Source organism: Vipera ursinii (genome assembly GCF_947247035.1).
Source record: "Vipera ursinii genome assembly, chromosome: 10".
NCBI classification, from domain to species: Eukaryota; Metazoa; Chordata; class Lepidosauria; order Squamata; family Viperidae; genus Vipera; species Vipera ursinii.
In genome coordinates this window covers 20,647,114-20,718,006 of record NC_139520.1, presented here as the reverse complement: position 1 = coordinate 20,718,006, position 70,893 = coordinate 20,647,114, and the positions used below count along the sequence as shown (strand labels likewise).

General features: G+C 44.5%; 2 protein-coding genes across 10 annotated transcripts; one reads left to right on the top strand and one right to left on the bottom strand.

Moving 5' to 3' along the window:
• Window positions 1–38,890: 38,890 nt before the first annotated feature.
• On the top strand, window positions 38,891–66,723 carry ZDHHC7 (zDHHC palmitoyltransferase 7). 8 transcript variants are annotated; one of them, XM_083370547.1, is made up of 8 exons: window positions 38,891–39,340; window positions 43,261–43,419; window positions 46,789–47,111; window positions 47,587–47,711; window positions 49,236–49,332; window positions 50,126–50,207; window positions 51,943–52,073; window positions 52,230–52,915. In XM_083370547.1, the coding sequence occupies exons 3-8, from the start codon at window positions 46,806–46,808 to the stop codon at window positions 52,404–52,406; spliced, it is 918 nt and encodes a 305-aa protein (XP_083226673.1). In that variant the 5' UTR covers window positions 38,891–39,340; window positions 43,261–43,419; window positions 46,789–46,805; the 3' UTR covers window positions 52,407–52,915. The 8 variants fall into 8 exon arrangements, 7 of the variants coding, with proteins under 7 accessions (XP_083226673.1, XP_083226670.1, XP_083226676.1 ...); XM_083370544.1 differs by having other exon boundaries at window positions 41,738–43,419; XM_083370549.1 differs by lacking the exon at window positions 38,891–39,340 and having other exon boundaries at window positions 39,468–43,419; window positions 52,230–52,439; window positions 52,807–52,915.
• LOC310645102 (hepatocyte nuclear factor 4-beta-like) lies at window positions 56,559–68,027 on the bottom strand (the record flags this gene model as incomplete). 2 transcript variants are annotated; one of them, XM_083370542.1, is made up of 10 exons in its annotated part: window positions 56,559–56,695; window positions 56,972–57,091; window positions 57,796–58,032; window positions 59,088–59,240; window positions 60,553–60,640; window positions 60,817–60,972; window positions 61,982–62,088; window positions 63,596–63,690; window positions 64,203–64,392; window positions 67,910–68,027. In XM_083370542.1, 10 exons carry the CDS (start codon window positions 68,025–68,027, stop codon window positions 56,559–56,561), a joined length of 1,401 nt encoding a protein of 466 aa, XP_083226668.1. The 2 variants fall into 2 exon arrangements, with proteins under 2 accessions (XP_083226668.1, XP_083226669.1); XM_083370543.1 differs by having other exon boundaries at window positions 64,203–64,374.
• Between the last annotated feature and the right edge of the window lie 2,866 nt (window positions 68,028–70,893).

Sequence of the window (70,893 nt, the reverse complement as noted above, 5' to 3'; positions counted from 1 at the left end):
AGGGGGTTGGACTAGATGACCTCCAAGGTCCCTTCCAACTTCTTCTTCTTCTTCTTCTTCTTCTTCTTCTTCTTCTTCTTCTTCTTCTTCTTCTTCTTCTTCTTATTATTATTATTATTATTATTATTATTATTGTTGTTGTTGTTGTTGTTGTTGTTGTTGTTGTTGTTTGTTGTTATTATTATTATTATTATTATTATTATTATTATTATTATTATTATTATTATTATTATTATTATTATTATTATTATAGTGGAACCTTACAACATAGAACAATAGAGTTGGAAGGGACCGTGGAGGTCTTCTAGTCCAGCCCCCCGCTCAAGCAGGAGTCCCTATATCATTGCAGACAAGTGGCTGTCCACTCTCTTCTTAAAAACCTCGCGTGATGAAGAGAGCAACTTCATTTTCCTCGCAGAAGCAATGGAAGGACAATAAACTTTGTCCAGGCTTAGACTTAGAGGAATCAAAGCCCTGCTTGCAGATTACGTCATCCTGAAGTTTAAGGAAGAGAGAGGAATCTCTGCAACAAAAGGAAAGTGAGGAAAGGGGAGTGACTCATGTTCTGGGAAAAACCCAACTCAGCTCCAAAGTTTCTGAGGACGGGACAAGAAGTTAACAGGTGGGATTAAAGAAAGAAGCAACCTGGAACTAAGGAGAAACCTCCTGACATTGAGAAGAATTAATCAGTGGAAGAGCTTGCCTTCAGAAGTTGTGGGTGCTCCATCACTGGAGGCTTTTAAGAAGAAACAGGACAAAACCAGGAAAATATAGGAAAATTATAATATTTAGAAAGCCTATAAAACAGTGCATTTGTTTGAAATGATGGTAGGAAGCATCACTAAATCTGAAGTCATTCAAGCAAAATCTACATGGAGAATGCCTGGGTGAATATGTAAAGTCTTTAAACAAAAATAAATAAATGGAGGTCTCCTATAGGATTATTAAGTCTTGATTGGCAACAAGACACAACTTTGCCATTGTGTCCTTCCAAGAAATATTGGAGCCTAATTAGCAGCCTTGGAACTTCCTGGTGGTCTGTCATCCTGAGAATAGCCAGGTTTTGATTAACTTTTGAGATGAGCTAAGGTGTTTCTCCTTGCTATGACACATCTTCAGATTCAGGCTTGGCAAATGTCACATTATGGTGTGATGCAAATGTGTTAACCCAGCCACAACGCAATGGCTCCCACCTAGCATGCTTCCTTTTCTACCGAGTAGGAATAAGGAATGAAATTGCAACCATGGAGAGAAGAATCATAAATCCACGTTTCTGGAAAGATGGAAGTTTTCAGTTGAACGGGAATACTGGAGTCCTTCACTACGTTGACCACTTAAAGTATCACCTTCCTCCCAATTGGAAGCATTTGCCAAGGTAAGGTCTGTGGCCACACCAAAGCAGATGGTGTTGCCTGGTGTTACCAGCCATTCATCACACAGAGACAACCCCCCTTGTGCAAAAACAGCTGAGAAAATATTTTCCCTGGCTATAAAGCACAGTGGCTAAAAGCAAAATGGAACTTCAAATCCAACCCCTTCTGTCTCCCCACTGGACCTGATCCCAACTTTTCAATCATTGTGTGTGATTCTCCAGAAGAAACAGGTGTGATGGAGCCTCGCTCATTTGGGTTCCTTCTGAGTTCCTTTGGTGAAATGCCAGAACCGCACCCAATACACAAATACACACAGAGAAGGGAGGAGGGATTTTATGGAGCCCTGCTTTCTTTCATCTCTACTTCCGTGAAAGTAGGATGTTGTGATGTTGATTACATCATCTATAAGGTCACTTTTCAGTTTAGGAGACATGTCTATGGAGATTCTCAGTCACGGAGGTCCCAAAGTTGTTTTTTTCAAAATAAGACTACTCCATGTCAGAAGTGAAGAAGCTTCTTGGATGAGAAGCGAAATGTCTTTGAGGAAAAAACAAGAAAGTCCAGTTGCCTTCTGAAAAAAAAAACATCTTTGGATTTAGAAGAGGCGGTTCCATTTTTAGGCGGCCGATGGCTCAACCGTCTTTGGCACCAACGTTGATGAAGGTGATAAAAATCAGAGAAGCTTGACAAAAGTATCCAGTGTCAACAGAGAAAATGTTTGCCAAGCTCCATGTAGCAGTCTTATAGCTTAGGTGTTAAAATATAAATTACTTCTGACTTAGGAATGAGACTAATCCATAGCCAAGAGGGGCTGGAATGCCTAGTAGGCCTGAGATCTGGATATTTCTAAATCATACGTTGCATGCCTAAAGCACCAACTTTTAGCTTCTAGATCACACATGGCTGGATACCTTGTGTCTAGACAGGCCCTTAGTCTGATCTAGCTGATTTTATCTTCTGGTCCTCATTTGCCCCAGAGGCAATTGGACTTTGCTTTTCATTGAAGATGCTTCACGTCTCATCCAAGAAGCTTCTTAAGTTCTTAAGACTGAATGGTGGAGGACGGAAGGAGTTGTAGTCCTTGCAGAATATAAATCCTCTCATCCTCCACCATTCAGTCAGAACTGAAGAAGCTTCTTGGATGAGAAGCAAAATGTCTTCAAGGAAAAATAAAGGAAGTCCAGTTGCCTTTGGGAAAAGTACCTTTGGGACAACCATGACTGAGAATCTTCACAGACATTTAGCTGTTCCTCACTTGGTACACAACCTATGGAATTTGATATTGTTATTTAGATAGATTTCATGAGATATGTTATTTAAGTAGCTTAAATGAGATAAATTAACGGATGAGAAGGCCAACAGTGGCTGTTAGTTTGATTGGTTGATCCCAAATTGCAAGATGCATGCTCAAAATCCCAGCTGCTAGGGAACAACAGTTGAACTATCAACTTTCTTTCCATGCTTGTGAGCTTTTCAAACACACTTGGTTGCCCCCTTGTGTTACACACAAAACAGTGCTAGATTGTTTAGATGTCCTTCTTTCCAAAGACCACTATCTGATGGGCTTCCCAGAAAGTACTCTCTAGAACGGAGTTAACTAACCTAGTTCTCTCCAGATGTTTAAAAGAGGACTTCTGCAACTCTTGGCTGTGGTGAAGCTGGTGGGAACATCTGGGGGAAATCAAGTTGCCAATTTGTGCCCTGTAGTTTAGAAGCATTTCAATGGTTCATCAGAATTCTTGATATTTCTTGCAAGAGGTTTACTGTAGTTGAAAGAAGTGTGTAGAATATCTAGCACGGGGTGTCCAATTTTAGCAAATTTAAGACTTGTGGACTTCAACTACCTGGCTGGGAAATTCTGAAAATTGAAGTCCACAAGTCTTAAAGTTGCCCAGGTTGGACACTCCTGTGTTAAAGGTTGGACATCCCTGGTCTAACATTATAGCTTAGATGGATACTGTTTCTTTAGTCAAGTTTAAGATATAAGGGATTGTCCAAAGCCTATTTTCTTAAGCTGGTGCCCTTCTGATTTGTTAAATTACCGCTTCCAAAATTAGTGTTAGCCAACTAGCATAGAGAAAGATTTGTTTAAAACTTTGAATCTTATTTGGGTTCTTGGTTTGAGTGGGGGTGGGGGTAAATTTAGTGCATACCAACAGTTATTTCCCAAAATAGCATCATTTCAAGCCCATTTTGCATAGCTTTAAAAAAAGAAAAGGAGATTTTTTGGAATAATATCCTGAGCATTTTTCCAGCCTGGCCTGGCTCTGTTCAAAATGTGTGATTTTGTCATTCATAGCCAAAATCAGTCAATCCTTCATTCTCTCTCTCTCTCCCTCCCTCTCTCTCTCTCTCTCTCTCTCTCTCTCTTTTTTTTTTTTTTTTCTGGGATACAACCGATATAAAATTATATTTCAGCATCAGGGTGATGACAAAACCACCTTGGCAGAATTTAATCACACACAAATCTTTCCCATTTCAGCAGCTTCTAGAAAAAAAAATGCTCATCTTTGTTTAAGGGATCCTGAGATGAAACCCATGAAATTCATTCTGTCACATTTTCCCCCAAAGAAATATTCTTTACTGTATTGTTGGCTATTCCTATCTCTCTGTTCCATTGTTGGACAAAGGACCAGCAGAGGTTTCCTATGGAATGCCCATGAAAGAGGCTGATCTCTTCAAATCCATCAAGTTTTTTCCAACCTGCCTGGCCAGATGGGGTGTTGATTGATGGAGAGGGCAAGAAAAAAAATACAATTTTCCAACTTGGGGCCCAGCTGCTTATATCCACTGCACCCAAGTGTGTCACCCCCACCTCCGTTTAACCCAGCAAGAGTCCCATTGCAGAAACCAAAGAGGTGACTTATGTCGGCCAAGGTTACTTTTCGTCATCCAACTGCAAAATGTGAATTCCAAACTGCTTTTTTCAAACTTCCAGATGAATTTTGTCAGCCTATTCACCCTTCATGACACACCCGTCTCCAATTAACAGAAAATACCCAAGCCAGCTTTAGAGCTTGCATTCAGATAGGAAAAGGACGCCTGACATTGTACCAAAATGCAAGGATTTTGTGATGACAAAATAGGACTTTCAGAAAGAGAGTTGTTTGTAGAATGCGAGGCAAATAAATTTTCAGAAGGGAAGTAATTTTTCCCCCCACACCCAAGTTGAAGACTTCTCTATCAGTCCTCCGGTGAGCAGAAAAATGAGACCAACATGTAATTTAAAAAGGTAAAGGTTCCCCCGCACATGCGTGCTAGTCGTTTCCGACTCTAGGGGCCGGTGCTCATCTCCGTTTCAAAGCCGAAGAGCCAGCGCTTGTCCGAGGACGTCTCCGTGGTCATGTGGCCGGCATGACTAGACGCCAAAGGCGCACGGAACGCTGTTACCTTCCCACCGGAGTGGTCCCTATTTTTCTACTTGCATTTTTACGTGCTTTCGAACTGCTAGGTTGGCAGAAGCTGGGACGAGTAACAGGCGCTCACTCTGTTACGCGGCACTCGGGATTTGACCCGCCAAACTGCCGACCTTCTGATCGACAAGCTCAGCGTCCTAACCCACTGAACCACCGCGTCCCTTTAACATGTAATTTACCGCTCTATTATTTGTATCAGCTAAGTATATATGGAATTATAACCATTTACTCTTTGAGTGACATATATATCGGCTTTTTCTTTGTTGTATTTCTTTTACTTTTTTTGGCAAAGCACTTTTTAGAGGTTCTTTTCCTTCTCTCTTCTCTTCTCTTTGACGAGGTATATAGTTCTGTTATTATCATTATTCTATTTTTTGTTACTATTTAAAAAGCAATACACATAAACTAAAAAAAATGTAATTTGCAGCTCTATTGCCAATCCTTAATGGCTATTTTAAGTCAATGCCAGTTTTCCTTCCAAGATAATGGATGACAAGGCTCAACAGCTTTTATCCAAATGAAGCTGCTCCCAGCAATGCGGAAATAAGTGGGGGGAATGTTATATTAATGGTTATACATCGAAGGCCAGCTTGAGCCTATCTCAGTCATGGGTTCGGGACATGATGGGAACCCAGCAGAAAAAAAGAAAGTGCCAGGAGATGTTTGGATCATGGATTTAGGAGAACAGCAGGCAGAGCTGGGGGAGGGGGGAGTTAAGTGCATCATTAGTTTAGAATCATTGCATTCCCACAAGCAATCCAGCTCCAATCCTTCCTGAATTCCACTGACCTTATCTGGTGCCAGCTTAGCGTTGAACTTTAGTTCACCGGATTCTCTTCTAAAGGTTGAAAAAAAATCTTCTATGTTGCAATCTAATGGATGGTCCCGATTCTTTGTCCACCTGACAACTACATGGTGGACACATGGTCTCGATCCATCTGGCCTAGTACTTGTGAGGTGTGTGTGTGTGTGTGTGTGTGTGGGCATGCATCTGGAGATGTTTCCTGGATTTCAAACAATGTGGGTATAAAGTTGCAGAACTGGCGCATATGCTAAAATCTCTCCTGCTGTCGCATTCGCTTAGCAATAGGCAGGAGGGTCTGCAGCCCCAGGAAACCATCTCAAAACCTGGGGTTGATGGGAGGTGAAGAACAACCGCTTGTGTTTAGGTCTGTGCTTGTCTCTCCGCAAGCTCCCCTCTCCCTAGGTTTTTAAGGATTCCTGCTTATCTCTCCTGTTGAAATCCGAGCCTTTTTTTTTTTGAGTCATGCCCCTTTCTGTAAAACCTCCAGGAATCGGGGCAGAATAAGTCTAATAAATAAAAGATTGGCCAGCCAGTCATTTTGCATTAAGGAAAAAGGAATCCAACAATTTCCTGTCTTCTGTCCTGTGAATCAAGCCACACAAAGAACGAGGGGCATTTTATGTTAACGAGTCTTCTCCAGGGAACGGCCTCTATCTTTATGAGCTACAGGCAGGAAGTATGGGACATCCTCATCTTGAAGGTTTTCCTCTTTGGAGGCAGACTCACGTCTGCTACTGCCCTACGTTAGATTAACTCCAGGGTGTAATCTTGGACCAGCCCTGATAACACGGAGGCCAGGAAATGAAAAATCCAACTTCTCTTCTGGGGTGGAAAAAAAAAAGAAGGACGCAGCTTGAAGACGCAATTATCACATCATTTCCCTTGAGGAACAGCTCAAGGAGTGATGGGCTTTGTTTGAAACTGAATTTATCTGAAAAGTTTTAGGCCAAAAAGAGAGTTTTTCCTTAAAAGAACCTCTCGGGGTGCTCAAGTGTCTTGCTTTTATCTTTAAAGACGCATGGACTCCTTCACAGCCTCATAGCTTTATCCTGCTGGGGCCATCGTGGCTTTTAATTCCCCCTCCCCCCTCCCTTCAAAAGTTCAAAACATGAGAAAGAAGTACAAGCTTTCCTGGCTCCGTTGCAGCAATTGGGTGGCCTTCAAAAGTATTTGTTACTGATCTGATGAAAAGATCTCTGTATGCAGAGATCCTACTGAGTTGTCTCCATTATTTAGGAGAATGATTGAGCTGGCCAGAAATCTCAAGAGACTGAGAGAAATCTCAAGAGATTTCCCATATCGCCAGGTCTCTCCAGACACATGGCACCCAAAACAGACAGGGAGAACGTCAGCTGTACTTCATCCTCTGGAGCAAAGGTTTCCAACTGTAGAAACTTTAAGACTTGTGGACTTCAACTCCCAGAATAGCTGGCTGAGGAATTCTGGGAGTTGAAGTCCACAAGTCTTAAAGTGGCCAAGGTTGGAGACCCTTGCTCTAGACCAGGGGTAGGCAACCTCGGCTCTTTTATGACTCATGGTCTTCAACTCCCAGAATTCCTGAGTCAGGCTGACTCAGGAATTCTGGGAGTTGAAGTCCATGAGTCATAAAAGAGCCGAGGTTGCCTACCCCTGCTCTAGACAATATTATCTCATGTTCTTGGTTTCATTTAGGACCCATCAAGTCCATGTTTCATAAGGGTCTTTTGGCCATCTTCAGAAGACCTCAGTACCACTAAAATGTTGACGAAGAATGTAGCTATCAAAGAAAACAACATTGCGTAGGAAAGAGTAGCCATAGGGATATAGTCAACCCACTTGATAGTTGCAAAGTCCTTTAAACAGATACAACAAATTATGCAAAGATCTTTGGGCTTGCATTGGTAAGAAGAAGAAGAAGCATGGATGGGATCAGAGAACGCCCGTTTTGCTTTCTGCTCGGCTCATTTTTTTTTTAAAAAAAGACTTTTTTTTCTTTCTAAACCTCTTTCTTATGAAGAAATTGGAAAATATTGCTAAGGATTTATCTAAGGTCAAACCAAATCAATTTCCCCCAGACTAACATCACTATAATTCCTTTCCATCTGTCTGTCCCCATCTCTTCAAGATAACGAGAGAATGGAGGGAAATGCTTTTAATTTTATTGCAACATCAAGAAGACGTACGTCACGCATTTCTTATTGTTGATTCAATGTGACTGCTTATTGATGATTGTTTCCCTGCATTTCTTGTGGTTTTGAACTGCGTTGCATGCTGGCTGTGTTGCATGCTGCCCCCCCCTCCCCACTTCAAAGCAGCTTACAAATCTTTCAAGTATTAGCTTTAAAAATGTGTTTTAAAGGAGTGCATGCAAAACGTCCATGGAAATTCTGTATTTGCTTTGGACACGTTTTATTCTGAACCTAAAATTGCACAGCATAACGGAGTTCCTCCCCACCCATCTACCCACGCAGTGAATGGAAACTGCAAATTTTGGACTGTGGTGCACAGTGGTTGAAGCTGTTTAATGAACAACAAACCAAGGACTTTTACGGCAGAACTAATAAAAGACTGACTTTGTATCATGCATTTTCCCACTGTTGGGGAGTGGTTGGGGGAACCAGCCCCATTTTATTATGCCTTTTGGGATGTCCAATGAAACTGAGAAGAAGTCCAGAAGAGTGGGGGGAGGAGAAATAGGGGAAGACTTCAGGGCAAGAAGCCGTCAAGCAAATGGGCAGGAGAGCCGGGCACTTCCACATAAGGAAAACTGCAGGGACAAAGAGGATGCCAAAAGCAGTGGCGGTCCCTTGCGTGATGTCGTCACATTGGAATGTGATTGCTTCATCTGAAAATCCTGGCTTTTGACATGGGAACCAGCCTCTGTTTTTGCTCTCTTCCGACTGGGACAGCTCCTCCGGTGGTTTCCAGAAGGAATTTATGTCTTGACAGAGCTGGACCAGTTTTTGATGGACTCATCTTAGCAGCTCTTCTTCTCCAAAAAGGTCTCTCTCTCTCTCAGTCCTGGCCTACCAATGTTCAGATTCACGAGGACTCAGTGCCAGATGCACTTGGCTCTGCCCAGATACATATTGGGCACCGTTTGGGTCTCTCTCTCTTGAGTTGGTTCAAAGGCAAACACCAGTGGATTTTTCCCTGGTGAAGCTGTCAGAAGAAACGTACACATGGATGTTCTTGGAGATGTCACGTTTCCAATTGTTTTCCTTCTGTATTTCCCCTTCCTGGAGCTTTTCATCCATCTGTCTTTGTCTGTTTCCTCCTCTTCTTTCCTCCTCACTCCAACAGAGGCAGCCATGCTTTTCCTTCCCACACCTTGCTTTTCACACCGACAACGGTTTGAGTGTTTTGTGGAGCAAAGCTGCAGATCTAGCGGGCTGGCATTGTTCTCTTTCCAGAGTTTATAGAAAGGAAGTGGTTAAGAGGGTGAGATGGAACTTTTATGGAGGAGGAGGAGGAGGAGGAGGAGGAGGAGGAGGAGGAGGAGGAGAGGGAGGAGTGGAGAAGGAGAAGGAGAAAAGAGAGGAGGAGGAGGAGGAAAAAGAGAGGAAGGGGAATGGAGGAGGAGGAGGAAGAGGAGAACAGAGAGGAGGAAAAGGTGGGAAGGAGAACAGAGATTAGGGGGAGGAGGAGGAGGAGGAGGAGGAGGAGGAGGAGGAGGAGGAGGAGGAGGAGGAGGATTTTGGATTTGATTTGTGATCCCTTTGGGGCTTCAGACTTCAGGGCCTGCGGCCAGTGGTCTGCTCCAAAACAGGCAGCTATTTGTCCCTCACTTCTAGGTTCTGTAGAACCTGGGTCTCATTACCCATCTCCCTCAGCTGCTTAAGCAACAACCTGTGATCTGGAGCAACTCCCTTCACCCAACCACAGGTTATAGCACACGGAACCGCCCACAAGCATCTGAACTGGCCACCAGTGATTTATGTTCAATATCTCCAAAGTTCGGAGTGCCAACTTCACGTCAAGTGCTGGATTCTGGTGGTCCGTCTGTGTTTGCTTGAAACTGGGCCCGGCGAAATGGACTTGGAGCAAAGACTGCCTGGAATGCAAGCCAGCATCTATCCAGACAGCTCTGTCAGCAAACTCAGGAAACTGGCTGCGTTAAAAGGGAAGGCTGGGAAAGAGGCCCACATTTTGCAACAACCTGTAGGGCTCTCTCATGAGAACCCGTTGCCGGTGGGGGGGAGCAAAAGTGGCTTTGACTGATAGGCTTTGACTGGGTGGGGTTTTTTTAATCCCTTTCCTTTTTGCACCCCCAACCCTTTAAATTAATGAAGTACTTGCCCTGTCCATAATTCACCACCCAGTCCTCCAAACTGCCTCTGTCAAAGATCTCATGTTGGATTAAAACGAAAAGAGAACATACAGTGAGTCAAATGTTTTCCTTCCCAGGCGGAGATAAGACTCGAAAAAACATGTTCCAGAGCCTTAGGTTGGGAATTCATTTGTCACTCCTTTGAACAACAGCACAACAGAAGGAGGGATTGTTGAAAAACTGGCAAGGCATTGACACTTTCCATATGTTCCCCTCTCTCCTGGATTCCCAGCCTACCTCTGAGTTCAAGATTAACCATCCGAGATAAGAAACCTGAAGAGACAATTGAACTCTTGGACCACAGATATCCTGAACAATTCCCTCTGAGAGTGGGAATCTGGGGGGGGGGGAGGCCCCCTAATTTTGTTTCCCCAAATTAGCTAAGGCTGGACAATTTTGCAAGACTCAAGCAGATGCTATCAAGTTATTTGTTGAATTTTCTTTCATAGTTTGTCTAGAACTGTTGAAGGGAAGAGAAGAGAAGAGAAGAGAAGAGAAGAGAAGAGAAGAGAAGAGAAGAGAAGAGAAGAGAAGAGAAGAGAAGAGAAGAGAAGAGAAGAGAAGAGAAGAGAAGAGAAGAGAAAGACAGAGAGAGGAGAGGAGAGGAGAGGAGAGGAGAGGAGAGGAGAGGAGAGGAGAGGAGAGGAGAGGAGAGGAGAGGAGAGGAGAGGAGAGGAGAGAAAGGGAGGAGGAGGAGACTCAGAACTAAGAAATACCCTATCATAGGTTATTTGTGCTAGACTACTGCAATGTGTTTTACTCATGGCAATCCTTGAAGGCTGTTCAGGTGTGTTTGGAACCAAGCACCAGGGCCACATATGATGGGTGCTTAAATAGTGTGTTGATTTCCAGTCATCTCAAAGCACAATGTTGTGTTGCTTGTCTTCCATAACTTGGGGAACCACCCAACTCCCAGACCTTTAAACTTTCAGTGCTTTATCCACATGTTTCTTCTGAACTGGGACACGCAGGACAGGAGGAGGAGAGCATTTTTTTTTAAAAAAGAACTAGTTGCTACTTCCAGACCACCAGCTCAACAACCTGCTGTCTGGAGAATTCCAGGAGTTGAAGTCCACCCATTTTCAAGTGACCAAGGCTGAGAAACGTTGGTCCAAATGGAATTGATGGATGAGTAGTTTAAGAGGCAGGTGTGTTAATCTTTAATGGGTGACTCCAGATCAGAGCGCTTCTGCAAGCAGGGCATTGGGTTGTGTTTCCGTCGTGTGTATCTGCATTGACTGAGTTGAAGATTGAGGATATTCCCTGTCCATTTTTGCCTTCAGATTTGTTCCCTCAAGAAAATACACATGGGCTGTTGTAACACAATGCAAATCTGGTTTAATAAAATGTTTCCCCTGGAATATAGATAAGAATCTCCAGGGTATCTGAAAAGGTGTCAGCTTTGTTGTTTGAACAACTGCCACCAAACAGGACCATCAGGTGCAAAAAAAAAAGGTGTGTGTGGGGGCTTTTGGTGATTTACTTAATTATTCCCATTTAAATTGCAACAGCTCTGGATCGAAAGCTAGAGCTGCAAATTGCAATTGGCATTCTTTGTGCCCTTGTCCCCCAGCCACGCCCCTCCCCCCCAAAAAAAAAGTGGTCTACCCAGACAGAAGTAAAATTAGGAGGACAAGGGAACTTCAGACAAGGGATGGAAGTATAGCCAATCAGCCAAAAAACGAAAAGAGAAGTCCCAGTTAGTAAGTTTATAACCCTGTTTATTTAACTAAACAAGATATAGTCCATCTGTTTGTGCAGCAGTTAGGATAATGGCACCTTTTTCAAATTGATGCTGTTGATTGATGTGTTTGAGGATTTGCATCTACCCTTTCGCTGCCGTGCCTGGTTCAAACCAGCCATGAATTTTTTTTTATTGCTCTGAAAACATTGAAGAAATGGGTTGCAGGAAGGCTACCCTGTCAAGAGCATAGCTTGAAACAGGAGGAAAGTCCAATTAGAAATCAGCCAACAGCCTTCTGTTCCATCAAGACGTTGAGAAGAAAAGTTATACTTCTATTATTCAATATTTTGTTTGTATCTGGCCTCAGGGCTGTGATAAATGAATTTGAAGTTCAATTATCCAGTTTCTTTGGATAATTTGGCTAATTATTGCAAGGGGAAGAATAGTCACGTTGTCTTCGATCATAGGCACTTTTTATCTGTTTCATGTGTTGTCCTTCCTGCATTGCAAGTTGCAAACAAATTGTGCTGGCAATTTAGCCATCGTTTTTGCTTAATCGGTAATGACTCAGAAATAAAGTTACGTGGAAGAAAATGCAAATGCTAGGATCAGAAACAAGGAAGATAGGAAGGAAGGAAGGAAGGAAGGAAGGAAGGAAGGAAGGAAGGAAGGAAGGAAGGAAGGAAGGAAGGAAGGAAGAAAAAAAGAAAGAAAGAAAGAAAGAAAGAAAGAAAGAAAGAAAGAAAGAAAGAAAGAAAGAAAGAAAGAAAGAAAGAAAGTAGGAAGGAAAGAAAGAAAGAGGAGAGGGAAGGAAGGGAGGAAGGAAGGAAAAAAGAAAGAAAGAAAGAAAGAAAGAAAGAAAGAAAGAAGAAGAAAGAAAGAAAGAAAGAAAGAAGAGGAGAGGGAAGGAAGAAAGAAAGAAAGAAAGAAAGAAAGAAAGAAAGAAAGAAAGAAAGAAAGAAAGAAAGACTTAAAATATATTTTGAGGAATCTTGGGTCTATTCTGATGCTTTACATCTGTGTCTGTCACCCTTCTTGGTGGTATAGTGAAATGAAACTGACATACTGTAAAATGTTTTCCTCTCCCCCTTGGGTGGATTTGCACAGCTCTGTTCTTTGGAGAGGCAAGAATCAGTTCTGCCAAAATTACAGCTAGCAGGACAAAAAATAATCTCACCACAGAAATATGAAGATCCTAAATGAAGTGACCGCTAGGTATACAAGGTTATTTTCTTTCTCACCGACTTTGATTTGGAAGAGAATAAATAGGGTAGAAGAACTGGCTGGTTGTAGAACGCAAGATTAGAAACAAAGCTGCTTTCCAAAACAAATTTTATAGAGAACTCTAATTCAGCCAGGGAGATTGTCCCGAAAGAGCATTCGACATTTTCCGAAGGAGCGGTACTATGACTCTGAATTAAAATATTTCCAGGGGATGCCATCTATAAAAGAATCTGAGCGCAGAGTCTGCTCAATTAAAAAAAAATGCTTACCTCTTTTCAGTAAAAATCAACAGATTCTCGAGAGGAGCTCAGTCCAGGCTAACAGAGACCCTGAATGGCATTGGGATCAGCAGAAGGCAGATCTATCCTTCTGCCTGGTGAACTGGAAGGTCAAATGACTTCGCCCTCACTTTCTAAAGTGAGGGGAAAGCTGATGCATTTGCTAGTATCTTGAACCCAGTTCCTGGAGGGTTTGGCCCCTCTCGGACCTTGGAAGGTCACCTCTCCTCACTTGAGTCACACGCAAAGTCTGGTAGAGTTGAAAAATCTTGATTTCTTTTTTCTTTTCTAAATATCTTCTCAGCACCTTCTCAATAAATGACAATAGCCATGTCGGTTAGGTTGGACTCACAGTTAGGAACGGGCCAAACTCACACCCTGAGAATTTTATAACCGGTGGGGATTTAATCACAACTCCTTCCTGTTCCTTGTTCTTCATACTGCAAAGGGGGGAAACCCTCTTACCAAGGCAGCGACCTGGAGATCTGAGCTTCCTTACCGTGAGTCCCACTGTACGAGCTCCAGGTCAGGCCGTTCAACTATTTCTAACCATATTTGTGCAGCAATTCCACCACCTAAAGCTAGAACAAAGCATTCCGTCTCTAATGGGTCCCTCAGAACGACGTTGGAAACAGCTTCTGATGATATCTGAATCTCCCAGATGTGTGGTCTCCAGATCCAACATGGAGACACATCACTTTTATGACCCTGTCTCCCAAAGTTTGTTTTACTTAAACCATTCTCCAGTTTTGGACAAGGTTCTTTTCTTAGACCTCACTGAGCTTCATTTTATGTGACAGGATGGAAGGGAGATACGTGCTTCTCCCTCCCTTCGCTTTTTCCTTCAAGAGCTTTTGTCTTCGTTTTACTGCTCAAGAATCAAGGTCAGTTGCAGAGTTGAGAAGAACGGATGGTTAACAAGCAACTGATGCATTTTTATGGCTGAACGATAAGCCATCCTGGACAGAAAAACTTAAAATATGCATGGCTCCCCTGCCCTTTAAAGCAGGGGTGAGGAGGCTCTGGCCCTCCAGATGTTGCCAAACTACAACTCCCAGCATCCCTTGTCCTTGTGTCCTTGTGATCTCAGGCAAAAAGAAAATCATCCATGGAAGACTTGTAATCTGGGGAGAAGAATAGCTTTGGTCTTCACCCTGCCCTCTCCATTTCTGGACAGTAGTTCCAAGGTGGCCTTTGAGATAAAATAGTATAAGACTGAATTGTTCCCAAAAAAGGAACAATCCTTCAAATTGTCCTGCAATTCCTCTCTGAACAGGAAGAATGCCAACTGCATATTTGAACTGGGATCCTGAGGAATCTCAAGTGGGCCCATGACTACGGAGATTCTCAATCATCCAGGTCATGGTTGTCCCGAAGGTGCTTTTCACTTCTCATCCAAGAAGCTTCTTCACTTCTTCAGTGAACTGGAGAAGTTTCTTAGATGAGAAGCAAAAATTGTTCAGGGGAAAAAAACCAAGAAAGTCCAGTTGCCTTTTGAAAAGCACCTTTGGGTCAACCTGGTTCATGCACCCCAATGGGACTTTGGTCCAATTTCTGGAATTGCAACATCTTCTCCATGTGGGATAACAATTAATTGTCTCTGAAGAGAGTTCGAGCATTTTGAGGATGGCTAAGACAAAAATATGCAATTTGTATTGGCTTGGAGCCCACATTGGGCTCTGCTTAGACATCAAAGACCACCTGGCCCAAATGGGCCAAACAGGGACCTCAGTGGAGACACAGAGGCTTTTAGGGGTGAAGAGATCCATCTGCTTTGTCCTGTGGTCACCTGGGACTTCCAAAACCATGAGTGGAGATAGCTGAAAGGTCTGACTTCCCCATGGAGCCTCCAGAAGGAACATTGCAGAGATGCCTGCATCCTTTTCCTCAATCTTAGGCCCACAAGGAGAATTAGGATCCTGACCTTTCTGTACAATGATGTAAGGTTTGCGTGCCCTCCTAATGACCCCAGCTCGGCTATATGGATTCTTGCGGATTCCTTCCTGTTGCTAAAGTTCTTGGCCGGCAGAATTTTTCCACTGCATCTGAGGGCTGAGTCAACGGGACAGAGGTAGACCCTCTGCAGCCCTCACCCCACTCCACCCTTGGTGTCCTCGGGACCTGAAAGTGAACTCTTGAGCCTCTCGCCGGCTTCTTCTGTCTGCGCCCGTTCCACAACGACAACCCGGAAGATGTTGGCAGCTGACCTGATTCAACAGACAGCCCTCCTCTGGGGCTTTGTCATCCCAGGGAGACAAAAAGGCGAGAAGCGTCAGCAGGGAAGCAGAGGCTAGCTGACTTCAAAGAGGCTGCTTGGATCCCGTCCTTCAAGAACAAGGCCAGTTGCCAGGATCACCCGAGGAGGAGCAGGCCGGTTCAAGGGAAGCGCCTCCTCCGAGGCAGCCTGGAATCGGGGCAAAGGGAAGAAGCGGCCTTTTCTTGGGGGAGGCGCTCTGTGGAGACCGGAGGGACCACCTCTGAAAGAGATGCCTGGGGGAGAAGAAGCAGTTTCCAGCCAAGGATGAGCAAAGATGTGTGTGGTTCAGGCGGCAGCAGCACAGCGATCCCATCCCTTCCAAAAGGGGTCAGGCTGTTGCTGAGGGTCGCCCTGCCAAATGCACGCTGAATTGTGTTAATGTCCACTTCCCAGCGCCAGGCAGATGTTCTATGCTGGGTGGCAACCTTCCGCACAGCCACCTAAACCCCACTCACCCTACCAAAATTTAAATGGGATTTTTTGCCCGTTTTCTCTGTATTCTTCTTTGGATATACATCATTTTTAAATTTTATTTCCTTCTTTCCTTCCTCCCTTCCCTTCCCTTCCCTCTTCCTTTCCTTTCCTCTCTTTCCTTCTCTCCCACCCCTCTCATATTCTTTCTTTCTTGCTTGCTTGCTTTCCTCTCTCTCTCTTCTTTCTTTCTTTCTTTCTTTCTTTCTTTCTTTCTTTCTTTCTTTCTTTCTTTCTTTCTTTCCTTTCTTTCTTTCTTTCTTTCTTTCTTTCCTCTCTCTCTCTTCTTTCTTTCTTTCTTTCTTTCTTTCTTTTTTTCTTTATTTCTTTCTTTCTTTCTCTTTCCTCCAACCATTGTCACCAAACTCAGCAATCATAAAATCCGCAATTGATGCCAGAATTTTTCTTTGCAAATGGCTCTTATTTTTAAAAGATTGCAACACTTCACATAAATATAATTTGGTTCTCCCCCTTCCCCCAGAGATGCTGTCTCTCATATCAAATCAGACACTCTGTAAAAGTGCTTTGAATCTGCAGTAATAATTGCAGCAAGAGATTGAACCAAATCTAAGGTTGCCTGTAAAATGATTCTGTATAGGAAAAAAGGTTTTATGAGGGCCATGATTAAAACACTTGTTGGAGAACTTGTTTACATCCAGGATCATAAGGCTTAAAGGCTGGAAATATGTGCCTAAGAGAATCAGCTTCTCTGCGTTTAAACAGAACCATTAATTATTCCTGTCTTTGGGCTTCTCTATGAGCATTATGGGGTCCCTGAAGCACCAGCAGTTTTTCTGTGCCTTCAGTCAAATATTATATTTCCTTATTGGGTTCAACAGGGAGTTGGAAGACTGTACATGCTGCTATTTATATATTCATTCATCTTCTGCCAAATATTATCAGAGTTTCTAGCTCTCACTTTCCTGTCATAGCCAAGGAAAGGAAAGGAAAGGAAAGGAAAGGAAAGGAAAGGAAAGGAAAGGAAAGGAAAGGAAAGGAAAGGAAAGGAAAGGAAAGGAAAGGAAAGGAAAGGAAAGGAAAGGAAAGGAAAGGAAAGGAAAGGAAAGGAAAGGAAAGGAAAGGAAAGGGGGAGGGAGGAAGGAGGAGGAGAAGGAGAAGAAGAAGAAGAAGAAGAAGAAGAAGAAGAAGAAGAAGAAGAAGAAGAAGAAGAAGAAGAAGAAGAAGAAGAAGAAGAAGTTGTTTAAGTTCTCATTATTATCAAGGACTTTCTTTTTTAACATTCAGGGATTAAGAAAAACAAAACCCAACCCATATCTCTCTCATTGCCAAAGTAATACAAAGGCTATTGTTCTTTCTATCAAATATATTTCTATCCAAATAATGGAATTAATTTCTCTTGGTGGAGAGGTGAAATTGCTCGCGGTGGGAGAACATTTTGTGACTGACATTTATTTACAGTATAATATGAAGCCCCCTGAGAGATTTCTGGCCCATGCTTCTATTCACTAAAGCAAAAATAAGCAAAGATTAATAAGTAAAACCATTTGGCTTCCTGTTTAGATTTTGGGGCTATGCATTTTCCCCCATGTTTATTCCACAGGCGGATTAACACACATTTATTTCCACAGATTTCCAAGAGTCTGTAAGTGAGATCCTTCACTTTTTAAAATCATTATTTTCCCATATTGGAGGTCCTGGTCAAGCATGCAACTTTTGCTACTGGGTATATTTAAAACAGGACTATCCAAATTTGGCAACTTTAAGACTAGTGGACTTCAACTCCCAGAATTCCCCAGCCAGCAAACTACACAACTTTCAGACTTGTGAGCTTCAACTCCCAGAATTCCTCATGCTGGCTGAGGAATTCTGGTAGTTGAAGTTCACAAGTCTTAAAGTTGCCAAGTTTGGAGAGCTTGGATTTAAAAGAAGAAAAGGATGCTGGGGAATTGCTTGATTGGTGTGTTACACATCCATTCGCAGAGCGTGGCATCCATCACTTTTGGAAATTGTCCACCCCGGTTGTGAGCAAAGAAAATGGCGGAACAATTTCTTCAGGCCAAGGGGGCAATTAATTCTCCAACCCTTTCTGAAGACCAGAACTTGAGAACATAGCAACAGTTTAAAAAGTCCACCTCTGAAGCTGGAATTTCTGTTTGCCAAGACAAGTAGATTCTGCCATCATTTCGAAGCCACCACAAATAGTCCTTGACATACAGTCACAATTGGGATGAGAATTGCAATTGCTAAACAAGGCGGTTGCTAACTGAGTTATGCTATGGCTCTTTTTTTGCCACCATTGTTAACTGCATTACTGTATTTGAGGGGCTGCCACAAAGAGGAGGGGGGTCAACTTATTCTCCAGAGCACCAGAGGGCAGGACAAGAAGCAACGGATGGAAACTAATCAAGGAGAGAAGCAACTTGGAATAAGGAGAAACATCTTAACAATGAGGACAATTAAGCAGTGGAACAGCTTGCCACCAGAAATCACGGGCGCTCCATCACTGGAGGTTTTTAAGAAGAGATTAGACAGCCATTTGTTCTGAAATGCTATTGGGCTTCCTGCTTGAGCAGGGGGTTGGACTAGAAGATCTCCAAGGTCCCTTCCAGCTCGACTCCATTCTGATTCTGAATCATGCAGTTGTTAAGCTTCCACCATTGTCTCTGCCTGCTGAGGAAGTCACAAATGGTGATCACGTGACCCCAAGTCACATAAACGCAAGTCAGTTTGACACGTTTTGTAAAGTTTGAGATAAAAGTGATTGTGGGGATGCTGTGATGGATGTCAGTGTGAAAGCTGGTTGCAAGTCCCTTCTTTTTTCTTCAGCGCTGTTACAACTTCAAACGTTTTTTTTTAAAATCCCATTTATATCCCGCCCTTCTCCGAAGACTCAGGGCAGCTTACAATCTAAGAAGCACAAACCAATGTGCTTAGCAATAGCCTTCATTCTATGTATATGCCTGCTTATTAGGGCTTTCACACACACCCCAAGCGGCATTATTACAAAGTCAGCTTAATTGCCCCCAACAATCTGGGTCCTCATTTTACCTACCTGGGAAGGATGGAAGGCTGAGTCAACCTTGAGCCTGGTGGGACTCGAACCTGCACTAATTGCAGGCAGCTGGTGTTACTTTAAGGAGGCATTAGCCCACTGCTCCACCAAGGTTGCTAAGTGCATGGCTGTAAATTGAGAACTACCTACCTAGGTAGTCCTCGGCTTACGACCGCAATTGAGACCAAAATTTCTGTTGTTATATGAGATGTTTGTTAAGTGAGTTCCCCCCCCCAATTTTATGACCTTCCTTGCCATGGTGGTTAAGAGAATCGCTCCAGTTGATAAGTTAGCCACTCGGTTGTTAAGTTAGTCTGGCTTCCCCCAGTGACTTCGCTCATCAGATGGTCGCAGAAGGGGGTCACCTGACCTCGGGATGCAGCAACCGTCGTAAGTGTGAACTGTCTGAGTTTCGATCACCTGATCCCGGAGATGCTACAAAAGTTTGTAACTGTGCAAAATGGCCATCAGTCACCGTAAGTCGAGGTACTCCAAAGTTAGAATGGAGAATGTAGCATGTGCCCTTCACTGGTCCTAAACAAGTGGAATTTCTCCTGGGTTCCAAACAATTTGCAATATTCAAAAGCAAGGAAAAAGGCAGAACAACTACACAGACCATTTTTTCCAGGTCAGCGCGAGGGCCGGGCTGTTTGCCGTCTTCCGATGTACCTTCCAAGACTTCAAAGGAAACTTGAACCTGCCTGAGCAACAGATTAATCTCCTTCCAGAAGAAACAGCATTACTGATAGAGGCATGGCTTTTAATCCTCAATTATTAAATTGCAAGAGGAGGTATTAATTTGTCAGGGAGCGGTTTGATACATTTTGGACACCTTGCCAACGTCGTCTGCTTGGAGTTTGCTGCACGTCGCTGCGTGCGTTGAACTGTGGGTGAACTCCAGATTGTCGTGAGCTTTTGAAGAGACCCAACAGGGCAACTGAAGCTCCGAAGCCGAGCTGAAATTTCAAACACAGATGCCGGTAAAAAGAGATTTTGGCTGTCAGTTGAGCAGATGGATTTGTCGGGATCTGGATTTGCTTCTTTTATAGAAAGGTGGAATGATCTAAAAAAAAATCAAAGGAAGTTGTTCGTTTGTGTATGGAATCCAATGGAGCAGGTAGAGATCTAAGCAGATAGCTAAAATAGATCTAGCTGACAAAATAAAAGAAGTTAAGAAGTCCTGTTTTAAGAATCAAACTTATAGATAATGTATACTTGGGTTTAAAACTTTCTCTGAAAGTTTTGTGCTGAGAAGAGCAATGAAGATGATTAAGGGACTGGAGGCTAAAATGTATGAAAAGCGGTTGCAAGAATTTTGGGTTCAGGATAAAACGTGTTCAAAGCAAATACAGAATTTCCATGCACATTTTGCACGCACTCCTTTAAAGCATGTTTTTAAGGCTAATATATTTGAAAGATTTTTAAGCTGCTTTATTTATTTATTTTTATTTTTATTCCATTTATTTCCCGCCCTTCTCCGAAGACTCAGGGCGGCTTACAAGCTTTAGAGAAGAGAAGGGGCTAATTTTCCCAAGTCAGCAAGCCACACAATTCAAAATCACAAGAAATGGAATGAAACAATGAGGGTTGGACTAGAAGACCTCCAGGGTCTCCTCCAACTCTGTAATTCTGTTAGATTCCAAGAAACCTCACCACTGCTCTTACATCTACTGGCAACTGTCACCCAGTGATCTGGTGTTCGAATCTCGGTAAGTCAGACCTAATAGGAGTCCAAGCGACAGATTTGAAAATCAAACAGAGACCTTTGTTGGTCAAGGCAAAGTGACCTTCTGGTTGAGAGAAGATTCAGTTTTTTAGAGGGCAAAACACCCCCACAACTGACTTCTGGGCTTGTTGAAATCTCGGTTGGTCTTTCTCTCATTGGTGACCCCTTATTTGTTTTTAGTAAAGCTGGGTGTTCAAGAATTGTAATAAATACAGAAGGAAAGAAACACAGCCGTTCTCACAGGGGACTTGATGCCAAGGAGAAAAGGGTAATAAATAGAGTCAAAACAAAGGAGAGGGGCCGGGTGGGGAGTGACACAGATAAAAAATGACACAGCTGGAATGTAAACCACAAGGCAGGGATTTGGTCTCTCCCTTTTGGGAAACCCAAGACAAAATATAAGGGAAGCTGAGTGACCGTTTCTGGCCTGGGGCCTCTTTGACCTTTCCGAGGAATCCAGGAGAAACCCACCAGCAACTCGCAAGAAAGATAGAATGATCAACTGGGTTCTGTTCCAATCCAGAGAAACTGGATCAAAACGTGAGACCCAAGCAGAATAACAGAGTTGGGAGGGACCTTGGAGGTCTTCTAGTCCAACCCTCTGCTCAGGCAGCAGACTCTATTTTCAACACATGGTTGTCCAACCTCTTCTTAAAAGCCTTCGCGCCCACAACTTCTGAAGGCAAGTTCTGGCATCAGAGGTTTTGGTTATCTGCGGTTTGTGAGCTAGGTGACAATGTCCCACTTCGTCCACCTGTCAAGCCGTAGACAATGGTCTGTATAGAATTTCTTGAGGCAAAAGCAAACGAAGCAAGTTCAGGGTCATTTTTCCGAGCGCTCTTCTAAGGCTTAGCGGAATGGAAACGAGAGGAAAGAAAGCCTTGGGTGACTGAACGATATTTGAAAAATGGCAAAACTCTTGGCATCAGAAATGGCATCAGAAATGAGGCCATTTAGGATCTCGTCTCTGGCGGTGCGCCTTCCAGCTGAACTGGCCAAAACCAAGCCAAAAGTCACCTTTTTATTACCAAGGGATCTGTCCAGCTGCTGTCTTTAATGCTGGAAAATGTTGCGTTTTTTGGGAGCCCAAGGGGAGGGGGAGCTGCCATTTGGCAGGTCTAACACCTGTTCCATCAAGGAAGACAGTACCAAAGTTCGGCAGGATGGATCTGAGAGGCTGGGAGGGAAAAATTGTGGGAGAAACAAAAAAAAGAATTCTTTCCAGGAAGGCATCTGCACCCTTGCTAGGTTTTTTTTCCCCCTAGCTATATCATGATCTTAATTGTGTCAGCTATGAGGAAGAAGAGGGAGGGAGGGTGGGAGGAAGGAAGATCAGAGGAAAGAAGGAGAACAGAAAAAGAAATTGGGAATGGGGGGAGGGAAGGAAGGAGGGAAGGAAGGAGGGAGGGAGGGAGGAAGAAAGGAAAGGAGGGAGGGAGGGAGGAGAAAAGAAGGAGGGAGGGAGAGAAGGAAGGAATTCCATCTCATTTAATCAGATAACATTTTAGGCCTACATGTTTAGATTTAGCACTTTTTTTACCATCCTCTCTACTTTTCTCTGAATATTTGTTTAGAAGTTGATCCAGGTTTATAAGAAGTTGGCTGACCAAAGACCTCCAGAGGAGGACCAAATAGCCACACTATTCTCCCGCTTGGACAACTGAGCTCTTTGCAACAAACTGGCCCACTTTCTGGAGCAGGAGACCTCCGGATCTCTGGAAATGTGCTGGCCAATCGGTTGCCTCTTTAAATGCCCAGCTTCCCCCTTTAATGCGAAGGTAATCTATTTTATGAAACATGGAACAGCGTCACCTACTGTTCTTACTTGGTATAAGCGCCTATGTCTTGCCCAGCCAAGAAGCTTTTGACTTCTCAGGATGGGTTAAGACAGGGGTAGGCAACCTCGGCTCTTTTATGACTCGTGGACTTCAACTCCCAGAATTCCTGAGCCAGCTTGGCTGGCTCAGGAATTCTGGGAGTTGAAGTCCACGAGTCATAAAAGAGCCGAGGTTGCCTACCCCTGGGTTAAGAGGAGGAGAAAAGAAAAGAAAGCAATGTATGATAGGAATGATTCATTCGTTCATTCGTTCATTCGTGCATGCATGCATACATTCATTCCAACCCATCTCAGACAAATGATGTTCCTCCCCCCATTCCCCCCCGTTTTACTTCAGGGCTAAATCCCCCCAAGATTCCCCCTAAGCATTCTAGGCAAGAAGTGTGGTGGCTACAAGCTTGGAAGATAGATGAAAGAGTTGTGGGTCACTTTCATGTCTGTTTCTCAAGGCTAAAATCTTCCTCCATCCCTCCCAGCTAGCCCCCAAATAGTCCGAGTACAGCTTGGGGTTACACAGCTGCAATGGTTGGGGGTGGGTGGGGGGGCGCATACAGAGGGTCTACCAAATGTTTCCACTTTCGAGCACATTGGAGAGCGAATGTAGAGATGAAAATTCAAGAATGTTTGGGAAGTTATGACTATATTTTTCTAAAACCAAGGCGTGTAGGGAGATGCCAGGAAGAATTCATTTCCCATCTCACTTGTGTAAGTCCAAACCTCTCCTTCCCTCGAAGAGACTCGAAATTGGCAAAGCTTGCCCTCTCGTGGTCTGTGGGTGGTCCCACACAAGACCCTCCCCAAAGGTATAGGCATTCAGCGAGCTGAGTCTTCTGTGGTTCTTGAGTCTCTTTTCTAAGGATGCTGGTGGGAGGGGAAGGGGCAGAAAAAGGGAAGAAAGGGGGAAAGGCAGAGAGAGAGAGAAAGAGAAGGGAAATAGAGAAAGAGAAAGGGAAGGTAAATGGAAGAGAAAGGGAGGGAAAAAGAAATAACGGACAAAGAGAAGGGAGAGAGAAAGGAAAGGAAAATAACAGAAAAAAGGAGGAGAAGGGAAGGAGGAAAGGAAAGGGAAGGGAAGGGAAGGGAGGAAGGAAGAAAGAAAGAAAGAAAGAAAGAAAGAAAGAAAGAAAGAAAGAAAGAAAGAAAGAAAGAAAGAAAGAAAGGAAGGAAGGAAGGAAGGAAGGAAAGGGAAAGGGAAGGAAAGGGAAGGAAAGGAAAGGAAAGGAAAAGAAAGAAAGAAAGAAAGAAAGAAAGAAAGAAAGAAAGAAAGAAAGAAAGAAAGAAAGAAAGAAAGAAAGGTCTAAAATGTGCATGGCAGATGTCAGAATTTCAAGACGGGGAGGGATGTGGGGGGGGAGCGCCCTTCTCACAAATCTAAACTCCTTGTCCGTCGATCTTGCTGGCTGGTTTATTTTATCTCCTCCTCGTCTTCTCACTCATCGCCTCTCCTGACGCGGCTCCTCCGTGGGCCGAGGGGCCCGTTGATGGCAGATCATTAGCAAAGGCTCAGAAGCTGGGAAAAGCTGCCGAGGGCCGCTCCTGGCTTTGCCCACCCGGGGAGAGAACGCCGCCCATCAGCCCCTGATAGGAAAATTGTCAAAGCCACCCCGAATCCCCCTCCCCAGCAATTAATCCCAACACCTAGCCACCTGGAATAATACGGAGTCGGCAGGAGGGGGCCAATCTAGGATCTGCGGAGATATGAGGCCGTCTGGAAGAAGGCTGGCTTGCGGGGGGGGGGGGCTTCCTTTCTCACCAGCCTGAAGGCCTGGAGCCTTCTTGATTTAGGGTCCAACCTGCAAAGTGGGGAGGGGGCCCAGCTGCTGAATGGAATGCTTGCCGCTCCTGGCCTCCCCCCCATGTGCCTCTTCTTCTTACTTCTTTGCTAACGCTTGCTGGCGAGAGTCTTCTGTCGACAAGCTTGAAATGACAATCTGTCAATCTGCCAACTAGGAGATGGGATAGTTGAGGAAAGAGGGAGGGGGAGGGAAGAGGAAAACAACGTCTTTCAAGGGCCGAGTCTTATGTATATCTTCACATATGTGCTTGTTATCTGGAGTGGGGAGTACTGCTGGAAGGCCTTGAGGAGGTCTGGGCGGGAAGGACTGACATGGGCCAGATCCAGGTGTCTTTGGGTTTCGTTTTCCCATCGTGCGCACACGATCCGCGGAGAGTGCCAAGGTGAGACGCTGGAGGAAGAACCATCTTCCATAGTTGTTTTTACCCAGCTCCGCTTTCTGTTCCCTCAATTCTCCCCATCAGAGCATTTGTGGAAAGGGGTCAAAAATGCCAAGACCACACAACGGACAGCCAGTTGGAGCTAATGGTGAAAGCTTCGGGCTAAAGTATCACCTGGCGATAGTGAGTTCTAGTCCCACCTTAGGCGCTAAAGCCATCTGGGTGACTTTGGGCCAGTCACGTTCTCCACACTACTTTGACCACTGCCAAGGGAGAACAAAAAAAAAAAAGCCTAGAAAAATGGAAGAAGAAAAACAGAGAGAATGCCAAGAAGATTTAACTCAAAATTTGCCAGAGATCCATTCTTATGCTTTGAACAGGAGGTGGTATTAAAAGTTTAATTCTCTGGTTGGTTCCTCTCTTCTTGAAACTCAGAAATATCCTCAGCTTTGCAGGGAGAGAGGGGATTGCAATGCTGGAATATTTTGCAAACAATTTTCTGCTGAGATTTTAAAAAAAATAAAAAATAAAGAAGAAATATCCAAACGGTTCCAGGCTTTTGAAACCGAACCACATAGGGCAATTTTTCCAACCCCCTCAAAGTGTTGCCGTGTTTCTTCAGCTGGGCAAGTGTGTTTTCTTCGTACAGGATGGGCTGCAAAGATGGTTTTACAGAGCTGAGTCTCCCAGCCGCAGGCGCAATTTGGGCGTCTGGCTCCGTGGCTTGTGCCAGTGTTGTGTTAATGGCTTGGAATTGATGCATCGCACACCCAGGAAGCTGTCAGGGAACAGCTCAACCCTGCCCTAGATCTGGCACAATCTGCAGTTGTGCACATGCCAAGCAATAGGGGCCATTGTGAGGCCCGGGGTGGGGCAGGAAGGGGGGAATTAAGAGGATATTTTGGAGAGGGGGAGAGACGTTGTGACAAACGTCCCAAAGAGGAACACCTAAGGCCCTGAATGCCACCATTTCAACCTGTCAGCAATGGCGGAAGAGAAGATACGTTCAAATATACACACAAATACACCCAGGCAAGGAAGCTGAGGGCGAGGGGACCGCTGGGCAAAGTATTTTAGGAGCTGGCACATTTTAAGCCAAAGGAAGCAATTGGGAGGGTTGGGGGAAAAGAATTCATTTATTTAATAAACTTGCCTGATGCCACCTAAGCATTTCTGGGGGCTTCTCTGTCAGGACTGAAGAAACAAGCTTAATGGTTAGAAAGGGCAGACAGTGGAAAGAAGGAAATGATGCTGAGACTTTAGATATGAATGTAGTTGTAACTGATGTTATGAAGACTGGAAGTCCTTCCCTTCCTTCCCTTCCCTTCCCTTCTTCCTTCCCTTCTCCTTCCCTTTCCCATTTTCTCTTTTTGTTTGCTTTCTTCTTTCTTTTCTCTATTTTCCATAGATAGATAGATAGATAGATAGATAGATAGATAGATAGATAGATAGATAGATAGATAGATAGATAGACAGACAGACACACAGACAGACAGACAGACAGACAGACAGGAGAGAGAGATGATAGGATGGACTGATGGATGGATAGACAGACAGATAATAGAGATAATAGGAAAGACTGACAGATAATAGCTACAAAGAGATGATAGATAATAGGTAAGAGAGAGAGAGAGATGATAGGATAAACAGATTAAAAATGAAATACTGTTGCCTGCTCTCAAACGTGTACACATACATAACACACATATAAAGGTAAAGGTAAAGGATCCCCCGCACATGCGTGCTGGTCGTTTCCGACTCTAGGGGCCGGTGCTCATCTCCGTTTCAAAGCCGAAGAGCCAGCGCTTGTCCGAGGACGTCTCCGTGGTCATGTGGCCGGCATGACTACACGCCAGAGGCGCACGGAACGCTGTTACCTTCCCACCGGAGTGTTCCCCATTCTACTTGCATTTTTATGTGCTTTAGAACTGCTAGGTTGGCAGAAGCTGGGACGAGTAACAGGTGCTCACTCTGTTACGCGGCACTCGGGATTCGACCCGCCAAACTGCTGACCTTCTGATCGACAAGCTCAGCGTCCTAACCCACTGAGCCACCGCATCCCTATAGCTATATACATACACACACACACACACACACACACACATATATATATATATATATATATATATATATATATATATATATATATATATATATATATATATATATACACCCTTACATATAAATACATATAAATATTAACCACTGCCCATCTTGAATACGTTATTTTTCTCTTTCAAATTGCTTTTTGTCACACACACACATATGCCCACATACACGCCTATACCTATATACATGTAAGCACGACCGAAGAAACAGGCAACAGATATCAAATTCAGCACCCTCCTCGCTCTACAGCTCCGTGGGGTTTACTCCCTTAGTAAACTGCCCTCTCTCTGTACTTCGAATGGTGCATGGAGACCAACTAAAACGGAGGGGCGGGGGGGGGAAATGTTTGGATTGGAAGACTTGCAAAAATGTGACGGCAGTCCAGATGGACATACTTCCCTGCCTTATTGAGATATGGAATTGTCACCCGGAGGGTGGAGGAATTGTTCGGAAATATTTTTAGCAAGGCCGGCTGAGCCAAACGTTCAGTGTGGCCGCTTAAAGGGCCCAAAACGAGGTTTGGGATCTCCGAGGGGTTTAACAAGAGAACCGTCTCCCAAAGTCCACCTTTCTTCATGCTTCCTTCACACTCCTGATGTTCTCCTAATGTTCTGCTTTGCCATCCTTTTATTTTTTTTTAAGGTGGGGGGGGGGAAGGAGAACTGACTGTGGTTTAACTAGTCGGCCCACAGAACTAACAGGGTGAGATCTTGGTGCCACCTCCGCCCGGCTGAAACATTTGCTCCATTGTGCTGAGATGACGGAGAAGGGGAGGAAAGTTTGGGAGCGGGGTGTGGTGGCAGTTAAGAAAAACCAGACCTCCATTTTCAGCTCAGCTGAGCTTTGGAAGCTGCAGAAGAAGGCTTGGCCCCTCTTTGGACCTGCCAAGGCAGGACCTGGAACCGCCCCTCACCTGCCCCAAACCAGATGAGATCTGCGGCCAGCTGGCTTCGATATGAAAAAAGCACGTCTGAACCCAGAAATTAAGCAAAGCCCTGGAGAAGAAAATGGTCTACTGATATGAGCTTCCACTTTAGAAAAGCTGTCTTAGGTGAGGATGAGGAGGATAAAGATGAAGTTGAGGATAACGTAGCTTTCCCTTGCTTTCAGAAGTTGTGGGTGCTCCAACACGGGAGGTTTTTAAGAAGAGACGGGACAGCCATTGGTCAGAAACGGTACAGGTCGTCCTCCATTTACAACAGTCTGTTTAGTGACTGTTCAAAGTTACAACGGCACCGGAAAAAATGGACTCGTGGCCGTTTTTCGCCCTTATGATCATTGCAGCACCCCAACGACCAAAATTCAGGCACTCGGCAACTAACTCGTATTTATGACGGTCGTAGTGTCCCGGGGGGGTCACGTGATCCTCTTTTGCAACCTTCTGAGCAGCAGAGTCAATGGGGAAGCCAGACTCACTGAGCAATTGTGTCACTAACTTAGGGATTCATTTAACAGCTGTGGCAAGGAAGGTGGCAAAATGGGGTGAAACTCGCTTAACGAGGGTCTTGTTTAGCAACGTAATTTTTGAGCTCAATTGTGGTCGTTAAGTATGTATTTTTTTACGCAGGACTAGAAGACCTGCCAGGTCCCTTCAAACTCTCTTCTTTTGCTATTCTGTTCTGTTGCTTTGAAACACAGAAATCGTGTGTGTGTGTGTGTGTGTGTGTGTGTGTGTGTGTGTGTGTGTGTGTGACATCACCCCCCCAACTCTTCTTTACCGTGGGCCAGATTTTTATTTTTTAAAGCTCCCCCTGGATCGCCATCTCATTCCCCACCATCCATCCTGCCGTACTCATGGACAAGTCCTATATCAAGCTGAACTGACCGGTCCTGACTCAGATTCCCAGCTTGGTCATTGAAATGCAGTGATTAATCACCTTGCCTATCTTATCTTTTTTGGGGGGGAAAGAAAGAAAATAAAAAGAGGATGCCTTGTTTCCCTTTGATTACAGGCTCAGCTTTAACAACAGGAAAGTTGCCTGTTGACTTCATTTTTACTGCAGTAGCCTTCCAAAAGAGGGAGGGAGGGAGGGAGGGAGGGAGGGAGGGAGGGAGAGAGAGAGAGAGAGAGAGAGAGAGAGAACTGGGAGCAGGGACCACTGGGTTTTTCCTTTTTTTTAAGGGCTACGTTTGGGCCATAAGGCCAGTGAAGGTCAGAAGTTCATTGCAGCGGAAGGTGGGTTTGTGACTGAAGAGAACTGCCCCGTAGTGGAGAAAGATGAGAAGCTTTTATGTCTATGGAGATTCTCCATCATCCAGGTCAGGGTTGTCCCAAAGGTGCTTTTTCAGGAGGCAACTGGACTTTGTTTTTTTTCTTTGAAGACCTTTTGCTTCTCATCCAAGAAGCTTCTTCAGCTCTGACTGGATGGTGGGGAATGGAAGGATTTATGCTCCTTGCAGACAGCTGGTCATTTGCCTTCTCTCAGAGAGTCCTTGAGGCCACTTGGAGGTTTACCTGTGTCCTCAGGGTCACCTGAGTGGTGCAAATGGGTGAGGAGCCTTCTTGGCTGCAGGAGGTTAGGCTGCAGAAGTTTCCTTGACAAGAGTTTTCAGAAATGGATCGCCATTGTCTCCTTCCTGGGGCTGATAGAAAGTGACTGGCCCAAAGTCACTCAACTAAGGCAGAACTAGAACTCAAGTTTGTCCAGTTTTAACCTGATGCCTTCACTACTACACCAGATTGGTTCTCTTCTCTACTTTTAGTCCGAATCGGGGGGGAGGGGGGGAGTCATGAGCTCAGTTTGGAAAACTGACCCAATTTGAATTGAGTCTATAAATTGTTCTGGTTTGATAGCAATTTGAATGGAATTGTCCAGTTGGAGCAAAGTCTTTTCTGCATATGCTCAGAAGCATCCAAATAGCCCAAATTGCTTAGAAGAATTGTTTTTTGGCTGCCGTTCAGTTGATCTTTCCAATTTGTCAAGTCACCTGGACTTCTGAAGTTCAAACTGAACAACTTTCGTATCAAATCCTATCATCATTTTATCCTGGTTTTATTAGTTCCTCTCCTGCGATAGATGGAGGGAGGTTTGAAAAGAATTATATGTTTCTTGGTGGAGACAAGGGCCGCCAAAGCTGAAAGTGGTAGGTAAACTAGGATTTCTAAAATGGGAAGGTGGTTGACTCCACGATCATGAATAAAACTCATAAAAGCTCTCCATGAACTTCTATGGGTAGCCCAGTGATGGGTGAGTTGAGTTTTTGATTTGGCCCAACAAGATATTCGCCATTCTTAAAATGCCCACAAAATTAGTAGGACTTTGCAAGGCTAAAGCAGTCAACCTTTCCCTATCTGCAGAATCGGTCCAATGAAAATAACCTCCAGATCACCTCGGAACCTGCTAAGTGTATCCTTTTAGAATGTTTATGTGAAAAAGAACAACATAGGATCCCTACGCCGGCCATAACTTGGCTCCGTCAACTCTACCTGTGGGTACACATGCAAGAATTCCTTGCTTCCTCCTTGATCTGAAACAGCACAGAGGAGCTTATCAAAACACCATGTGGTTGAGGGTTCTTTTTCAAATTATTTTTTATTTTCACAGGCTCGGAGCATGGAAGGGGATCTCGATTAAGAGCGCCTACCCTTGAGTTTCAGATTGATCATAATTGTCCAAACAAAGGCCGTTTCTTGGAGTCCAATACCACGAATTCCACTTCGAAATGTCACTCCACCCCAAAGCCAAATAAATACACCGTTTATGCTCTCATCTCTTCACAGCAAGGGACGGCCTTTGAGCGAAGCCCGAGACTCGGCCATCTTCAACATTATCTGTTGAAGAAGAAAAAGAGCATTTCAAAGGCAAAAGTCCATGGAAAACATCTTAGCGCCGGCCCCTGGATGTTCTCGGAGGCCACTCCTGTGAGATCTAAGACGCTCAGCAAAATGCAGGAGGAGACGCTGGACGATGACAGAGATTAAAACCAAATTCTTGAATAGGTCCCAAAGCTAACAAAGGAACAGAGCAGTATAGAAGATTGAGTTAATTGGCCCCAAATTCAGATTTTGGGTTCATTCTTCCTTTTATGACTTATACAAGAATTGGCTTGGATCATTTGACAGTTCCAACAGATAGAAATAGGGGAGGGAGTTCCATTCACCCCATGTTTGATAACCTGTTCATTTGATAAACCAACCCCCCCCCCACTCCATTGTCAGATTACAGAAATTGGGTATGTCTAGTTTAATGGAAAGAAGGATCAAGGTGACACGATAGCAGTATTCCGATATTTGAGGGGTGGCCACAAAGAAAAAGGGGGGTCAACCTATTCTCCAAAGCACCTGAATGCAGGACAAGAAGCAACAGATGGAAACTCATCGAGAAGAGAAACAACCTGGAACTAAGGAGAAATTTCCTAACAGTCAGAACGATTATCAGTGGAAGGAATTGCCTCGAGAAGCTGTGAAGGCTCCAACACTGGAGGTTTTTAAGAAGAGTTTGGACAGCCATTTGCCTGGAATGGTATAGGGTCTCCTGCTCAAGCAAGCTAGAAGACCTCCAAGGTCCCTTCCAACTCTATCATTCTATGTTCATCCTTCTCCTAAAATTGCCATGTGATAAAAAGGAATGAACAAAGAAAGCACATGTGGGAAAACCCCATGAATAAATATATTCTGTTTCTGGAAGAAAAAAAGAAGAAGATCAGCAGAAAGGATGCACATTCAGCAATTTTTCAAGCAAAGGGGTGAACATTCAGAGAAACGGGCCAAAATTGTAACAGAAGAAAGAAAGAAAGAAAGAAAGAAAGAAAGAAAGAAAGAAAGAAAGAAAGAAAGAAAGAAAGAAAGAAAGAGAGAGAAAGAAAGAAAGAAGAAAGAAAGAAAGAAAGAAAGAAAGAAAGAAAGAAAGAAAGAAAGAAAGAAAGAAAGAAAGAAAGAAAGAAAAAATAATTAAGTCTCACAGTAGTAAGGGACTGGGATGGATTCAGCTTACCAAAGGACAAATTAGAAGCGAAGAGAAACCCAAAGTGAGAAATTTGCAAGAATGAGAGTCACAGAGGGACAACAACACTGACCTACTCTTACAAGTGAAAAACTGAAATTGACAGTCTTGCTTGTCTGTGGCTCCAATCCTCAAAGGCTAATCCAGATCTGATGGCTTGCTGTTGATTGACAGGCCATTAGGTAATCACAGAGCTGAGCCTGATGCCAGGAAGAAAGAAAAATATTTTCTTGTTCCTTCCGTGGAGGATTGACTAGAAGGCCTTGTCATTTAATGACATGGCTCTAAGTTTCAGCTGAGCATTGACCAACCTGGAGAGTCACAAAGAAGGAACACTGAGGTCTTCCAAGTATCTTGAATTATAACTCTCCGTAACCAACCATCATGGCCAACAGCCGTGGTCTCTGGGAGCTGTAGTTGAAGAAATCTAGAAGACACCAACTTGTCTATCCCTTATTTCATAACGTCCGAATGTTAAGATGATGGCACCGTGATTCTACCCCACTTTGGACATCATGCAAAATTCTTCTCCATCCTATGAGGTAGCGTGACAGTTTGGCAAAAAAATCAAGAGAACTCTACAGTAAAGGACCACAGAAGAAATATGGAACATCCTTATTGGGACCTCAGCAATGATTCAAGATGGGCAAAAGTCAACAGAAATGTAGGACTCTTTTTGTGCTCCTCCCTTACGCCAAAGATGGGATTCTCATTCCGTTGCTTTGACCTCTGGAAATTGCTGAGGGATCAGTGTGAAAGTCCTAGGATCATAGAGTCACTTGGCAGTCCTAGTCGATCTAAATCTGTCTGTGGAAAACTGAAACTTTATCAGAGGAACCCCAACTTAATACACCCCAAAATGAGAAGTCCATCCCTTTTCTGATAACTGATTGTTAATTTCATTTATCTTCTCCGGTTAGAGAAAAGCTTATCAGGGTCTTAAGAGGCATTGATCTAGAAACTCTACTCACAACTATCTAGGAATCAAGAATAAAGTATCTGGATGGGGTATCATCCTGACCAGATCTCAACCACTTAATGTATTCTAGACGTCTTCTCATCTGTTTTGGTAATGTGGTCAAAAGAAGTCCAAGTAAAGTTAAGAGATAGAATAGAATAACAAAGTTGGAAGGGACCTTGGAGGTCATCTAGTCCAACCCCCTGCTCAGGCAGGAAATCCTATACAATTTCAGACAAATAGCTGTCCAGTCTCTTCTTAAAAACTTCCAGTGTTGGAGCACCCACGAGTTTTGGAGGCAAGTCGTTCCACGGATTAATTGTTCTCACTGTCAGGAAATTCCTCCTTAGTTCCAGGTTGCTTCTCTCCTGGATTAGTTTATTGGATTAGATGTTGGACAGGACTGGAAAGGATGAGGGGGGGAAAAAGCAGGTCCAATGTTTGGAGAGCAGAAAACAGTTCCCATATGTGAATAGAATGCAGCAACCAGGACTTTTGAGGTTCAAGGAAAGCAGATAAAGGGAAATATATCAAATCACACACAGCACGGCAGATGTTCTCTCAAAATGTTAGAATTTGGATCTTCACTACCATCGGAGGTGACCGCAGCAGCCATTTAAATAGTTTTGAAAGGACAGATCCATAGAAGATCAAGCTATCCAAGGCCACCAATACTGATAGCTGATGTTACTTCCAGAATCCACATAACAAACTTAGAATACCGGTTGCTGAAAAGCAGCCTGGAAACCTCACCTCCTCTCCTTGTGAACATCTCAAATAGCTGCTGTTTGGCTACTGGGTGACCCCCAAATTCTGGGCTAGATGGAACTTTGGTGTGATCCAACCTCACAACCTCACGGGTGTCCTCCAAACGCAATCTCTCGCTGTCTTTTTCAGCGGTGTGCCCTTTTCAAGTCCGCCTATAAATGGAACAAAGAATCTTCCCCTCCCCTTTGCTGTTTTTTGACAGTTGGATTTTAAACATTTGTTACACAAATGTGTCCCAAGAGGCAGCACAACTTTGGTAAAGGGGAAAAAAAAAAGCTTAACAGTTGGGCCGTTTGGCAGAGATTTAGCAGCCCCTGCTCGGGGTTGATTTAATGGATGTCGTCAAACTTTAGTGCTGCGTCAGTATGAACTTCGCTTGCACTGGATTTTTGGAGGACTGCTTTCTCCCTTGCAAATATGTTTAAAACAATGCTTTAAAAACAGTACAAAATGGAAGATAATTTATTTCCCAAAGGCGAAACCTCAGGGTTTTTTTGGGGGGGGGGGTTGGTATTAAGGTTGGAACACTCAAACATTCCTCTCCTTTGTCACCGTTACGCCTTCCATTGTAGAAGGACTTTTGCCACCCAGGCACATAAATAGTAGAAAAATAAAGACCGTGGCCGTAGACGGACCAGATTTTTTGATTTTGCACTAAACCGGAGCAGGTTTAGCCTTCCTTAACTTTCCAAAGGAACTCGCCCTAGTGCCTAAAATCCCCAAACAACACAGTGGCTGCCAATTATGGGCACTGAGTCCAGCATTCATCTGGAGAGCACCAGGCTGGGCAAAGCTGAATCAGCCAAATGTAAAGAGTGCAGTTAGCAAATACGATTCATCATATAACACCAAGACATTTATTTATGGCCCAGAGATGAGCAGGAAAACAGGAAACTTCCATGTTCTGTTAACCGCAGTCTATCCTTATGTCAAAACCAAAAATTATAGTCAGCTTAAATGAGCGAAAAAAGAAAGAAGGCAAAGTTGGAAACGACAACTTGGAAATGCCTTGTTTCAGGAAACCCAGACTGAATGAGGGTCTTTGATTCTTTCAACAGCTTTCTTCTAAACCATACAATGAATAGTTAAGGGAACTGGGTATGTCTAGTCCAGGGGTCGGCAACCTTGGCTCTTTTATGACTCGTGGACTTCAACTCGCAGAATTCCTGAGCCAGCATAGCTGGCTCAGGAATTCTGGGAGTTGAAGTCCACGAGTCATAAAAGAGCCAAGGTTGCCGACCCCTGGTCTAGTCTAATGAAAAGAAGGACTAAGGGTGACATGATAGTTCTCTTCCAATATCCGAGGGGTAGCCACAAAGCAGAGGGGGTCAACTTATTCTCCAAAGCACCAGAAGGCAGGACAAGAAATGGAAACAGATGGAAATTTATCAAGGAGAGAAGCAACCTGGAACTAAAGAGAAATGTCCCGTCAGCGAGAAGAATTAACCAGTGGAACGACTTGCCTCCAGAAGTTGTGGATGCTCCGTCACTGGAGGTTTTCAAGAAGAGATTGGACAACTATTGATCCAGGATGACATAAGGGTTCCTGATTTTATGCAGGGGGGGTGGGCAAGAAGACCTCCAAGGTCTCTTCCCTTACAAGGAAGAGGGCAGGAAGAAATAAGGAACCAAGCAACCCTCCGCCAGGTACATCTCGCTCGGACCTTTCTGAGGTTCTATTTGGGAGATCCCACTGCCCAAGCCACTGCTTGTGACCACTAGGGGTCACTCTGAAACTCCCCAAAGTATTAGCACAGGGGTGCCAAACTCAATTTCATTGAAGGCCGCATCAGCATTGCGGTTGCCCTCAAGGAGCCAGGTGGGTGTGGCCAGGGTGGGCGTGGCCTACTGGGTGGGCATGGCTAGACTGTGTATGGCCTACTGGGTGGGCATGGCCAGCTCTACATCGTTGGCATCAAGGGTGCCTATGGGGGCCTGGGCAGGAGTGGGACAGATCTGAGGGCCTCTGGCAGAAGGAGATGGGACCGGGGCAAGTGCCAAGGCAGCTGGGGTGCATTCCCTCACTGTTTCCAGGATGGCTTTGCGGGTCACATGAAACCACTTCGCGGGCCAGATCTGGCCCCCGGGCCTTGTGTTTGACCTGTCTGTATCAGCAAAACAAGCTATTCCTCAAGTTTCTCCATACTTAAGTGGAAATTACCTGATCATTTGTATTAGGGAGAATTAAGAAAAACACAAACAAAAGTAGAAACGGAGGTCAGAGTTGGGAACTGAAAAGACACAAAAGGAGGGTGGGATTTTGTAGGTACGAAGTGCGAGCTTTAGATGCAAAGATCGCAGCTGTCACGGGCCACATGGTCCTGGGAATACAAGATCCATCCTGAAATTAAGGTGCAAAATGCCAGCCCTCATCTGAGACATTTGGGACAGACTGCAGCAAAATCTAAGGATGAAAGAATTATTTCAGGCAAGCACAGAAATTAAAGAGACAGTTACCCCCCCCCCCCCCCACACACACACACCCCTTGACTTTTAGTGACCTTAGCAATTTTGGAGGAGGAGGAGGAGGAGGAAGACTGTAGCCTTGGTACTTTCTGAGCTATTTTTCTGCCTCTGCAAAGCGTTTGTGCAATCCAACTGGTTCATCCCTACAACTGTCATCACCACAGGGAACACTTTTAAAAAATGGCCAACTTCTTTGCTTTTAAGCAACTCAGTATTCCACCAGCGGTCCAGGAAACCTGAAGAAGAGGCAGATGCCCATGGAAGGAAACCACCCACCCAAATTTAAGCCCCTGGGCCAACGACTCCAAGCCTGTGGAGGGAATAGAGGAGCTGAAGAAGCCCAAAGGCCATTGATGAAGTGTGAAAAATAACTTTATAATTTCTAACTTTTCTCGGTGAAGAAAAGATGGGGGAGTATTTGGAAGAACACAATGAACCTTCGGCTGCTGTTTTCTTAGTAGCTTAAATTTGAAGAATTCCATTATTTTTCCCCCTGCCAAGGTGTGATTTGGACAGGGTTTCTCTTGCCATTTCGTGCAAGAAGGAAGTGTGCTGCCAAATGAAACAGAGGGAAAAGGAGGGCTGTGCCCACCTGGCTCGGGAGAAATTAAATTTTCTTCCGCTCCATCCTGAAATGCAGACTGTTCTTGAACTTCTTTCAAGTGTCCCACGTAGCACGGACACCCTTGTCTTTCTGTTCCCCATTTCCAGCAGGAGCAAGATTGAGTTTCCAAGAGGAAACTGAAATGCAAAAATATAGCAGAGCGAATCTCCATATTCGTAAGGAAAAAAAAATTAACTATAAGTGCCCTTCTTCCCAGTTTCTTTGATCGATTTGCCCCGAAAGATGTTCATTCGCCAACTTGGTGGAGAGAAAAACAGTCATTTTCACTTATTTTCTCCCCGTGCCATGGAAGCCCAATTCTAAAGCAACAGATGTACAGATGTTTGAAAACATCTGGATCCCAGCTGGACTTGCAGCTGGACTCCATCAGTCGCAGATTGCCAAGTTTTACAAATATTGTTAGAAGGAAGGCCATAAATAAGTTATCCATTCTGAGAAGTTGACCAGTCAGACACCGTCCACGGTCATTCCTCTTTTGCTACCACTTTGGCAAATAGATGTTTTGGACGGTTCCAGATTCCACGCTGTACGTAATTCCATTTTTTAAAAAAACACAACAACAAACAAAAACAAATGGCATATCTTCCGTCTCAGCTGCACGGTGAGGTCTTCCAAAATGTTTTCACTATCACAAAACGGGAATGTGTTTTCTTTGCGCAAGATTTGTATCCTTAAAGGGGTGGAAGCAGAAAAAATTCTGTGGACATCCTTTCTTCTTGAGAAGCTAGCTTTCCAAATGCAGGGAAGTTTATGCAGAGCGATAGTTAAAGATACTGGTCCCTAAATTGAAGCCTCAGTGGAACAGCCCAGAAAGATGGTTCATTATGGGCTGTGGATGTGGTTTGGGAAGAAGAAAACTGAAATAATGACTAGGAAGCTTCCTTTTTCAAAGGTGGGTCCATATTTTAATCAAAGGCTGCTCCCTGCTGGACAGAGGCAAACCGACTTAAAAGACAGAAAAGTTATTTGCGGCTTTCCAAAAAAATCAGAACGTCATCTAGTAAATGAGTTCAGGAATCAACTTTTTAAAGATTTTTTTTTCCCCACAAAAATTTAGGATATTCAGCCTACAGAAAAACGTCAATTTCTTCATTTAACATTTATTCATTTTGCCGAAGGAAGTTCTGAATTTTGAAAAGCACTGAAATAATGTGAAATAAGCTACTGAAATTCCATTGCCGGACTTAAGAGTAATATATTTTGGGGGTTGCGAGTTGCGAGGGCGCTTTGCACTTTGCAAATGTGGTCCAAGTTTTTTTTCTTTTTTAAAAAACTCAAATCTGCACCTAGCACTTCAAGATCCAGGTATGCCTTGAAGAGACGGAGTACTTCGGATTAAGTCTCAGACTTTAAGGAGATTCACTCTTTCGACAGTTTGCATTCCAAGCTGGGAAGAACCAGGATACATCCAGTAACAATATTCTCAGAAAGAATACAAAAGGAGAGGCATTTAAGCCGAGCAAACCGACCTGAAATTATTATTGTTGTTGCAATTGTAATAAGGATTGCAATTGCAATTTGTTGCCAATCACTAGCAAAGCAGGGAATTGCAGTTAAAGGGCAACCCATAACTGGGCTTTATATATACATATACGTATACGTATACACAGGGCTTTTTTTCTCATAGAACACCTAGAACAGAGTTCCGGCACCTTTTTTGGATGGAACCTTGTAGAGTAGGCAAGGTGGGTTGTATGACATGTGTGAGTTCCAGCACCTTTTTCTTTTACTAAAAAAAGCACTGCATATACATATACAAAGGGACGCAGTGGCTCAGTGGGTTAGGACGCTGAGCTTGTCGATCAGAAGGTCGGCAGTTTGGCGGGTCGAATCCCGAGTGCCGCATAGCAGAGCGAGCGCCTGTAACTCATCCCAGCTTCTGCCAACCTAGCAGTTCGAAAGCACGTAAAAATGCAAGTAGAAAAATAGGGACCACGACGGTGGAAAGGTAACAGCGTTCCGTGCGCCTTTGGCGTCTAGTCATGCCGGCCACATGACCACGGAGACACCCTCGGACAAGCGCTGGCTCTTCGGCTTTGAAACGGAGATGAGCACCGGCCCCTAGAGTCGGAAACGACTAGCATATATATATATAACGACTAGCATATATATAAAGCCCAGTTATGGGGTTCCCCTTTAAGTGCAGTTCGAGGCATTCTTCGCAAACGGGGAAAGTCGCAGGGAAGTCTGCGAAGAACAGAGCCCAAAGCTTTCTGCACACGCCCAGAGGCATTGCGAAAAGGTGGGAGAGAGGACGCCGGGAAATGCAGCTATCCTGCAAGGAAGAGCAGCAGCGTGCGTACGTTCTGCGCAGGCGCGGACCCGGCCGAGCCGAAGTCGAAAACCCTAGAGTTGGAGGCCTAAGGCGGCGCGCTCACACAAACGTCACTTCCGATGTCATTTGGAGGCTGCCATTTGCGGAGGAAGAAGCATGTCATTCAACGAGCTCTGAAGGAAAACGCCCCCTTCTTCCTTCTCTCCAGCCAGGGACACACACGCGTTTTATTCCCTCCCTCCCGAACTCCGGCCCATCTGCGAACCGAGAGAAGCGGGGAAGTCTCCTCCCTCTGATGTCGCCTCGAAGCCCTGACTTGAGCGCTGCTCCCGTCCCTCCCTCTATCCCCTTGGGGAAAGGAAAAAAAAAACAGTTCTCCGACGCATGCGCTGACGTCCGCCTTCCTCAGGGCCGGGCCAAAAGCTGGTGACGGGGCGCATGCGCGGGGCGCCGTGCTGCTTCTAGAGCTCGCCCGCTCGGCGCTGCCTCCGCGGCGGCGGATCCTTAGCCGGCGGGGCCTGCGGGGACGGGTTCTTCCATCCGGGATGGGCCGGGACGCGGCCGGGACCTCCGCCATTCTCATCCGCCGGGATCGTGCGAGGCAAAACCCCGAAGGAACCGGGGCGAGGTGAGCCTGTCAGGGGGCAGAGGGCGGGGCGCGCCGAGGCTCCGCCCATCTGGCCCCTCCCCGCCGGCTGGCCCCGCCCATCCCAGCTCTTCTCTTGCCTTTCTGAGCGGCCCCGCCCTTTTCCAGCCCCTGCCAGACGCCTCCCACCCCCATCTCCTACCTTGGACCCCGCCTCCCATAATCCCCAGCCGCGGGTGGATTATGGGACTTGAGGCGCACCCCAATTTTGGAAGGGGAGGAAAAAGGTGATGGGAGTTTGCCCAGCTGGTGCCCTCCAGGCAGGCTGGGCTACCCTCTCCCATCCCTCGCCCTCCTCTTTGGAACCCTGGCTGGGAATGATGGGCATTGGAGCCCTGTCCTTCTAGGGGACTGTAGCTGCTGGGATGAGCTGTTTGGAGTTTCTCCAGCAGTGGGTAAGGTTGCTAGAGCTGCCCTTCAGCGGTGGTGCCCTCTCGGATCCCAATCCCCATCACGCCAACCAGCCGGACCAGGGGGTGGCAGTTGGGTAAGGGGGTCCTCGTCTCTCAGTGGAACAGAGAATAACAGAGTCGGAAGGGACCTTGGCGGTCATCTAGTCCAACCCCAGCCCCCACCCCGATAGACCCAAGACTTTTTCATTGTGCTTATCTGCCCTGCTTCATTCAAGGCATAATTTCACTGTTTCTCAACCTTGGCAACTTCAGCTCCCCAAAATCCAGCATTTCCAGCTATAAATCTGAGACCGAACTATCCAAAACTCTTTGCAGTGATACTTCTAGAAAATAACGCCAAACTGATTGTCCTGAACTAGTTCAGGCTGTTAGAGGGAATAATAGTCCTAGGAGCTACACTAACTAGAATGCTTTCTTGGGGCGTGGGAAAATTTCCTAGCTTTAGTTTCTGGGGGTCTTTTGTTTCTTCTTCTTCTTCTTTTTTTAAGTAGGAAAACCCCCGAAGTGAAACAGACATTTTTCGGGCACGGCGTCTTCTGATTCTGCCTTTGAGCCTGCCTCCCGAGTGCCTTCAGGAGGTGACCCACGATAGAAGGGGTGGGCTTACTCATTGCCTCACAAAACCTTAGATTATTTCTATCCTTTCTCCCAATGCAGTAAATTGACTGCCGTACAGTTATTCTCAAACAACGCTAATTGGATGACTCTAAAAGATGCCGGAGGTCATTAGTGGAGATCCTGCCTCAGTGAGCCTCCTTGTTGGCTAGAGAAATAATTGAATGAAAGAGATGCCTGACCCTTCTACCCATCAGCAGACCTCAGTGGTTGGTCATCTGCATATCAAGTTAGTCCCTGGGTACAGGAGCTAAAAAAATGTGTTGCAGAACTGTGAGGGCAGATCGCCACTGATGCCTTAGGGGAGAGACTACAGACTGCTAAATGGAAACTTAAAAAACAGATACGTCTTTATTTCCATCTTAAAAAGAACAAGAAGAGGAAAATAATGTGGACAAACTAGTGTTAGAGCTAAAAAAAAAACCCTCCGTCTTTCTGAGTTATATTACAAATGTCATCAGCAAAATGTGAAACATACCATGGTTTGTCCAGGTTTTCGGTTTTTAGCTTGTCCCAATCCTGGTCAGTTGCTGTAGGCAGAAAACATGACTCCTGTTTATCCTAAGTTTCCAAAGTCCACATTAACAGAATAACAGAGTTGGAAGGGATCTTGGAGGTCTTCTAGTCCAACCCCCTGCTCAAGCATTATAACATTTCAGACAAATGGTTGCCCAGTCTCTTCATAAAAACCTCCAGTGATGGAGCGCCCACAATGTCGAGAGGCACCCACAAAACAGCAGTCCTCCTGAACTACCCTAACCCTCAACAGAACGTGCACTTGCTTAATCTTTCCATGTCTGGGTGGTGATGTTGGTGACCAGTTTCAAAAGTTTGGCTTCGTAGTCACACAGATGTTTCCGCCGTGTTGTTAATGTGCTTCTGGACCTGCCTCTGGTCCTCCCTCCCTCCCTCCATCAGAGTAGTTATCTTGCCTGCTCTGCTCACAGAGACCTAGAGAGACCTCTGTGACATCAGAACTTCGCAAGGCCATGCTGAGGAGAACATCTGTGGACCACGGACAGGTCCCAGATCTGGACAGCAGGAACCCAACGGCCAGAATGTAACCACCGCACCGTGCTCCATGATGTGGCTTGGGCAGGCCTTGGGTGGCCTGCAGATCTTCCTAACCCCTTTCATCCTCACACCTAGAACATGTCACCCTCCTAACGTGTAAGTCGCAGGGGAATGGCTTAATTAAGGAACCGGTTGTGGGTATGTTGCAACTCAGAAAGTCCAAAAAGCAGAAACTAGCGTTAGGGCAGAGGGTAGCCTTGCTTCAATCACAGCTGGTCCTCTCCAGGAGAAGCCTCCCCGGAAACATATGTAATTTAGGATGGCTTTGAATATTCAGTTACAAGCAAGCCACCGTGAGCGGGAGCGGAGCAACTGTGACCTTGAACGTGCAATACTTGGAATAAATAATCAAGAGGGGGTTAATTGGGCGCTTAGAAGCCGGCTGAGTCTCCTGCAGCTGCTGCTTCTCCTGGGCAGTCAAAGGCTGACTGGGTTGGTTTCCTCTAAAGACGGTACGTTGACCCAAAGGAGCGTCAGTTCCGAAGAAAATCTTTGAAACGGGATCTGGACCGTGGACCCCAATTTTGCTGGCATCGTTGGGGGAGGATGCTTTCTCCCTGGGTGCTGGAATCAGCGGGTTTTTATTTTCTTATTTCTATATAAAATATATATTTGCATTGACAGTCTTTGTTTCCCTTCCTTTCCCCACATTTTGCTTACAACTAGAGTCCGTTTAATTATCCGAAGGCATGGCTTGACTTGATTCTTGGAAAGTCCCTGCTCTGACGTGGATCAGCTCACTTACGAGACGGCTGGACTTATTTCACATTCTGTACTTTTGAATTATTCACTATTGTTGACATTGTATCACTGCGCTGCTGTTCGCATTCTGGGCTGTTGAGAGAGGTTTAAAGAGTTATTTGGGGAAAGCAATTTATTTTGTCTTTTCGCTCATTGTTATTTTGCATTTAATTAGCAATTTCTCTCGGATTTGCTGGCATCTTCCTTTTGTGTGTAGACCTTGGCTGTGTAATGGCTACTGTGTTCTCCTGCTTTTTTAAGTTGCTTTAGGTTTTCCGCTTAAAATAAAAGTAAATCAAATTTTAAAAGGTTAATAGCAAGAACCAATATACCAGAACTCACAGCTCTCCGCTACAAGGTAGCAAAAGAGGGGTAATCAAATCCTTAAAATGTAAAGGCTAAAATAACGTAGAAATGAAATTAAATTGCAATTTTGTTGGAAACGTGGGTAAATGAAACAATAACATAGCAGCTACAACTGACAAAGTAACCTCTGGAAAAAAAAATATATTACTACAAATGGAAAGACGTATCTAATCTTAATTGCCCAGGGAAGAATGTGTTTCATACTGTATAACCGAAACGACCTTTAGCGTCCCAAGTCGCAAGCCTTTGATGGTCAACCTCAGCCGGATGAATAAATGCCTAAAATAGAAGTTTTTCACCTTGACAAAAAATGGTTCCAAGTCATCCTGGTTACCGAATTTTTTGCATCAGTTGCAAGTTTCAAGCGGTCCCCGGGCAACATGCATTCTGTCTTCCAGATGGGTCATCACCTTCTGGACTATGGAAATGGCCTGCAGGCAGATGGCCAAAGTAGTGAGCAGGACAGATGGCCTGAATTTGACACTTCCCAAAGCAGCTGGTGGCAAATAACACTGCCCATTAACCACACTCTTTTCTTCTTCCGAAGAATGAAAATATCTCTCTCTCTCTCTCTCTCTCTCTCTCTCTCTCTCTCTCTCGATGCTTGAACTTGACGAGGGAGCCAAAGTTCAAGAGTGCTTCTCCAGCAAAAACACCTGCTTTCATGTTCAGCAGATGTTCTGTACTTTCCAGGTGATGCTCCACTTGGGTTTTCTCTCGGCCTGCCCCGATTGTGACCAGCACGCTGTTCCGTTTACGCTTTTGGGTGGGCTAGCCCAGATATGACCGCGTGTGTATCGTAGACGCCCAACGGATCGGCAAGATGTCAGACTAACCCGTTGTCCTAGTCAGGTATGTATGCTTTTTCTGGATTCTTCAACCTGCTCGATCCATGCCGATTCGGAAGAGGTGGCCCTTAGAAACATCCGCACGCACACACTTCCACACAACTCTTAGCCAGCTCCCCGTTCACAAAAGCTTCTTCGAATCGGTGGAGACAAAACAGCAGAGGAAACTTCTGAAGTTTGTAAACTGGCCTCAGTTGTTCCGTTAGAAAGCCACGGAGCAGGAGGAGGAGGGTCTTTCCCAACAGGTAGGCAATTTAGGGAAATGAGCTTGATGGATGATGTTTCAAACTGGAAGCACCACTAGATGTTCGTGGCCAGTTGCCACCCACCCACGTAATTAGGCTGTTTGTTTGTTTTTTTAAAAAAACTGCAGCTTCCTTTGGAGGGGGGGAGTCGTCTTTTCATCAAGAGTTCACAGTATTCAGAGGTTGAGCATTTGACGGACTTTTCTCTGAGCTTTTTGTACGGTTAATACTTTTAAGTCCTTGCTGCGTTTTGCTGCCCTGTCGTCACTTCTTGTGTGTAGTTATTGCCTTTTATTCAGCAAATGCAAACCCTGCTTTGATATTCTGATGACCGAGAAAACAGACTTGAAGTCCCAAGTTAAAAGCGTTTCATCTGCCATCCTTATACACGATCAGACTCTTTTTGGCCTCGGCTAAGAGGATGCTGGCTGTGATCTACATAAACTGCAATGCAGCATCCTTGAAGGGCACCAGGTTGGAGAAAATTAATATAAGCAACTTTACAAAGCCGCAAAACAGTCGATCCCCTGTCTAAAACGTTTGTGATTTGAAAGAGATTCCGTTGTGCGAAGGCTCTGTGCATCAACGTGAGGTTGGAGTGATTCCCCCCCCCCCGCTCTAATGTTTGGTCACATTTTGGGGGGGGGTTCAACAAGTCAACCTCATTTATGCTGTCTTCTCTTCCCCCTGCCTACAGCGAGTCATTTAATTTACACAGCATCTTTGAAGAAGCAAAGCCAGGGTTTTGCTGCAGAATTGCTCTGTGGATTAAGATCTGAACTCTGAGCCAAAAATGAAGAGTTCAGTTTCCCTCATCTGTTTTTTTTTTTTTGTGATCTGACAGTAATCAAGTCATGCCTAGGATGTTGTGTGGATGACGGATTGTTTCCCAAAGGCAAGGTTAGATCTTCTGCTTCTGCAGAGTGTCCTTTTTCAGTTGGATTCCTAAGGATCGTAAGCCATGGGCTGGTTCAGACATACCAGCCCGGTTTGTTCACCAGTCTCAATGACCGAAAAAATTGCTAGAGACCAGAGCCAGCTTAGTGAAGTGGTGAAGGCATCAGGCTTGGAAAGCAGGAGACTCTTGAGTTCTAGTTCTGCCTTAGGTGCAAAATCTGCTGGGTCAGCTTGAGCCAGTCCCTCTCTCTCGGCCCTGGGAAGGAAGCAATGGCAAACCGCTTTTGAAAAACCTTGCCAGGAAACGTGCGGGGGACTTGTCCAGGCAGACTCTTGAGTATTTGACCCAACTGAAAAAAAGCAAAAAAACTAATTGAGGGGTGATTACTATGTTTAAGTCAAGGCTGCACCTCCTCTGCTCCTCTTCACGGGGGCTTTTCTCCGCTGTTTGTAAAAACAGTGAGGAGGAGGAGGTAGAATCAACCCTACTTTCCTTCCGCCCTTGTTTTCTTGAGCTTGCACGGCCCAGCTTCCCGCCTCGATTTGTAACAAACCAAGGATAAGATGCAAGCTGGTCAACATGCCTCTAAAACTGCATTCCTGTGTGCTGGTTTGTAGGGAAAAGGAAGCCACCATTTGTGAGGAAATCGAAAAGCATCTGCTCGGCTATCGGCAAATCAATAGCGTGCTTTCAGCCCAGCCATCAAGCATAATAGCACTGAATCAATAGGGATTTTAGGATGAAAAGGGTGTCTAGGATTTCTTCCCATTCCTGGCAGTGGAGAGATTTACGCTGCAGCTGTTCGTAATACTTTGATTTTCTGTTCAAATCGTGGGGTGCTCTCTGGGGAGGCCTTCCTTTCCCAGCGAGCCCTGATTTAATGAGACCATTTGTGCCTTCGTGAAGCTCCTCGGAACTTCACTCAAGGCACCAAACGGGGCTTAGCAAATGTTCCCACTGGGCAAAGTAAGGAATCTTCCCTGTGCAAGGAAAATGAGAAGGATGGCCAGGCAAATGAGGACGAATGGATGGATCAAAAGCAGAACTTTTTATTCTGTAAAGGCTGAATTTTCCAAAAAAAAAAATTGTATGTAATTCTTAGGTGAAAGTAATTGAAATGCCAATCTCATTTAATACGGATAAAAGTATTCAAACGTCTACAAAAAAACAACGAAAACCAGCATTACACAAAGGAAGTCCAACGATTGGGTCTGTCAAGAAGGAGATGGATTTCATGAGCCTCAAGGTTTTACACTGGAGAAGCCAGTCCACAAGAAAAGGAAGCAGTGGGGAAGAGAGGGGGATTTTAACTTTATGGGGTCCTTGGTGCTCTCTGAGCTTGGTTGCTCACTGATGTTACTTAGTTTGAATAAGGAAACATCTGCAAGAAAAGAATCAAGCTCAGAGAGCACCAAGGACCCCACAGTCATCTTCTCCCCCCGCCCCACTCCACAAACCCCATTCCCTTCTAGCACCGATAATATGCCCTAGTTGGGTCATGAAATGTTTGCAAAAAAAGCAACCACACTCAGAGAGCATCAGGGATCCCACAATCATCTCCTCCTCCTCCCTCACTCCCTTCTACCACTACGATTTAATTAGGTAATGACACTTGAAAATCAAACTCAGAGAGCATCAAGGATCCCACAACCTTCATCTCCTCCTCCTCCTCCTCCTCCATGGCCCTCACTTCCTTCTACCACTGCCGATTTCTTTGGGTAATAAAACTTAAAAATCAAGCTGAAATAGCATCAAGGACCCCACAGTCGTCTCCTCATCCCCCTCCCCCTCTGCAAACCTCACTCCCTTCTAGCACTGATGAAGTTATTTAATTGGGTAAGGAAATGTCTGCAAGAAAACAAGCTCAGAGAGCACCAAAGACCCCTTATTTCAACTCTGGGCTACAAAAGGAACTTTAATTTTATTTATTTATATTTATTTGTTCATTCACTTATTTATATTTATTATACTTGAGGACTTGTACAAGTCCTTTATGCAGCCAGCGAAATGTAAAAAATGCCCCGATTAGCCCTTAGGATCTTAAATATTTGGTCTGCTGAGTCTGTTAAGACCAACCTTGGATCCGTTGATTCTGGAGTCCCTCCTGTTGCGTTTTGCTTGCCTCGTTTAAATTAGAATAGGGTGGGCTGTCCGTCGTCCCTTGACAATAGTTGATCTGCTGTCTACGAGCCACAGTGCACAGCTACTCACTGCTTACTTCCCCTCACAGGGCCAGTCCAGAAAATCATGCAGTCATCTGGGCACAGGTTGCGTGACGTTGAGCATCATCCCCTCCTTGCCGAGAATGACTGCTATGATTCGCTGTCATCTGAGTGCGACGCGGGGGACCACGTCTGGTTCATCCGTGACAGCTGTGGGATGGTCTGTGCAGTGATGACCTGGCTTCTGGTGGTCTACGCCGACTTCGTGGTCACCTTCGTCATGCTGCTCCCTTCCAAAGACTTCTGGTATTCCCTGGTCAACGGAGTCCTCTTCAACGGCTTGGCTGTGCTGGCGTTGTCTTCTCACCTAAGAACAATGCTGACGGATCCAGTGAGTACGGTGGCTGACAGTTTCGGGTGCCATGCCGAGGACTCTTTCTTGACCATGTGCCACGCTGGCTGAGGAATTCTGGGAGTTGAAGTCCACAAGTCATAAAAGGGCCAGGTTTGAAGACCCCTGGTCTAGGACAACTCGCCATGGCCAATGTGCCACAGGACAACTTGCCGTGGAACAAATGTTACATATTATTGAAGAAATGGTGGAATAGAATTATTAAATGAAGGATGCAAAAGGAGGGGTAAGATGAAGGACAAAAAAAGTGAAATTTTAAATTATTTTAAATAATAAAAAGTATTGATGAATTGTCCTGTGGTGAGTTGGCCATGGAGAGTTGGCCGTGGTGAGCTGTCCCATTCCGAATCCCCCAGCCAATGCAGCCTTGAGGATTCTGGGAACTGAAGGGCAGCCTATTTGGGGAACATGTGATCAAGGAGCAGCCCTGAGCTTTGTCTCTCTGCCTTTCTAGGGTGCCGTGCCCAAAGGAAATGCCACAAAGGAATACATGGAGAGTTTGCAGCTGAAGCCAGGGGAGGTCATCTACAAGTGCCCCAAGTGTTGTAGCGTGAAGCCAGAGCGTGCCCATCACTGCAGGTATCCATCACACCTCCGGGGAGTTGCCTTCTCAGAGGGGGCTGCTCCCCTTAATTTAAGGGGCCTCCGCAGTCCCAGAGGTATGGATTGAGATCATTCCTCTTTCAAGCTGCCTCTCTTTTGTGCTCAGCAAGAGAGCACAAGGGGGCTGTTTCCTAGGTGCTGCTGCCTTCTTGAACGCAGCTGCTGCTTCGGTTTGGCTCAGTCCCCCCCACCTTCCCCCTCAGGCCCCGAACTGTTTGAAACTGTTTGAAGGTGGGAGGCTGGGGGAGGTAGGGAACACAGAGGTAGAGCTTGTTGACCTTCATAAGAGCCGGCTCCTTTTCCAGACTGAAATGCACCGGGGGGGGGGGGCTCTTTTTGAAAGACAAGATGAAAATGCTGCCTCTTTCCCCACCCCCCCAACCCTGCCCCAGTCTCAGCTGCTGGCAGCCCCCCCCCCATGACATTAACTCTGCAGGGAAGGCTAAAGCTACTTTGATTGAGATAATAAAAGATCCTTGCAAGCATCGGGTGGAAGATCTCTCGTTAAAGAGAAATTTCCCCCCCCCCCCCGGAACTGAGGAGGAACTTCCTAGCAGGGAGAATATCTCCCCCCCCCCCGAGTTTGTGGGCGTTCCATCGCTGGCGGTTTTCAAGAAAAGATTGGAGAACCATTTGTCTGGAATGGAGTAAGGTCGGAGAGGGCTGGGTGGCTTAGACTAGAAGATCTCCAAGGTCATCCCAAAAGTGCTTTTCAAAAGGCAACTGGACTGTCTTGGTGTGGGGGGGTTTTCTTTGTTTTTCTTTCCTTGAGAACCTTTTTTGCTTCTCATCCAAGAAGCTTCTTCAGTTCACTTTGAGGACCGAAGAAGCTTCTTGGATGAGAAGCGAAACATTTTTCAAGGGGAAAAAAAAACAACCCACAAAGTCTAGTCGCCTTTTGGAAAGCGTCTTCGGGACAAACCGTGTCCTGGATGATCGAGACTCTCCACAAACATCTTCAAGGTCCTTCCCATTTTTTATGAAGGAGCCGTATCTCCTCTTCTTTTTGACACTTCAGCGAATTAAGGAGGCATCTGCCTAAGCCTCTTCTGAATGTTGTCTCCTTTCTCAGAGCTTAAAAAAAAACCCTTTCACCCCTTTCTGCCCAGTTGAGGGTCCCGGTTTGTCCCCATCGAGGTCTTCTTCCTGACTCTTTACAGGTGGGGGCCAAGCAAAGTTCTTGCCTTCTCTACTTCAGCATTTCTCCAAAGAAGACTCCAAAGTGCCACCGTATAATCTTCCCTCCGATGAAAAATACCCTGATACGATACAGACTTGACCTGTTTCCCAACATTTCTCTTACAGCAGATGAGCAGTTCAGAAATACGAAACATAAATAAATAAAAGTTTTGTCCGGTTCATAAAAGAGGAAATGGATCTGGCTTGTTTATTGTATGCAAATAACCGTAGATTTTTCAAAGAAATCGATTCTCCTTTCGGCACCAAAATGTACATAATCCTTTTTTTTCCCTCCCTCCCCCCACCTTTAAATCCCACCAGTATTTGCAAACGATGCATTCGGAAGATGGATCATCACTGTCCCTGGGTTAACAACTGTGTGGGGGAAAGGAACCAGAGGTTTTTTGTGCTTTTTACTGTGAGTAGGAACTGTTGTTTTATTTATCACAAATCAGGGTAGAGGAAGGAATGTAGCTGAATGTTTAAATTTGCAAGTCAGAATATTGGTGATCTTTTAATGCTGACATCATCTCCCTGGTGATGGTGCCTGCCTTGTGGAATATTATCCACCCAGAAACCTATTCTATGTTTACTTTTTTGGCCTTTTTTTCTCAGAGCTTCCTCGGGTTGGAAATGGGGACTGAGTTTTTTAGTTTTACTGTTTGAACTTTTTTTTTGGGGGGGGCATCTTCTGATTAGCTCTGCTCCTTTTCTGATTCTTTCTTCGATAGGCATAGTTTACTACTGATTTTTATTTGTAAGCTGCCTCAAGCCTTTGTGGAATCAGGCAGCCTCAAAATAAATAAATAGATGAGAAGTGAAGGAAGGAGACCCACAATAGCGTTGAAGACGTGCCTTGCAAAGATCGATGTCAAATTCCTTGTGTGTCCAACCACACTTGGCCAATAAAAGAATTCTGTTCTGTTCTGTTCTATTCTATTCTGTTCTGTTCTATTTTCGTATTCTCTTCTCTTCTATTTCTTATTCTATTCTATTTATTCTATTCTGTTCTGTTCTGTTCTATTCTATTTTCTTATTCTCTTCTATTTCTTATTCTCTTCTATTTATTCTCTTCTATTTTCTTATTCTCTTCTCTTCTATTTCTTATTCTATTTATTCTATTCTGTTCTGTTCTGTTCTATTTTCTTATTCTCTTCTATTTCTTCTTCTCTTCTCTTCACTTCTTTTCTAAATCCTCCCTTCTTTTCCAGATGTACATTGCTCTGATTTCAGCTCATGCGCTCATCCTGTGCGGATTTCAGTTCTTTTCCTGCGTCCGAGATCAGTGGATTGGTAAGCGAGCACGTGGCCTTTGACAGATTTATTTTAACCATGCCTAAATTGCTTCGTCTAGCAGACGGTCCAGGTGCCGTCAGACCATGAAGAAACTGCGGCACAAACCTGAAACCGTGGAAGGATTTTAAGTAGCCGGTTACAAAAGCGAGCAGGGGCAGCCGTCAATTAAAAAAAAAGAGGAAACCGAACTGGAATGATTAAAATTGTACAGAAGCCAGATCACGTCTTACAAAGCAAAATAACTCTTGAAGCAAATAAAATTTGGTGTCTAATGTGATGAAATAAGGGTCTTTCTCTGCCGGACAAGGTTTTTTAGAGGAAAACCCTTGTCTTTTTCAAGCTTATCTCCCAGGGTGGAGTAGGTTTGGAAAATGGGTCTTAAGAAAAGAAATTGACAAGGCAGTTGGCTTTTGTGGGAAAAGACTACCTTTTGGAAACCTAAACACCCAAAGGTTTAGAATCCTGAAAATCGAAATTGGCCGTTGAGTGTTCAGACTACGGTGTCTTGGTCCATTTTGCACATTAGTTTGTCTCATTAAGAAAACTGCTGGAGCGTTTCCAAAAGAGCATTTTGTTGAGTGCTCGAGTGACATTTTTCCAACCCGACCGATGTTTTTGAGTCTTGTTTTCAAAATAATTGCCTTTTTGAATTATGCATGGGAGTGCAGCGTGGGCGACGCTGAGATCGTGCTGCCGGAGACCCGTAGAGAAAACACAACGTATCTTATATTTTGCTGTATCAGGGCACAGGGCACACGCGTGGTGCCAGAACTGCAAAGGTTAAACCCCCATGTCTGGCTCAACGTGAGGGTTGGATATGGGCCACGCTGCTTTTTTGGATATTTTGCTGGGGCACCCATGAAAACACAAGTCCTCAAATTCCACTTCAGCAGATGGCTAGTCTTATCCGGCCTCAGGAATTGGCTGGGTCAGGCCTGATTATTAGTTGGATAGGAAGCCATTAGCAAATCCCAGGCTCTAAGGTTAGATTAGGACAGGGATTCTCAAGCTCAGCAGCTTTAAAAGGAGTGGACTTCAACTCCCAGAATCCCCCTGGCTAGAGAATACTGGGAGTTGGAAGTCCAAGTTGCCAAGGTTGAGAAAGACTAGATTGGAAGTCAAAAATGTTTCCCCGGAGAAGATACTGACCAGTTGGGGTTTTTTGTGTGTGTGTTTGTGTAGTGCTGCCGACATTATTAATACGCTTTAGGAAGAAAAATATGTTAGTTGCAAAAGCTTCCGTTTTTTAACAAAATGAGATAGTTGGAAAGGGCCGAACAAATCCCTTTTGATTTATTGATGTACCCATGAAGTTGAAGGAAGTTTTTGAAGCCCTAAAATAGGAATGTCACCCTCCCAGACCAGTAGGGAATCTCCTAAACTGGCCAACATGTGTAACATGTTTGCATTTCTGTGACTCTCACACGCTCTTTATTTCCCATGTAACATGCCTAATCCCTCCAGTATATTGAACAATGTTTCATGCCTTTTATAAATACAATCCTTTGTATTTGCTTCCAACCATTTGCAAGCCAGTTTTGGATTCTACCTCGCAGATCCTCTTTATTCTGACTTGCTAATTATTCCAAAAAGACTTCGTGAATATGATTGTTCTGCATTCAGACTTAATTTTCCTCTCCTTCCTCTCTCCCTTCTCTCTCTCTCTCCCCCTTCTCCTTCCTTCCTTCCTTCCTTCCTTCCTTCCTTCCTTCCTTCCTTCCTTCCTTCCCAGAATGCAGTAACTTCTCCCCACCCGTGACGGTGATCCTGCTGATCTTCTTGTGCCTTGAAGGGTTTCTGTTTCTGACCTTCACCGCCGTGATGTTCGGCACTCAGATCCATTCGATATGCAACGATGAAACGGTAAGACATTCCCCCACACACACGGTCACCGCCCCATTGCAGTTCGGACCTGCCCTTGGCACCTATCCCAACCTCCCCTCCAGCTGAGACCTTGAATCCCAGCGCACCCTCCCCACATCTGGCAGAATTTCACCAAAGTGCCCAATTAACTTGCAGGAAATCGAAAGGCTGAAGAGCGAGAAGCCCACCTGGGAACGGAGACTGTGCTGGGAAGGGATGAAGTCGGTCTTTGGCGGACAACCATCCCTGCTGTGGATAAATCCTTTCGCTGGATTCCGAATCCGGAGGCTCCTGCTCAGAGCCAAGAAGGGAGCACCTGAATTTTCGGTCTGAGCCTGCCCGATTGTGCTGAAACCCACACAAGGAGTGCGTTGTATTTATTGGGGGCGAGGCGGGGGGGGGGGAAATGCCGCCACCTGGGACCAGAGGAGTCGAACAAAAAACACACCAAACATTTTGCTTGTAGCAAGCAGAGTTTTATACCTTTATAGCCTCCTACGTCTCACTCTCTGGAAGCGGACGCTGAATTGTGGCCACACCTGGCTTCTGTTCAGCAGAACAAACGAAGCACCAAGGGGACAGGACAGTTACGCCGAGGAAGTCCAAACAGCACCTCCACTGTGGTAATGGGATTTTAGGGGACTGCTTAGGCATTCATGTTTGCCAGATCTCTTCTTCGTTGGGAGTCTTTTTTCTCTCTGTGTGACACATTGATTTCTCCTCTTTTGAAAAGACTGTTCCTGGAGCCATCATTGTCAATCATGAGACACCGCTGTCAGTCCCAAGACATGTTGGAAATGGCTAGTCAAACGCAATCTCCGAAACGAAAAAAATCAGGTCTCTTTTTTTTTCTCCATGGTGTTTTTTTTTCTGTTTGCCCCAACGAGCTCGGTTAGGGTGGGTGATGATCTCGCAGGGCTTCCGATTCTCCCACGAGAAGCTCGCACGGGGGAGGTCCCAAATCCCCCCCACCCCTCGCCGGATCGTTCCTTTTCAGGTTCAAACCAAAGCGCTAAATAGGGAACAACTATAAGAACGAGTTACTCATTCTGCTTCTGGATGCTTGCGTCAAATGCCTGGGGTTTTGCTCTCGCTTTAAGGGAAGCCTTTCTCTGCGATTTGGGGAGGTCTGGAACGGATTTTAAAGAAAAAAAAGCCCCCCCCCCCGAGGTCGAACCCTCTTAAAAGTCAGCAAACTCTGTGTTATCTTTTTCATGCCACCAAGCAACGGTGACATGTCAAGTTAGGCCAGTACGTTTTTCACAAAGTTCCCCCGGCTACGAGAAGCAGTGCTAGGAACTCGGCAGACCCGGTTGTTGGAAAGGAAGTCTCTTTTGAAGTTCAGCCGGAGTTAGTTTGGAAGGGCATCTCTCCAACGCTTCTCAAGTCAGTCCATTTGTTTTTGAAGAAGCTGCCTTAGATCAGTGTCACGAGAGTATACAGGTAGTCCTTGACTTGCAACCGTTCGTTTAGTGACCTGTGGCTGGCTGTGGGGAATTCCAGAAGTTGAATTCCAGGTGTTTTAAAAGTTGCCATGGTGGAGAAACACTATATGCTAAGGAAAGGTTCTTAGAGGTTGAAAAGACGCTCTATTGAGGAAATACCCCAGGAAAGGCATGTGGGCGTTTTAAGTTCACCTAGAATTCAGATTGGTCATGAAATTCCACTCGTTCCCTAATGGTAATTATGCTTAGATTATGCTTAAAGTAAAAAAAGCAAAAAGATTGCCCCCTCTGCAGCCTCCTTGTAACCAGAAGATTCAGCGCAGCTCTTGAGTATGTGTGTAGTACCACAGCAGTGGCAGCTCATATTTGTGTACATTTTTTGGCTTCCTTTATTCTTTGTTAGCAAGTCAAAAAAATAATACACACACACACACACACACACACACACACACACACACACACATAAAAGAGCTGCTTTTAAGAGTTGTCCTAACTCTTAAAAGGGATGAGTGTTTTTTATTCTGTAATGGCATCGCATGCTTCTACCCCATCGCTGGGCATCTACGGGGACGGCTGGAGGATACCCATATGATGAAGGTGTCACACGAGTGTTGGCACTTCACGTACTTATGCACCCGAGGTTGAGATACAGGTTCACCAGAACTGCATTTGCACACTGAGATGTATGGATTATGGAGGGCTTGGGTGGACACCCCTGAGTCTGGTTGATCTCTTAGAGAAGATTTTGAGTTGAGTGAAGTTCTCTTGGTGTTGATGAAGCATTTCCGATTCCTTCCATCAGCATTTGGAGGGTGGCACAGTGGCTTAGTGGTTAAAGTTGGCAGCCCAGGTTCGAGACCCTAGCAGCACGCGACGGAGTGAGCCCCTGTCCTCACCTCAGCTCCTGTCAACCTAGCAGTTCGAAAGCATGCAAGTGTGAGTAGATAAATAGGTATCACTTCGGTGGGAAGGGAACAGCACTCCGTTATGTGCTGGGCACATGACCACAATGTCTTCAGGCAGCTCTGGCTCAATGGCCTTGAAACGGAAATGGGCATCGCCCCCCTAGACTCGGTAAAGACTAGCGGAGTAAAAATCCAGAGGGACTCCTTTTACCTGTAGCACTGTAGAAAGATATATATATATATATATATATATATATATATATATATATATATATATATATATATATATATATATATATATATATATATATATATATATATATATATCTTAGACTATTTCTCAGATGAAGGCCGTAGGGTATGACCCTTCAGATGAAAGCAGCAGGCATTGGTTCCTGTCACTCAACACTGGATCCCTCTTCTTGTGGATGACCCTCACCTGAAGTCCCGTTTTTCTCATTTGCCTGTGGATTTGGGCAGACAACGTTTAGCTCGCCTCTTTAGCTGCTTGTTGCATAGTGCCTTATCTTTTTTTGTGAGTCGGGTTGTATGTTACAAGTTATGGGTCCCAGAGGGTGCTGCTGTTGTGTGGGATTCTCCTAACATCCCTACTGGGGCATGTCAACATTTAAAAACATACAGAATTGATGGAACAGAGGTGAGGAGGAAGAAGAGAGGCAAAACCACAGCTCTTCCCTTGGGCACGTTTTTAAGAAGATGTAGGTTACAAGCCAAATCTAGTGTTTCTTCTCCTTTCTGAGAGAACTTGATCTACCAGTATGTCCACCATGGTGTTAAGGAGGAATCCAATCCTCCATTCTTAAGAGGCGTTTCAGACTAATACGCATATAAAGCTATCCGTGAGTATTTCCCCTGATAACAACGGTTCGTACCGCTTTGACATCTGCCGTGCTGAAGAAATATTGAGCATTTACAGAATCCAGCCAAGGTGTGCTTGGTACACCTTACCGAACTCTTCTCAGTCATGTGAACAGAATTTAGGCAGCTCGGTCTTAGTTTGAGGTTAATCCTGGAGGAAGCTGCCAATGGGAGCAAATGCAACATATGACAAAAATAAAAGTGAAAAAAGGATCAGGTTCAAGATCTTGTTGCGGTTACAGTTCTGCCATTTGAGAATTAGGTATATTGACCTTTAAGGACCTTACTCATATAGGCCGCCTCTGGTGGCGCTGTCCTTCTGAAACTCAGCAGATCATGCAGCCGATTATGTCTGTGAATTAGCAAATATGTGTGTGGAATGGATGGAAAAGAAGTTCCTTGGTTTTCAGATCCTTGTTCTGTTGTAATTTTTTTTTAATAAAAATGTGGAATAATGTTAACTGATTGAAGGTTGGTTGATCCTCACCAGGCAAATGGCAGCTTTGATTTACTTTATGGGTGTGGAGACGTTACTCCAGGGGAGTTCTGGGTGCTTCATCACTGGAGGTTTTTAAGAAAAGCCTATCTGAAATGGTACAGAGTCTTCTGCTTGAGCAGGGGTTGGATCAGAAGACCTCCAAGGCCCCTTCCAGCTCTATTCTGATTGATTGATTGATTGATTGATTGATTGATTGATTGATTGATTGATTTAAGCGCACACTTGAGCCTCCTGTGAAGACCTAACTTTCCCACAAGCCATAAATGGCCATTCTGAAGTATTAACGTGATATATTGCCTGAAGTCTTTTAGGTACAATTTATTTTGTTCAAACATTGATATACATATTTTTACAAATGGTAAGAGGAATCTCAAAAATTTAGGTTATGTCCTGGGAGTATGCCGATCATATGTATGTATCTCTCAACTAGAACTATTATTGGACTATGGCCATCAAACTGGTTTTAAGACCTGCACAGAGGTAATCTCCATTTGGTGTTCCATCCAAACCAGTCCTGGTGTTTCCACCACAACACAATAGATGGGAGTGTAACAGAAAACAAACCACTTCACTGCCAATGTTTTATATGATAGTTTGCACCTGCTATGCTAATAATGTTGTGGGATCTTGGGGAGGACTGAAGTGAGATGCAAAATGATTTGGTTGGGCGGGAAACCTAGCAGTGTTGGCTGCCATTATGAGAACAAAGCTTGTTGAATTCAAAAAGGGACAACTAAAAAAATAAAGAGTGGATTTCCTAGAGGATCTCTTGTTTGGGGATGACCACCTGAGGCAAAAGGGTTGTTGGGATTTCGGATCCAGGCGTGGGACCCAGTTTGTAATCTTCACTTCCTGTGCTGGTGGAAGGAGAAGGGAGCGAAGTTTCTGGTGAAGCTGTAGAAGAAAAGATGAACATGATAATTACTTCTCATGCATATAAGCCTTCAAAAAAGTCCTTCGTGATATGTTCGGTAGATCCTATTCCTCAATGGATCCACTCCTTATCTACTGTCTTCCTGCTACTATCCTTGATCGCCACCCTTTCATCCATTCTGTACCACCCACCCACTCTGGTCTTCTTGTATATTCCAAGCATTTGTATCCTTTGAGTCAATGGTCAAGGTTCAACCACAATTTCCCAGTTGAAACATTGAGAAACTGGATACCTACAGACTGAAATAGTGTGAATGACTGAGCCGATTGTGTTAGGCAGCACGATATGACCTGGAAGAGGCTCCATATTATGGCTGGAAGGACCTGGCTGGTATTGGGGCATATCCATGCTTGTTCCTGCACAAGAAGAAAGCCATCTCAGTCCAATCATATTTACTTTAAGACTTGTGGACTTCAACTCCCAGAATTCCTCAGCTAGCATGGCCAGCTGAGGAATTCCAGAACTTGAAGTTCAGAAGTCTTAATAATTGCCAAGCTTAGACAGCCCTGTTATCTAGGTTCATCATCTCCGCAAAAAACAAAAAAACAAAACAGGTTTGGAATGAACCCCCAAGCCTTCCACACAATTGGTGGATTTGGGGGCAGTTTGGACTCTTTTGCTCCTGTATAATTATTTTGGGATTTAACGAAGTGGCCTGGTGTGTAAGGAAGCCATAACAACATCTTTTTTCCCCCCTGTAATCACCAATTCAACTTGGTTCCAGCTCTTTTTTCGATGCCGAGATCCATCTGAATGCCCTTGGAGGGTTAAAACTAGCCAAGCCGAACAGAGATAGGTGAACAGGGCTGCTGGTTAAAGGTATTGTGTATAGACCCAAGCCCAAAGCTACTTTTGTTATCCCACTTTTCTTGCAGCCGGTCGAGATGGTCAATGAAGCATCCCTAGTTGTGTTTTCTCAGCAACCACCACCTTGTGGGGTGGGTTGGTCTGTGCGAGAGGGACAACCTAATAGGTTCCTCAGAAAGCTTCTGAAGGAGGAGCAGAACCTGGGTCCCCTGGTTCCTACTCCAGGCCCTTCACATCTGCACCCAGGTTGTACCTCCAAGAAGCATTTCTTGCAGCAAGCTGTCAATCCTGGCCATGCCGAAGAGTTTGGCGAACTGAACTTGCTCTATCATCTGCCAGGTGATGCTCTGCAGCGGAGGGAGCAGTAGGAGGATGTCGCTGAACCTTCCCCGGGAGTCATATTGACGGTCATTGATGTAATCCTCCAGGTTGACCTGGACCTGGAAACGCATATTCTTGACTTTCCCTGGATCGCTCAGCCCTTTGCAGTCTGGGGCAAGGAGAAAGGGGAGAAACAAGGCAGATGGGGATGAACGTCAGCAAATGTGGTCAGCCACGATTACGGTGGGAACATGACCGAGAAGGAAAATCACCAGGAGAGGCAAAAGCAATAGAAAATTAACTTTGGTTCAGGACAAAGGGAACTTTTAAGACAACGAAGCCAAGATACCCACAGGAAGCTTGTCCTATCAATTGTCCCCAAAGTGCTTATTCCACGAGGCAACTGGACTTTCCTTTGTTTTTCCTTGAAGAGGTCTCGCTTCTCATCCGAAAAGCTTCTTCAGGTTGTTGGGTTGTTGTTGTTTTTTTAGAGTAGTAAGCTTCCTTTGTTTGCTGACACCATTACAAAAACTGATTACATTAGCAACCCAAAAAGAGAGAGAGTAAGGAGGAGGAGTGTTTACTTCAGGTAGAAGTTGCAAGGCTGTGGCTCCCGAACCGTATCTAAGTAAAAGAGAGTAGGCTGTCGGCATTAAAAACTTGTTGCTTTGAGGAACTGAACTGAAGGAGCTTCTAAAACGGGTGTCAAACTCAATTTCATTGAGGGCCGCATCAGCATTGCGGTTGCCCTCAGGGGGCTGGGTGGGCGTGGCCTACTGGGTGGGCGTGGCTAGAGTGCGTATGGCCTACTGGGTGGGCGTGGCCAGCTCTACATCATTCGCATCAAGGGTGCCTACGGGGGCCTGGGCAGGAGTGGGACAGATCTGGGGGTCTCTGGCAGAAGGAGGGTCTCTGGGCCAGGGCCAAGGCAGTGGGGGCCATTCCCTCACTGTTTCCAAGATGGCTTCGCGGGCCGCATGAAACCACTTCGCGGGCCGGATCCGGCCCCCGGGGCCTTGTGTTTGACATGTCTGTTCTAAAACATCTAGAGGGGAAAAGACAGAAAATCCTTTCGTCTCTTGAAAAAGCCCCTTTGGGACAACCATGACCTGGAGGACCGAGGATCTCCATAGAGATTGTCCTGTCAATCCCTATCATCCATTGGTAACCAAAGGGAGTTTTTAATCAAACTCGGGATGATGTGAAGGGGGGGGGGGAAAGTACCTGGATCAAAAAAGACTATGGCTTTAAGGCAGGCATATTCATTCTCGTCGATCTGAATTTCCCGTAAGGGCTTCACCAGCTCGTCCAGGATCCTGATCGCCACTCGGGCAATTTCAAGCTCTGGACATTGCATGGGGATGATGAAGTCATTGCCTATAGAAGAGGAAGAGGAAGGAATGTTGTGAGGCCTATGATCGTGATGGCTCCAGCTAATAAAGGGACATACATATTTACACCGATTTTTCCAAGCGTTAAGAAGCAGAAGCGCTTCATCTATCATTCTGGCAATTTAATCCTCCCTCTTTCCCTCGATAGGGTTCACACATAACATAAGGTTTTCATGTGGATTGCTTGGAGCATAGCAGATTATCTGTGATGTGAAGTAAGCCACTTGGATTAAGCTTCCCTGAGCCATAATCAACCCATGGTTAAGGATGGTCCATAAGCCACAGCCTAATGCCCTTAAAGATGCGCCGTGGTGGCGCAGGGGTTTAGAATCCAGTGATGCAGGCTACTTCTGCCGACGGCCGGTTGCCAGCAGTTTGGCAGTTTGAATCTCACCAGGCTCAAGGTTGACTCAGCCTTCCAACCTTCTGAGGTCAGTAAAATGAGGACTATGCTGACTTTGTAAACCACTTAGAGAGGACTGTAAAGCACTGTGAAGTGGTATATAAATCTAAGGGTTATTGCTCTTAAAGATCAATATTTGTCTGAAATGGTATAGGGTTTCCTGCCTTGGCAGGGGGTTGGACTAGATGACCTCCAAGGTCCCTTCCAACTTATTATTATTATTATTATTATTATTATTATTATTATTATTATTATTATTATTATTATTATTATTATTATCTGAGAAGGATCAGTTGATCACTTGCAATGTTCTCGCAGTATATGTCAACTGGGCTGGTCCAAAGAAGACCTAGGTGATGGGTGGAGGTGACTGAAATAGTGACACGAGTCACAGTTTTATGAAAAGATGCATGACGAAGTGGAGAAGAGTGTTTCCCAACCTTAACAGTTTTAAGATACGTGGACTTCATCCCCTGGATTTCAACTTTAAGAGGTGTGGCCTTCAACTCCGAGCATAGCAGAATTTGGGGAGTTGAAGTCCACACATCTTAAAGTCGCTGAGGTTGAGAAACGCTGCCCCAAATCACGGTGCAAGAACTTCCAGATGACCAAGTGAGATTGCTTCTGACCGGGCAGAGAGGGGGGCCTTTTCCATACAAGACCTCATCAAGCTTGCTTCAAACTGTTAATGAAGAATATCCTGGAGCTGGTGAGGAAGACTTGCTCTGTTGGCCTTCTGCAGCTGGCCGAGCCCACCGACCCCGGACACCACCCCTGATTCATTATCCCAACCCCCAATGGGCCCCTTGCAACAGTCAAGGGGTTGAGCAGCTCGGTGGGAGCCGGAGGGTGAAAGCTTTTTTTTTTAACCTAAGAAGAGAAAAAATCTTTTTACCTAGTAAGAGAAAATTTGTGTATGGAATGGAGCGCTTTGCAACTCCCAGCAAGAGATGTTCCCCTGCGTGGGCTCTTAGCAAGGCAACCTGAAAATTGCAAGAGAGAGAAGGTGTTATTGCCTACTTGAGGAACCCACATCTTCAAAACCGTTTGCAAAGAAACAAACTGTTCAGCGTTCGAGTTAGGAAGGTCACCAACCGCCCTTGTGCAGGAGGAACCATTTAGGAGCGTCAAACTGGGCAAAAGAAGGTCCTCTGCTCACCTGATCGTCCAGGGGAAGTTCACAGAACACGGGGATGCATTTTGCCCATTCCACCAGGGCTAAAAGCTGCTGCTTCATCGATTCACACACGTCGTTGATCGTGGCAATTTTCTTCATGGCGATCTCTGCGTTGTGCACAGGACGGAGAGCTGAATACTGCAAGACAAGAGGCCGGGTAACCACACACACACACCCTCCTCAGGGCACTAAAGCTCTCCCTTTCCCCTTGCCCTTTCGTTCTTCCTTCCCCTCCTTTTCCAGAATAGAGAAAGGAGAGACATTCATTTACTTTCCAACTGTATGCAAAAAACTAATTTTCTACTGATGAACAAATAAACGAAGAGATGATGCTATCCTGCCAAATCCACATTTTGCAGTGCAAATAGCCAGGGTTTTGTTGGAGTTGTTGTTTTTAACAAAATAAGTCTTAAGAAACAGTCTGTATAAAGATGAGAGAGAAAAACAGGAAAGAAAGAAAGAGAGAGAGAGAGAGAGAGAGAGAAGGCAAATGCGCATTATATTGAAGAAATTAGATTGTAAAAGGTGCACTACTCAAAACAACAGAAATGCCTATGTTTGGGGAAATATTCTTCAGCATGCACGCCCATTTCAATGCATTTTTTAAATGAGCCTTAGATTAAATGGAAACGGTAATTAAATTTACAGATGAAAACATGTGCAAATGCAATGGGCACATTTTCAGAAATGAACAACAACAACACTGGAAACATCAAAGCAATACATTTTTCCCTTCCCTACTCCATGTACGTATGTATGTATGTGTACTTGTACATGTACATGTAGATATGTATGTATGTATGTATACCACTCAGTTTATTTGGGCATAATAACAAGCTCACCTAGGCCCCCTAGCTCCAGCAGGTGGCAATGTATCACAAGCATTCCATTAACATTCTGAGTTAAAAATAAGAATGCAACCCTCCCTCCCCACTGCAAACAGATCCTTCCACTTTTAGAGTTGAGATAGATCAAAACAAATTCTGGCTGGGTAGAAAAAACCCACCTGGGGAGTTGAGTGCAAAGCTATCTATTAGAAATAAACGGGGCACTAAAATAAATGCACAGTTAAGGAACTGCAAGAAGATCTGGGGAAAGTGCATTATTTATTTATTCCTCCTCCTCCTCCTCCTCCTCCTCCTCCTACCTGCTGTGCCATTCCTTCTGCCTGGGTGAGGATGGTGATGGACAGTGCCCCGTTGTCTTCATAGCTGCTTCGCCGGATGCTGATCCTGTCCCGTTCATTCTGTACAGCTTTTTGGCAGGGAAGAAAGAAAGAGAGATGCCCAGGGAACGACCCTTCAGTCGATGGATCAGACAATCAATCAAGTTGTGCCATCGTTCGGGAACGTCTAGCTGAGGTTTCACTCTTCTGGGTGCGGAAGTGAATCCTGCCAAAGATGCTTCCCTGGGAAGACTTAAATGGACTTAAGTAGCCCCTTCCTTATGCAGGTAGCCCTTGACTTGCCACAATTCATTTAGTTATAACAGCACTGAAATAAATGATTGGCAACCGCTTTTCACACATATGACCATTGCAGCATCCCCAGGGTCACGTGATCAGAATTCAGACGCTTGGCAACTGGTTCATATTGACGACAGCCGCAGCGTCCCGGGGTCACGTGATCCCCTTTTGCGACCTTCTGACAAGCAAAGTCAGAACTTAACAACCGGGTGACTAATTTAACAACTGCGGTGGTTCCCTCAACAAACGGGGCAAGAAAAGTCATAAAACGTTGGCAAGACTCACTTAACAAAATTCTCACTTAGCGACCTAAATTCTGACCTCAGTTGGGGTTATAATTTGAGGACTGCCTGTATTAGGTGGATTGCCATGAACTTTATCTCATCATTTGCCTACTAGATTAAATACAGGATTCCCAAGAAAATGTGGGTGGCCCAAGAGGTCCAAATAAGAGTTTTAATATCTAATATTTATATGTTACATATACGTAAGGCTATAGGTCTATACATGTGTTGTATATAGTATGTTTTAAATGTGTGTTATGTATGTGTACGCTTGAGAGCAAGCAACTAAATTTCATTTTTAATGTGTGCCGCTGTGCCCACAGGAAAAAAATGACAATAAAGGTTATCTAATCTAATCTTTTCAGCACAAGGAAGGAAATGAATCCAGGGTGTCCTACAGCTTCCAATCTTTACAGGACACTCATTTCAAATTTACTCCTTACTCTGTGGTGACAACATAACTCCCTTCTTTCTGAAATATATCCTGTCTACTCATCAAAACCATAAATCACAAGCTCATTTCCTGCCCCCCCCCCCCCTTATGCACAAGGAGATGCAATTTATCATGTGCTGCGGACCTACATTCAGAAAATTCATGTTTGTCTTCGGAGTGTCATTGTTTTGCTGGCATAGTATCCTCATGCAAAGCTGCTTAGATGCTGGACAGGGTAGACTAATGCATTGAGATGAAGGGAGAAGTTTCAGGCAGGAGAATTGAGGAATTTGGGGGTCTCTGGAGTCGGCAGAAATTTTCATTAGAGCATCAGAGCTTTTTCTGCCCCTCTGATTATAACTCAAGGGAGCAAGATTAATCTGGGTTAATCTGGATCTTGAAACGTTTGGAAAAAGACCTTCCTTCCTTGCTCATTTGTGACTCATAAAAGATACTGACGGAGATTTGCTTACGTGGAACTTACTCTGAGTCATTGTCTCATCCAAAGGATAGAGAGATCACACAGCCAGCAACACAAAACGGACCATATCACACTCTGAAACAGTTGGAGGAGATTACCTTCCTTTTTCATTCCTGCTCGGAAGCATTTTTTCAGACGGCAATATCGGCACTGGTTTCTCTTGTCCTTGTCGATCACACATTGTCGGCTGAACCTGGAAGGGAAAAGAGGTCAATTTTGAGGAAAGAGAACAATTTATTTCCCAACCTGGATTGGTAATTTTTTTAGGGCTGCTTTAGCAAAACACATAGCACATTTTCCTGTCTTTCCTTGGAATTTTCCTAAAAAATATGAGAAAATTATATTAGGGTGATTCTGCTTTCCTTCATTTATTGCCCTTGTAAATCATTACCTCTTCTAAGAAATTGCTAAGGACAAAGTTTATGCTTGGGAGAAACTAAGATGTTTCCCAGGGCTACTAACGGTTGTGTCATGTGAAGATCTATGGACTTCAACTCCCAAAATTCCACAGCCAGTAGGCTTGAAGATATGCGGACTTCCTCTTCACACACAACACACAAGTGTGTACTTGAAGATGTGTGGACTTTGACTCCCAGAATTCTGGAAGTTGAGGGCCATTCCTCTTCAAGCCTCTAAGGTTGAGAAACACTTGGAAGGAAGTGGAAATTTCCCAGAATTCCCTGAAAAAGGACAGCATTTTTATACCTGCATGAATACATGTGATTCTTCCGGACGCTCCGTCTGAAGAACCCTTTGCAGCCATCGCAGCTGGAAGCACCGTAATGCTTCCCAGTTGCGCGGTCCCCACAGATGGCGCACAACGAGTTAATCCCATTGGCAAGTAAGCCATTGTTGCCGGTCTCCGAGACAAGGGCCTCTACGGGGGGAAAAAAGGCTGTCAGGCAGGCATCCTGTCAAAAGGTCAAGATGGCCGATCGCCATTATTAAGAATGATATGGACCGATAAAGATAACAACTATCCAATCCAATACAGGTAGCCCTTGCCTTTTCACCACAACGGAGCCCTAAATTTTGGTTGCTAAGTGAGATGTTTACTAAGTGAATTTTGCCCCGTTGTATGACCGTTCTTGTCACGGTTGTTAAGTGAATCCCTGCAGATGGCATTAGTAACACGGTTGTGAAGTGAATCTGGCTTCCCCATCCTCTTTGCTTGTCAGAACATCGCAAAAGATGATCACGTGACCCAGCAGGCCTCCTAAGCACATGCCAGGTGCCAAGTGTCTGAGTTTTTAATCACATGCTGCAATGGTCACAAGTGTGAAAAACTGTCATAAGCCACTTTTCCTCAGGGCTGTTTGTAACTCTGAACTGTCACTAAGCAAACCGTGGCAAGTCAAAGACCAGAAGAGAAGAGAGTCTAGAGAAGAGAGAGAGAAAAATGTTGGAAGCAGCAGAAAAATCATGGTGAACCTTCAGTAGAAAATGGAATAAGCCGCTGAAACAGAATTGCCTTTAGCAAGAAATTTCCTGACAGTTGGAACCATTAATCGGTGGAACCACCTGCCTCCAGAAGCGGTGAATGCTCCAACACTGGAAGTTTTTAAGAAGAGACTGGACAGCCATTGGCCTCAAATGGTGTAGGTTCTCCTGCTTGAGCAGTGGGTTGAACTAGATGACCTCCAAGGTCCCTTCCCACTCTATTATTCTGTCCATTCCTACCGTCAAACCTTACAAAGAATTAAAAATGCTGGCAAAAGACATTTTCTTTACACTCACTTGCCCAGGATCCCTTCTCTAATTGCTTGGAATTGCTTCCTTCACTGGACTCTCCTCTATTCCTTTCCCTAAATTTTGCGAGAACTTTTTCCTTAGTGCATCATGTAAAGTTCTTGGACAGACCTCTTCAATTACATCAACAGGATTGGTCCAGAACTGACCCTTTTGGCTCCGCTTCTCTAAAGCTGTTTTGACCAATTTTTCAAGAGGGTGCTTACCCAAGGCAAACACGTTAATTTCAAAACAGCTAGTTCCTGAGCAAGCTGGTTTACTTATTAGCTCATAAGCAAATACAACAGTACCTGCTGGAAACAGCCTTCACCTTTAGGAAAGTCTAGCGTGTGGCGTTTACAACGTGAACTTTTACCGTACATCAAGATTCTAGTCTTTTGGAAACCGAGCGAAATTCAGAGGCGTTTTGTCGCAGAAAGGGAACGAAATGTGTTCACAGGGGCGCATCTGCGTGAGATGGGCAGCGTATAAATTCAATCAATCAATCGATGAAACAAAAAGGGAATGAGCTGAATTGGATTGAAAGGAGCCTTTAGGCTTAGTGCAGAAATTTAAATTCAGCCCCACTTGGGAGGAGATGGATTGTCAGTTCATATTCCATCTAGGTTTCCCATTTAATAGGCACAAAGATGATTGATATCTAAAACCAGCCCATGAAAATGGATTTGCATAAAAATCACAATCTCAGGATGTCTAGGTATAATGCCAAAAAAATGGATATTTCAGTCAAATTACTGTAAAAAAATGTGGGTAAGAATGGCCCGGGTGTAAAAGAACTTGCCTCTGAAATATGTTATTACAGGAAATCCTCGGCTTACAAGTTTGTTTACTGACTGCTTGAAGTTACAACAACTAGTGACTTATTACCGTTTTCGCGCTTACGACCGTTGCAGCATCCCCAAGGTCGTGTGATCAAAATCCAGATGCTTGGCAACTGACTCATATTTTTGACAGTTGCAGTGTCATGTGATCGATCCCCTTTTGGGGACCTTCTGACAAGCAACTGGGGAAGCCAGATTCACTTCACAACCGTGTTACTAACTTAACCACTGCAGTGATTCAGTGTGGCAGAAAAGGTTAACAAAACTCACTTAACAAATGTCTCACTTAGTAACAGAAGTTTCGGGCTCAAGGACTTCCTGCATTCTGTAGGCCTGGGTTTTCAACTTAACCCCTGACTTCACAATGTTTCCTGTTGGAAAACACCCTTGGTCTCCTAAAACTCCAAAATGTTGCTCGGAAGTTAGGATTGGCAACTCTACGCAAAAGAAACCATTTCCTCTGTTCCCGCGGTCCATATTTTTGTTCTTAAAAAAAAAATGAAATAAAAGTTTTCCGATTCACTGCGAAATTATCAGGTGATTTTCTGTGGCTTATAGAACTGAACAACCAATCGTAAAATCTTATAGCTTTACAATCCATTCTCATAAAACCAGTATTTCTTTCTCACGTTTTAAGTCTCTAGATTTTCATCCAACCAGGAACTTCTATCGTTGTTGCCCTCGTTGGCTTTTTAGCAAGATTCAGACCCATCGCTGGTGGTTTTGAAGAGAAGTTTGACAACCAGGATGGTATAAGGTCTCCTGCCTTGGGCGGTGGGGGGAGGGTTGGACTAGATGATCTCTAAGGTCCCTTCCAGCCCTACAGTGATTCAGAACAGCAGGCACATACTTCCTTAGTAAAAGAAGTACGATTTTGCACTGAATTAATAAACAGTATAGTTCACAAGAACTGAACGCCAAGATATATGTGGACGAAGAAAAAAATATCCCGAAGGAAAAAATCACGTTAATGCCATCTTTCTTACAGTCTCCAAAACAGGCAAGCATCAGTCACAACATTTTGTAAAACAGCCCAGAGACTTAACACCAGCCTTAAAGAGTCACATATTTATTCTAGCATTATCTTTGTAGATTACTGAGCACAAAAAAAATATATATATCATCCGGTGGATAATCTGGCACCTATGGAGATGAATGTTTGAACAGCGGACACAAATCCCAGCTATACTAATTCTCTGTGAAGTTGTGAAGAAAAACACATCAATGTTTGCTGAACAACAGTGGATTCTAGATGGCCTCCCACCCCCCCCCCCCCAGCAAGAGGAAAAAGACATTTGTGGGTAGGCAGAGAAAGTAATTTCATGGAGACAAGACTGCTAAATTATCTATTTCCCCCGAAGGAACGCTTGTTTATTTCATGCTCTGTTTCTACATGCGCTCATTCTCTAAATGAGGTGGCTCAACTCTTTGTGTGCTATCTCGTTTACCAAAGGCTCTTGACAAACACAGTGGCCCCTTGTAGGAAAGACATTCCCTTATTTCTGAAATCTACCCACCAATTTTAGGAAGACAGACATCCAGACACAATCCTAATCCAGTCTTTGGCCTTACTAGGTCCAACGAAGCCAGAGCTATCTTGCTGAGAACGATTAATGAAACATTCTCTACATGCAGCTCCAGGAAAGTTCTCCAGAAGTTTGATCTGCCATCGAAATCCCAGGTCCTGGTATCAGCCCACAGCCCAGCACTTCTGTTCCTCAGAAAGTTCACCAGGACAGGCTGCTACTATCCACCCTTCGACCCCACCGTATCCTTTGTCCACCAAGAGGGCAACTAAGATAACAAAGGCTGGTTGGAGAGAGGAAAGACGGATCTCCTCACCTGCTGAATTTGTGGGCAGCACCCTCAGGTTTTCAAACTCTAGCATGGTGTACGAGGAGTCGAGAGACTCAGCATAATCTGGCATTTCCATGTCCATTAGGCTTTGACAAATCCTCATAATTCCTGTCAACACAGGCGGGCAAGGCCCCCGCAACCCAGCTGTCAATCACAGCTAGGGTTCCTAACACAGAGGTTTGACTACTACTCTGAGCTCCCCGGATGACAAATCATTACCTAGCTCCCCACCCCCACCCCACCCCCACCCCGTTTACTCTCTCCCAGCATTATCAGGAGGTTGCAAGGTATAAATGACCTAGTATATTTATTGCTCTCTCTCTCTCTGTTTCTCTTCTCCCATGATCATGATTATATGATGCTGATAAGGCTTGGCTCAAATCAACCTGGATTGCATCTTTGGTTCAATAGCGTGCAGTTTATGGCAGTCCTTGAGTAAACATTTTGAAAAGTGTAGACTGTAAAAGGTGGTCCAAAGAGATTTGTTTTAAAACACACACACACAGAGAGAGAGAGAGAGACACAAACCATCCACATTACGTGGATTCTTTTCAAGGTCTTAGCAACAATGACCTGAAGATCATTCTCCATGTTGCCATATTGAAACCAAAGGCTCTCTTACCTGCAGCCTGATCTATCTGACCTTCAAATTTTTAAAGATTATATCGTAAATAAATGTCAGTCACAAAGTGTCCCCCCCACCCCACCCCACCCCCACCAACTTCACCTCTCCACCAAGTGAAATGAATTTTGGATAGAAATATATTGGATCCAAAGATATAAGAGACTTTGTGTTATTTAAGACAAGGCGATATCTCTATTTATCAGAGCTTACAATGTAGAAAGGTTTGGTTAAGGCAGCCTGGAGCAAAGCCAAGCTTTTATTATTTTGCATGAGATATAATTTAATTGTGCAATCTATCCCTATTGATTTAAAAGAATAAGGAAAAGCACAAAGGACTCCTTGAATAGATAAGACTGTGTATTTCTTTTATCCTTGGACTATGTCCTGACATTTCCTGTAATGCTAGCATCAGCTCCATTAGATGTTAATTAGGGTACATTACTCTTGCAGATAATATCCATGGTGGTAGAACATCACTAACTGGGGAATGTGGGTCTTTTTAGATGCAGAGATCACACTCTATAGCTGCCCATTGATGTGTTACTCAGGAAACACGCCTATCCTCGCAAAACACTCTGTGACTGCTGGAAAAAATTACAAGGATGCTTAACTTTCCTCGCAATGTTCCTGCTTCGGATCATATAAAAGCTGTATTTCCAGTACTCTGAGCACCAGTAGAAATATTCTTGATCGGTGAAATTGGCAATTCTCATGTTCCTTTTCTTTTTCAGCCAGTGTGACGTAAACACTGGAAAAGTCAAATGTTCTTACTTATAAAGGATTAAAAAAAAATATTTGAAGCCAGTCTAACTTGGACAATCTATAATTCTCTTTTTTCTAGAGATCTGAGGAAAACGGTAACTCTGTGATCAAGCATATGCTATGGAATTATGAGGAATTATGCTATGGAATTATCTTCAAATTTATGTACTGAACCCAAATAAAACTTTTCGGATGTTGTCTTGATGTGGGGTTTCCGTCTCTCCCACAAAGTTCTGGTTTGTGGTGGGAAAATAAAACAGTTTAAAATATCTTAAGAACAGTCATGCGTGGATAATGTTATCATATAATTTAGCCACTAGATGGCACTAACCCAATTCTATGCACTTATTATATGTCATTCCAGAGAACAAGTCATAGATAAATGATCTCAAGACCCAGGAAGTTAGATTCAGGTGAAATATTAAGATAAATGCCCCAATAATACGAGCAAGTTAATAGCGGAACCAATTATCAAGGAAGGCAGTGGCTGCTCCTTCACTGAAGATGTTCAAATGAAAGCTAAATATCTGTTAAGAATATTGACATTTAGATACCTTCAAGGAACAGGTGAGAAACTAGGTGACCTCTTTGTTTTCCTTGGCTATTTGCCTTCAGCACAATTTTGCATTGTTCAACGGCTAACTGAGAAGAGAAAATTGGCAGTTTCCAAAATGCACTTAAAATGGCAGGATAACATGAACAGCCTATACCCAGCAGCCAGTAAAAATGCTTTGGGAGAAAACATATAATTAGAAACAGCATGCCAGGATATAATTAGTGGTGTGAAATCAAATCATTGGACTCTAATTTTATAACTACAGCCATAACAAAAATTACCCACAACACATGGCTCTGTAATCAGTGGACTTCTGCACCGACTTATTTGTGAATGGCAGGAGTTCCAGCCCCACCTGAGAAGACACTACTGAGATTTTGTGTAACATGCAGTGATTCTTTTGTTTCTTCCATAATTTCTTCCCATTACTAGCCAGAAACTCTACAATTTCACAGCGACTCCATGAGTTTGTGTAAAAGTTAAAAATGTCCCTTGTCCCAAAGGTGTTTTTTTAGGAGGCAACTGGGCTTTCTTGGTTTTCTTTGAAGATGTTTTGCTTATTATCCAAGAAGCTTCTTCAGCTCTAGATGGAAATGGAAGAATTTATATTCCTTGCAGACAGCTGGTCATTTGCATTCTCTCTTGCTGTCCGCAAGGAGTATAAATCCTTCCATTCCCCACCATCCAGTCAGAGCTGAAGAAGCTTCTTTGATGAGAAGTGAAATTTCTTCAAAGAAAAACAAGAATGTCCAGTTGCCTCCTGAAAAAGTATCTTTGGGACAACCATGACCTGGATGAAGGAGAATCTTCATCAACAAAATGTCCCTTTGGTTTTCATTTACCAAAACATGGAATCCATGTGATCTGTACTTCGTTTCTTCCAATTTTAACAGTGGTAAAAAAAAAACACCCAATATGTTTTAACAGTACATTGCCTGTAATCACTCTGTGAGTGAGATGGTTGGCCTCTAAATTTGATACATAAATAAAATAAAAATAAAGAGCTTATTGTTGTTAAGTGAGCTT

Coding starts and splice junctions, on each gene's coding strand:
- ZDHHC7 (XM_083370547.1), top strand. CDS start 46,806: ATGCAGTCATCTGGGCACAGGTTGCGTGACGTTGAGCATCATCCCCTC. Junction 47,112..47,586: donor GAACAATGCTGACGGATCCA/GTGAGTACGGTG, acceptor CTGCCTTTCTAG/GGTGCCGTGCCCAAAGGAAA. Junction 49,333..50,125: donor GGTTTTTTGTGCTTTTTACT/GTGAGTAGGAAC, acceptor CTTCTTTTCCAG/ATGTACATTGCTCTGATTTC.